Raw genomic sequence first — 72,089 nt, 5'->3', positions numbered from 1 at the left:
TTAAAAAATGGGCAAGAGATTTGAATAGACACTTCTCCAAAGAAGAAATACAAATGGCTAGAAAGAACATGAAAAAATGCTCAACATCACTAGGTATCAGGAAAATGCAAATCAAAACTACTCTGAGATATCATCTTACACCCATTAGACCGGTGGCTAAAAAAAAAACAGAGGACTACAAGTGTTGGAGAGAATGTGGAGGAAAGGGAAAACTTATCCACTGCTGGTGGGAATGTATTAATAGAATGGTGCAGCCATTGTGGAGAACAGTTGTAGGGTTCCTTATGAAGCTAACTATAGAACTGCCATATGTTCCAGCAATCCCACTGAGTACACCCAGAAGAATTGAAAGCAGGGATACAAACAGACATATGCACACCAAAGTTCACCGTGGCATTATTCACTATTGCCAAAAGTTGGAAGCAACCCAAATATCCATCAACAGATGAATGGATAGGCAAACTGTGGTATCTACATACAATGGAATATTACTTGGCTGTAAGACGAAATGCAGTATTAACAACAGGATGACACAGATGAATCTTGAAGACCTTATGTTGAATGAAGTAAGCCAGGCACTGAAGGACAAATAATACACGACCACACTGATATGAATTAAGCAAATTGAGAAGACTCACAGAGCAAGAGTCTAGAAGACAGGTTTACAGGAGACAGAAAGGGAGTACAGGGTGGTGAGCCAATGGCCATAAGGGCAAATCTATGATAAGGTAGAAGGATGTGGTTGGCTGTGGATATGCATTACTGGTGCAGTGATATGATTGGATTTGGTGGTGCAGGTCTGTAAGGGGGAGTAAAGTGGGGGGCATTGGGTGGGACTATCCTTGGGACTGTGGGGAGGGTCGGAGAAGGCACAGATGAACTCTGGGGATTTTCAGTCCTATGGTTAAACCTATAATGTTGGAAATGTTCTGTTGGCAAATATGGCAGGGGAATATTACTGGTGTAGGGTGTTAGGTGTGTGTGTGTGTGTGGGGTATACAGGATAAGTTACACACAGGCTTCTATGGGATATCTAAGTGTTCATCTTGTCATAGTGCGTTATATCAGTGTGGGGAAACCCACACAATTAACCTGAAAATATTAAACTCCCATCCTGGGAAGTCCTGTTATGTTCTCAATTAGAAGGACAAGAATCTCTCAAGAACACAGGTAGTGTTTAATAAAAGAAAACAGACCAATATGTCAAGCCCTCAATATTATTGGAAGCAACTATGAATCTTATTCTTCAAAAATTGAAACTTAGTAATTACCATACAGATGGAATGTAAGGCATTTTTAGAGCAGTAGAACTGTTCAGCATGATCTTACAATAACGGATACAGGCCACTTCAAATTTTGTCAAAACCTATAAAAGTACATGATCCAAAATATAAACCATAATGTAAACCATTGACAATGATTAGTAGTAACACTTCAGTATTTGTTCATCAGTTGTAACAAACATACCATCCGCATGTAAAATGATTAATAAGGGAGAGGGAAAAAGGGGGAGGAGCTGAGTATAGGGGATCACCTGTATTCTCTATGTGACTTTTCTGTATTCTAAAGCTTCTCTGAAAATAAGCTGAAAAAAAATAAGGCATTGAAGGAATATATGGAAGAAAATGTCACTGTACATACAAGACAAAAGATCTTACAGTGATGAAAGAAAAAATGTCTAATTTTTTTTACTTTTATTTTTTATTATTTCAAATTTTTAAAATTTTTTATTTCATTGATCATTTTTAAAATTATTATTTCTTTTTCTTATTAATTGTATTCAGTTATTTTATTGGCTTCACTTTTGGAGATATTTTGGATCACAGAAGGGTCACAGCAGTAGTGGGGGAAGATCACTGGTGGGGGGAGTCAATGATGTGGTAATGAATGAGGCATGCCTCTAAGACATATGAATATGTTCAAGAGTTCATGGGACATTGGCTCATGGGTGGAGATCCACATAATAACTTAAATAATACTGAATTCTCATCCTGGGGAGTTCTGCTACATTCTCTAATAGGACAGCCAGACTCTCCTGAGTGCAAGGGTAATGTCTAGTAAAGGAAGACAAATTATTACACCAGGTTCTTGAAGTTGATGATTGTACTTACAAACCTTTTCTTGTGAAATTGAAACTTAGTCTAATATTATATACTGCCTAAGAGTTACCTCCTGAAAGCCTACTTATTGCTTAAATGTGGCCTTTCTCTAAGCAAAACTCAGCATATGAATGTACTACCTTCTCCCTCAGCATGGGACATTATTCCTGGGAATGAGCCTCCCTGGCACCAAGGAATTATTACCAAGCACCAACTAGCAATGCATTTGGAAAAAAGACTCTGACCAAATGAGGGAAATGATAAATACAAATGAGCCAAAAAAATCCCTTTTTATGGCTAAGAGATTGCAGAGTTGGGAGGTCATTCCAAAGGTTATGCTTATGCAAATCTCAGCAGGATCTCATTAAGTCACAGTAAAAGTTCTTTAAAGAGTGGGGCTCCTGAGGGCTCTAGAGATATCCAGAAACTATAAGCAGGGCAGACAGCATAGGAATTTGGCAACTTGTCAGTAGGCCTTACTTTGGAATTCATACTTCCTAGTGTAAAAGTTAGACTCATTTATAGATTCTCTACACATGGCTCTTCTGTCCCTTTTATTTGAACCTATAATCAGCACTATGCTTGATAAGTTTATGTCCTAGAGACTTAAATCTTTGGTCTGTTCAGTGCCAGTTAAGTCCTGAATTTCAGCAGAGTTGCAACACCTACTCCAGTTCATTGGACTCACCAGGACAACTAACCAGATGATGGACAATGCCCATCCCAAGGAGCATGGAATGTCTGCAGCTATGAGCAAGATAGTGCCATCCATCTGCCTCATGGGATCCAAGCCCCCTTTCAATTATAAGTAGAATGGACATCACCATCCCCAAATTCTCAATATTGGGGAATGAACAATGAACTAAAGTAGACTTATTATTATTCTACTATAAACTTATTATTATTTTAGCAATGGAAGGACTCTTATCATTGATGTAAAGGCAGTGGCCACTGGAGGTTCTGAGAGATGGGAGAGGGAATAATAGGTGTAATATGGGGGCATTTTTGATATATTGGAATTGTTCTGCATGACATTGAAGTGACAGATACATGCCATTGTATAATTTGTCATAACTTACAAAACTGTGTGGAACAAAGTATAAATTATAATGTAAACTGTAGTCCATGGTTAGTAGCAATGCTTCAATATGGATTCATCAATTGTAACAAATTTACCAAACTAATGAAGGATATTGTTAATATGGCAAAGTGTGGGAGGGGGAGGGAGTGGACTCAGGAATCCTTTATGTATTTTATGTAACATGTATGCAATCTAAAGCTTCTTTGAAAAGAAATTAATTATTAGAAAATTATAATTTAAAGGAAAATTTGATTACAATTATAAAATATAACCAAATACAATTTCTAGAGCTGACCAATATAAAATCTACAATAAAAATTCCTTTTTATGGCATTAAGAACAGATTAGCAAACATAGAAGAAAATAAACAAAAAAGCTGCAAATTTGAAGACTTAATAGAAATATCAAACCCAAATCATAGAAAAATGTCTTTAAAAATAAAGATTCAATGACTGTGAGACAATATAAAGCTGTTCTACATATGTATAATTGGAGTCCCAAAGGGGATGGAAAATTTTCAAATAATTAATGACTGATATTATTTCAAATTTTGTTAAAAAATATAAACCAATCCAGGAAGGTCAACAAATCTTAAAGAGCAAAAATACAAAGAAAATGACACCAAACTCTAAAGCACATCATAATCAAATTGTTGAAAGCTATCATCGATAAAGAAAAATTCTTAAAAGCACTTAGAAAACAAAGACTCATTAAGTAAAAAGAGAAATGATGAGTCTGTTGACATTCCATTAAAAACAATAGATGCTAGATAGTAATGGAATGACCTCTTCAAAGTGCCCCCTTCCAAGGGCAACGTACACACTGTCAGGTCAATGGTGAGGTACAGAAACATGGTGACCTTGCCAAATTCTAGTGAATTTTAAAATTCTCCCAGCTCTAGAATTTCCCATGGAGTCAGCTGAAGCTTCTGTTCCAACTGTGTCTCAGTTCAATTTCTTTCTCTCACTAATTCTACTTCCCTCTCTTACAAGTATTACTTTTGAGAGCATTCATCATTCAACCTCCTGCAAGAAATCTGTCTCAGGGTCTGCTTTCTGGGGAACTCAAACTAAGACACACACACATATTCAAGTATATATATACACTATATATATATATAAATATATATCTTAATATATATTAAGATATATATACACTTATATATATTAATATATATCTTAATATTATATTATATATATTATAATATATCTTTATATATTATATTATATATATTATAATATATATCTTTATATATTATATAAATAAATATATAAAATATATATAATATATATTATATATTATAATATATATCGTAATATTATTAATATATATTAAGATATATATACACTTATTATACACACATACATATATATGTATATACATATATACATATATATACATATAAGTGTATATATAAACTAAGACAGCTCTGAATATATATATATACACATATATATGTATATATACACACAGATATAAGTGTCCAAAGAGTCAAGAAAAATATGGGGGTGCAGTCTGGAAATGAGATTAAGGACTGAATAAGGAAATCTATTAGGTCCATGAGACATGGTCTGGCATTGTTGCTCCAGGCAACTTCATAGTAAGAGAATGGTGAGTAATCAGCCTGGGATCCATGTCATAAGATTAAAGTAGCTTTTATGTTGCTGTTCTTGGGAATGCTCTGTGACAAGAGGGACAGAGGCTTAGATGACCTCACAAGATTGAAGAACTCAATATATGTTTCTGATCTGACTCCAGCAAACTAAAGGGGACTTTAGATGGGACCCTTCAGATATCGATATACCTGGCAGCATGCATTATGGGTTAATCATTACCAGAAGGAACTTAAATATAAAGCCTCAGAGTTTGGATTTAAGAACATTGGACTAGGGATTATTAAAGTATTTTCCCCAAAGTAGAACTGATATTAGTTTATGTAATTTTACTTGTTACATGAATATTTTATTATAGTAATTGTGTTGTTATTTTAACATAAAACAAAAAATATAACTAGAATACAAACTCATGATTTTGCAACTTTATTTTTATGTAGAACAAAAATAATTAGGTAAATACTAGCAAAAGTGGTAAAATGTTACAAAGTTGTTCATCAATTCTTGGATTTTGAGGATTGTTGAGTTATATGGGAAAGGATGGTATTTATGGAAAAGAAGCAGTTTGAGGAAGCCTTGGGATATGGAGATGACAGTGGAGGTGCATTAAAGAAATAGAGACTCAAAGACTTTTGCAGATTCAGTGAGTTAGTGTCTAGGGATCACTTGAAGGGTTTTGAGGAGAGCAGATTGGGATGGTAAGTCTGTACTCTGGAGAATGGACAGGAAATCTGCAAGGACTGAGTTCCCCAAATTTATCTTTGGAATGAATATTTAGCTCAGATGGAATTTAGATTTGACCCTATACCAATTAACAAGTCTTTGCCAATGAAGACAAGTTCTTCTGGGTGTTTAAATTGACAGAATATGGAAGAATTGAACATGTGTGTGCCTTGGAATTATGAAACTGTAGGTCCTAAAGGACGAATATTCAACAAATATTTATAGAGCCCCACCAAGACCATGTCTGTTTTAGGTATAAGAGATACAAGAGTGAACAAAAAGGACAAACAATCCTGCCTTTACGGAGCATGCATTCTAGCAGCCACATCTAGGACATCTTAGTATGAACTAGGGAGAGTTGGGGTGAACTGAGTTAGGATTTTAAATTATGAATGAAAATAACCTTGTTCCTTCCAAGACAGCTTTTGTTTGGTACTGAATTAAAGAGCGTTAGGTGTCCTAATTAAACCTTTCACATAATAATAGCAAACTCCAAACCTAACAATCAAGATTTATTTACTGAGGCAAGGCCTTTAGACCTGGAAGAAGCTTCTCCCTTGAAGTAACATACTGCTGGCTTCCCCATTGCCTTTTGGATTTCTTCCCTCTCCAGTCTCCTCTCATTTAAAGTCTAAAAAAATCTAGCTCATAAAAAGCTTCTGAAACTTGGATTTGCAATGGCATCATTAAATAATCATTAATATAATGTTGATGCCATCACGTTTTAATTGCCAGCTGGCAACAAAGTTTGCAATTACATGAAATTAAAACAACAACAAAAAACGTTCACAGTATTTCCTGCAATATCTCCCAGCTTTCACTACGTGGTTTCACTTGCCTCAGACAAGAACATAATGTTCTTATCATTCAGAAAGTGAACAAATCACCTATTTAGAGAGTTGTTTTTTGCATAAAATGGTTCTTGGCCTATGGCAAGAATTAAATATTCTGTTTCTTGTTGGATTTTGTATTGTCTCAGACCATGAGTAATGCTAGTGAAGTTATTGAAACTGTCCTCCAGGAATGAAGTTGTTTCATGAGAAGCCAACCTTTTGATGAAAAAAGTACCGAAGAGATTTAAACCTGAAACAGCAAATATGATCATGCTTCAATTTTCATTTGTTATCCCCATAGGCTCATAATTACAAAGTAAGCATGTATCTTGGTGATTTAATGCTTTCATAAATGATATCCTCAGACATTCTATAAAGAACAGGCACATAAATTGTTTCTTAATGGTAATATTTGCTCAGGTATTTGAGGTGGGGCTATTCAAGATACAAAATTGTTTCAAAAAATAAAAATGCTCATATGCTTCAAACAGAAAGGCATGTTCCATTTTGTCATGTTAATACATATCTTCATCAAAAATTCATCTCATAAATCATTAGCTAAATAACTCATTAAAGAATAGTAAGGCAAACTACAAGGGACAAATTGTTGCCATTAGAGGGGCAATGCAACTGAAATCAAATCTTTCCCAGGAAGCTGCAACTATCTCAGAACATATCTTCAAATATATATAGTTCGGTTTTAAAGACATTAGAATAAAACTTTTCATTTATTTGCCTAATTAAATTCTGGAGGGCTGTATTCCACGGTGGAGCATTTGCTTTTCCTAGGATACAGGGTATATTGAAAGGAGAATATTTACAGACCAAATAGGTGCCATGCAATACACACTGCACAGACATGCCCTGCATTTGAATTCTAACTAAACAGAACATAGCTTTCAGGATAGAGTATGAAGAAAGCAGAAGAAGAAGAAAAAACATCCTTTAAAATCCTCAATCCATTTTGAAATTTTCGTTGCTTGACATAAACTAATATGTCTTATAGGACAAGTTCTGTTTCAGACATTTTACAAATATTGACACTTTTATCATCACATGAAGTAGATACTAACATTAATAGACAAACTGCCTAAGATCACACAGTGAGTGGCAGAACCAAGAATCAAAGGTGGACAATCTGGACCCAGAGCAATCTGTGTGCTCAAAGAAGTTACAAATCCAGGATGTCTTCCCATCTGTCTTACAATTCAGGCATTGCATATTATTCTATTTTATCTCATCTTGTGTTTGGCCTCAACTTTTGTCTTCACACAGAATGCTTTTCTTTGTTTGTAAAGAAAAATTAGCATTGCTAAAGCGGTCTGCTTTGGAGAGTTTATGGTAACAGGACTTATTTCCAGCAGGAATAGTCAACTAAAATGCAAACTGCCAGGAGTGCTGGCCAGGGACTGGTCTTGCAGGTGGTGTCTGGCTTTTATTCTTCAATTTTGTAGTTTCTATTCCGTTCCAATACAAACAGCTCCAAAGCTGGTTTCATATGTAAAATACCAACATTTCTTCTGTAACTAGTATGGGAAACCTTCATTCAACCCAAGGTCCTTTCCCATGTGAGAATTCAGCTAAATGAAAACTCTTCCTTTCCTTAATTCAGATGGTATCTTCTTAATTCCTCACACTAGAGTCACTATCAAGGCTACAAATTATTTTAGTACCATAAATTCTAGTTTTAACACTTGACATATATTTGTACGATTTGATTTACCAAAATAAAAATTTTTTCATGTTATCTAATCAAAATCTTCAATAACATCTAACATCTAACACAGCAATTGGCACATATTAAGGACTAAAAAAATATTTGTTAAAACAAATGATTAGATAATTCAATAAGTGTTTTCAAGCTCTTCCACAGCCAGACTATACCTTAATTTCTCTCCTTATCTTTCTTTGGCTATTTCTATAAAGATGGAATATAGACTGGGTGACTATGACATGTCAGACACCATGGCAGCTGTTGAAGATACAATGATGATAAAGGCACAGCCTTATCCCAAGGAACTCAGGGCTTCTTTGAAGCCAAGCATCCATTTAAGCCAAAATGATTTATTTACTGCTTCCTGCTTTCTAACTGCTCAGGTTTTGGTAGTGCCATTCCTCCTACCTAGAAAGTTTTCCCATTTACCGCATTGAGCTGATACATATTCTTGCATCCCTCAAGATTCAGCTCAAATTGTACCCTTGTTCTCCATTTACACTTACCTAACCACTCACGTGTAAAGTGATCTTTCCCCATCCCTTCTCTAAACCGATAAGACCATTAATTTTCTCTACATTGTATTTTCCCTTGACCAGGAATTAAATAATGTGTGTATATTTTATGATATTCTAATCCTAAAATATATTCTTTGTTTATGTCCCATCTACTTATTACAATGTAAGTGCTTAGAGATCATGCCCTTTACTTTGTTTTTTTTAATAAATTTTTTTTTCATGTCCTTTACTTTGTACTTTATATTTATTGATATCTTCCACAGAACCTAGCATTAATGTTTTCTCTCATATTTCTTCAGTCAATATTTGCTGATTGGCTGATTGATTACTGGCATTTTCCTTATATTTATCAGAGAGGCATACACTCCTAGCTATTCAATAAATGTTGGCTTTTATCAAAAACTGATGGATTAATCAAATTGACTGATTAATACATTGGAGAGATCAATAAATCATCTGACCACTACTCACAAAAAAGAGGTTCCTGAGAACCTAAGAAAAAAGTCAGGGAATTAAAATTTGAAAATGTGCGTGCAGTAAAAGGGAGGTATATCTCTCCATATCTTTCCTTTCTCTCAGTCCATTACTTATACCATGCCTGCCTTTATTCTCATTTCTGCTTCAGAGCAGAGATTTTTAACCTAAAGTGTCTGGATTCCAGAAATCTCCTGAATAGATTTCAGCAGGACTTGGAACACAGCAAAACGTTATGCAAAAACAAAAACAAAACAAAACAAAACCAAAACAAAACAAAAACCACAAAAGCCAGGTAATTATTTAATAAGAACAAAGTGGCGGTTTAAACCCAAATTTATTTAACTGCAAAGTCTTTGTTCTTCCAAATACATTGAGGTTTAGGTGATTTGAGGGGTTAATAGGCAGAAAATTCCTTGGGCTAGAAAAAGGATGTAGTCTGGTAAATGGATTACAATATCCAAGGAAAGTTTTGTAAAAACCACCACACAAAGTCAGCAAAAACAAAAAACAAAAAACCACTTCTATATTGTTTAAGATGTATTGTTTAAGTTCAAATGCCTTATTGAACCTCGCCACAAAACTGTGAAGGAAGTAGCACAAGAGTTATCCAGGTTGTAGATATGAAAAAACTGAAGGACAGAGAAGTTAAGTTACTTGTGCAAGGTCACAAAGCTCCTAACGTGGCAAGTCAGGATTTGAAACCAGACAGTCTGTCTACAGTCTGTATAAATTTTTTTCACTGAATTTTCCTACTTTCTTAGAGTAGGTTCCAAGAGAGATCCTCATACTGATGTCAAATAGTTTATCTTATTCCAAGGACAATACTGGGTTTCCCTCACTGCGCTGCTGCTCAATGGATATTAGAAAGAAGATGGAAGGGAAAGGTTATAATTCTAAGGTTACATATGCCAAAAGAGAACATTTTTAGTTTTTGTGTGACAATAGGAATGACAGAGATTAATTGACTCTGACATTTTGCCACAGCTCTGCTTTGCTCAAAATATTTCAATTCATCAATATTGCCTTGAATTTCTGAGCTGGAAAAAAACTTGTGAGAACACTAGTAATTCAGCCTTTATGTGACCCTACTTCTGTCCCTTCTAAATATCCCTAGGATGAGATTTCCATTGGATGACTGATGGCTTAGGATGCTTTTAAGTGCCAGTGACAAAAAGCCTAGCACAAATGGGCTTAAACTAGAAGTCAGAAAACTACCTCTTGATCAAATTCAGCCTGTTTTTGCTTTTTATGTAAAAGAATATTTTAATTCTTATCCATAGAAATTATAAAAACTATATATGATTTGGAAATGGGACTGGACCAATCAACAGTCAAATAAGAATCATCTATTCTATGCCTACTCTTTTATCTGGTCACTCAGAACATAATGCTATCATCTATGTTTGTTGCTGCCTGCTATCTCACATTATAGTCTACTTTTCCTTCCACATAAATTTAAGACCCCTTTTTCACATACTGATATGCTACCTCTCTGAGGCCTGACTGGAATACTGATATTCTGTGCCATGTTGTCTTTTAACTGACATAAACCATTTGGTAATCTTCACTTTCCCTTGCTTGCCACATCTCATTTGTTGCTAGAGAAAATATTGTGACTGGATTTTTTCCTCCCACCTGTCTCATGACAGAGTCCTGACCCCACTCATCCAAGTGATGGCATACAACTTAGAGATCTTTCCACAACCAAACTACTAGCCATTTTAGACTCTTGTCTTTCAAACTGATGAAGTACCTGTAATGCAGGTCTTTGAAACATGGCTTCTATTTTTGTTTCTTCCAACCTAATAGCTTCTACACAGATTTGAGCCCTTCCATACTTCTTCACCTCAGGCTCAGGCCTGAATAGCCTTCAGGAAACAACAACAGGTGCCTTTGTAAGGCAAGATTTTCGTGAGGGAGAAGAGTCCAGCTGGTTTTTATAAATAAATTTTTACTGAAATACCACTATGTTCCTGTATGTACATATTCTCTGTGACTCCTTCCATGTATAATGGCAGAGTTGGGCAGTTGCTATAGAGACCCTATGGCCCACAGAGCCTGAAATATTTAAGATTCAACCCTTAACAGAAAAAATTCGTTGAATCCTAAACTATTGGGAAATATCTCATCTTGTGTAACATGAGGCCCAGACGGCATAACTCAACAACTCAAAAATTCTAACTCACCTCTCCTCTGTTCTTGGTGGATCAACTTTGCCCTCAAGTCTGGGCTCCTCATTAGAACAATGTAGTTGCAGAAGTGCCAGATATCAAGTCAAAATATAAAGCTATCTAGGGAAGAAAAAGGACCACGTATTCATAAATTTCAACTTAATGAAGTTCCATCCATTGGCTGGATCATGACATCAATGGCCAGGATTGATGGACTTTTCTAAACTTATCAGTGGCCTTTTCCTAAACTAACTGGCAAAAAGGAATGGAGTAATGATATTTGACTCTGCTATTTATTTGAAGTGGAATGTAAGTTGGGGAGTCAGTCACACTGACAAATACAGCTATTCATATTCTTCTCTCCATTCAGTTCATTGAAGTACAACATTTCATCATATTAACCAAGGTCTCCAGGGCTAAAATTCAAAATAAGGTATTTTTATTTGAAATTTGCAATTACCAAAAATTGGACCACACCCTCCGAGGAGTGGTTAGATAACAAGAGCAGCAGCAGCAGCAATAGAAAAATGCATGGACTGCACTATGCCCTGCATGGTTTTTGAGGTAAACACGTAAGGCCTGGCTGTGGAACAGGGAGCAACAGAAGGATGCTGAAAACAAATTTCACGGCTGCATTCACGACTGCCCGGAATTCCACTCTACCCTTCTTTTGTGGCAAAGGGAGAAATCTGTCCACGTTGGCAAAGTATAGAGCAAAACAACCCATTCCAGCCTCTGACCTGACTTTGAAGAATCGGTCTAAGAATAAACCAGTCACATCAGGTTAGTTGAGATAATCACTTGCTTCCAGACCTCGTAGAAAATAAAAGGGTGTCAGTAGGAGACCTTTCTAAGCTCTGGCATTCTTTACATCCTTAACACGCAGGCATAATTTAAATCACTTTTATTTGTGTGATGATGAGAAAATATGACTAGTCCTGAAATGAATTTTGACAAGAGGCAGAGTACAGTTACCCTGTCAGCTAGTGGATTGTCAGTAGAAATCACCGATTAAGTGGTTTTAACAGCAGATGTGGTATGTGCTCTGAATTTGAGTGTTTCAAATATCTATGCAGCAGCCAAGGTTTCAGTGAACCCTACCCAAACATTCCAAGCCTGGAGGAGTGTAAGCAATCTCTACACAAGCGCTCACTCTATCCTCAAATTTTTCCCATTTTTTTCATGTTAGATTGCAAAAGACCTGGATTGTGGTGATAGTGCTATGATCTCTTTGTAGCTTATCTGCATATGTCTTTTTTGTGACTCAGTTTCTTCAGTCTAAAGATGGGTATGACGATATCTGTAATTATATTCTGATTAAAGACAAAGATTTTACATAGGATGAAGCATGTGAAAATGCTTGGGACTTTGAAAATGAGATGGTTATTAATATATATTTTTTAATAGAAGTCTTTACATTTCTATTTCTGGAAAATATAAATAAATTCTATAAAGTATATGACTTTGTCACTGTTTTTAAAATAGCCTGCAGAGACACGTTACGCAAGAACTTCGATAATTAATTTCTGCTTTGCTTCTTACTAGCTCTGTGAGTTTGGAAAGGACATCGGGCTTTAATTTTCTTATCTTAAAATGGAAATAATAAATAATGTTTCCCTTGCCCAATTCAAAAGATTGCTGTGAAAAATATCAGAATATAATAATAGCCTAAGATTGAAAAAGAGCTTACAAATAAGAACATGTTCTGCTTTAAGTGCTTTATATATATTTTCTCATTTGAAAGTCATACCAATGCTATGAAGTAGGTACTGCTTTTCCCCCATTTTCCAGATATGGAAACTGAGACCCAGAGAAGTTAAGTTGCCACTACTATGGGGAAAGAACCAGGATGTGAACCTTAATCAAAACAGTTCTTATTTGTAAATGTAAAATAATCTGTATATCAAAGGTAATATCTTCCCTCCTCCTTGTTTCTACCCTACTTCTCCTCCTTCTTCTCTTCTGTAATCCCTCTCTACCTCCCATCTTTTCCAGGTAAAACTTGTTGCCATTATTTGTCATATACACTTTAGTAGAGTTGAGTTATAAGGAGCTAACCCAGGGCTGGGCAAAACAATAACCAAGGTAAAATCCACAGCCAGTGTTTTGGCTGTTTTCATCTAATAATCCATCAGATGTGTCTTGAGCATTTATTATCTACCATGAACTTCGCTGGGCACAGATTCTACAACTATGAACGCAATGGGTTATCTCCCTTGGAGTAAGACACGTACATGAATTATTATAATAGGAGGTGGAAGGGATTGTGTCATAAAAAAGCGGTAAAAGTCACGCACTAAGTGTTCAGAGAAGGAAATTAACTTTGCACCGTTGTCCAGGCAAAATAATGTTTCCCCTTTTCTAAACCATTAGAGTAACTGTATATATAGTTATTAAATGTCAAGAAGAGGGGGAGTGGGTTTAGGTGTTAAAATTAGGGCGGCTGGGTTGGGAAAGAAGTCACCATATAATGTAGTAACCCACCCCCCTGTTAAATACCCACTCAAGAATTTAATCTTTTCAAGTTTTATCAAAACAATAGAATATTTACTGTAGATGTATATACTTAGAGGGTGAGAGGAGGGGAAGAAGGGAGGGTGGCGTTTATGAAGGGGAGTTATCCTCTCATGTTTCACAGATGTTGCTTTCAAGTTTCCACCTGGGAACAGCCTAGAGGCTAGAGCATAAAGATACAAGTCAAAACATAGGGACTTCCACAGAGAGAACAAACCTCTAGCAGGGGAATTACAAAAACTCAGAAACGCTTTCCAGTGGCTAAATAAATATCTTTCCTTGTATTTGCACTTTTTTTCCCGTTTACTGAAACTTGAAAAGAGCCATAGAATCCACTGCCTTTTCAAAACTGCAGTTTAAATAAAAGTCTATGAAAAAAAACAATTCAAATAAGGACTAAGTTTAATTGTGACCAACTTCTAGCATTTGCATGTTTTATTAAAAACAAAAACAAAAGTTGGCAGGCAACAAGCTTTCTTGTTTTAAACTATGGGTAATGAAAGTAGTTAGTAACATACTTTTCGTATAAAACCGTGGCTTTCTTCCAGAAAGCTTTAGGTATACATTCAAAATATACAGGAAAAGTCCATAGCATAGTGCTTGATTTGCATAAAAATTCCAAGGCAAGTAAGAACCTGAATGAGTATTTTCACATAAGGCTACTCATTTATTTTTACAGACCCCATTTAAAATAACTACGAGGATAATTTCATTCCAATTGCTGAATCCTGAAAGCACGAAAAAATGTCATTTGGGGAGTGTGATAAATGTTACTTATAAACAAGGCAAGTAAGGGTGGATGGTGGAGTAGGGGTGGGGGTGGGGAAACAAACCCTTTCGTTAAAATATTTTTAAGGAAAGGAATCGACAAAAAACAAATTCCAAATCAAGTTGCTGGGTTATATTATATAAGCAGTTTAGAATTTTAAACAGATGCAAAAGGAATAAAGCAAATGGGGAGAAAAAAGACCGATAAAGTTTCTGGCTACAACACAAGAGACATATCATTACCATATGATCTAATGTGGGTGTCAGCCGGATTGTGTTCATTGAGGGAAACCTTTATTTTTTAACCGTGCTATGGAGTAGAAGCAGGAGGTTTTCAACCTAGGGACAGTCACAGAGCAGCACCTACCCCCCTCCTCCTGTCCACACCTGCAAACTCTTTTGCTTGGGATGAATATTTAGTGTAATTACATCTCAGCTTTGAGGGCTCCTGTGGCAGATTCCCGGATTAAAAGGTATGGTTTTCAATAATTGTCCTGAACTCTGCTACAAACTAATAAAACTTCGGTCAATTTAAGAGGAAAAGGAACCATTTGGAGAGAACAAGAAAAGATATAATCATGCTAAACTTTTAACCATCTCTATATAGCATTTTTTCAAAAAGGTATTGCTTGAAAACAGAAGTTAAAATATTTAGCAAAATGGTTGAATGCATTGCTTTAGTTCTTTTATGTTCTTGCAAAATATGTATTAAAAACGTTTAACCGACACGACTATTTATGCAGACCTACTTTATATTTGTACTAATTAAATGTTTAGCTCTTAAAGAAATGTTAGCAGAAAAGTATTCTAGACCAACATACTACTCATATTTGGATTGTATATTTAATGATTTCTTCTCTCCTGAACTTTTGTATACTTTGAGAACTTTCCACACCTCAGAGAAGTGAACTCTGGTGATTGCTGTAGAGGTCTAATGTATATTTCTGCCACCCTAGGGGGAAAAAAAAGAAATTATCACCAGAGAGTGAAAATAAACATTGAAAATATTTATGTTGACTATTAGAGACTATTAGAGAGCTGAGATCTCAAAGTTAGCAGCATGAATTCTTAAATATAAAGAGAAGTGTCCCTGTCAGTTATTTCAGTTATTTCTATTTTATTAAAAATGCATTCAGTATGAAATGAGGATGTGGGTTATTCTCTTTCTAATTACAAGATAGGGTGAGAGGATGACCACCAGTTAGGAGGGTCCCCAGTGATGAAATACCTGTGGCTTTTTCTTTCCCTTGCTGTTTTGACCAGAATTGCCTCCTGTAGCAGCCCCTATTTATGGATAAATGGTGCTTTTCTTGCTTATATTTTAATTATTTTTATTGTTACTGAGATTTTCATTTCACTGTGTGCTGTTGGATTTAACTTTTGCTCTGCTTTTATAGCTTTATTTATCTCCTGAGGGTTGAATTTTGAATAATGACATGAGCAATAGTGTTAACTTAATGGGCTGAAGGAGCTTTTGGAGCCAGAAATTATTGTTTTTTATAAACATTGGTATAAACATCAAGGCAAGTAGCTTTAGTGGAGTAGCAGAATTTTGCCAGCAATTAGAATTTAGGAGTCAGTATTTTGAGACTATTTAAAACAGTTCAATAACATTTAAAAAGTGTATCATCTCAAGAACAGACATCTTGCTTTCTACATGAACAACTGCTGTTTGTGATTGATTTTTCCTATTTATTAAGGAAAGAAGGAAAAGACTAAGTCAAGGTATCAATAGTCTATTAATTGTTTTAAGATGTTGATCTTCAGGTATCGTGTCACTAATTTCAAAGAAGCTATTTGATGGAGTAATTTGTATGAAGTTTCTGCACATGCTATTATCTGTCCCCAGGACAGTCAGGATTAAAATATACACACACACACTTCCACAAAGTAGCAAATGAAAGTGATACTATAAGTAATTGAAGCTATAAAATGCCTTTTGCAATCAACTTTATCAAAAAACATTATCTAGAGAATTTGCACCATTTAAACAAAAGTAAATAAATATAAATGACAGCATTTCTCTGAATTAATGTTCAACATTTCCTTTTATGAGTTGTTAGTATAACAACCAGGCATTTTCTGCTCTGGAGAAAAGCTCAAAAAATTACATCTGCATTAACTCTCATTGCTATTTATTAAATCTGCAATTACTTTGCTTCAGTTTTCTTCTAAAATTGTAAGATATTAAATATGCAAGCCTAGCAAACTTGTGGTAAACCATAAACATTGCATTTTAATGTGAAACAGACAGAAAAACCACTCCCTTAGATCCAATCCAAACACATGCTACCAAAACAATAGGGTCTCCTTTAAAAGGGCAATGAAGTACCTGCGTGGGAATAGGCTTCTAGAGAAAACCTGAGGTTGAATTTAAAGTGGCAGAGTGAATAAGAAACTTTATGGTATTTTATAAATGAAAAGATGTAAGTCTGTATTTTGTATAAACATATATAAACTAAGAACATATATAAACTAAGAACAAAAATGCAAGAAATTGGAAATCACTTGTTCCGTCTCAACTGGAACTAAGCAAAGATTTCTAGAAGATGCATTAAGGTTAGGGCATTCAAATATTTATTTATTTTTTGCATATGTTACAACTAGGTAATGTCTCAAAACAGTTATTTGATTCTAATTATTCATGTGCAGCTTTAACATGAATTCTTTTGCGTGTACAATCCAACACAGAGATGATGAACCTACACGCAAGTCAGGTCTGCAGTACATTTTGGGAATGCTTAGAACAGTTTCAATGGGATTTAAAACTATGGTGGCTCAAAAAACAGATTATATGCTTGCTCTTTACATGAGTAACTGTTTTTCTGTGTGTGTGGTTCTTATTTGGATTTATTAAAATGTTAACTGTTCATTTTAGCCAACTGAACAGCCAACTCAGATATATATATAAATATATATATATTTATATATATAATAAACGAATCAATATTATATGGATTTTTCAAAACTGTACTTTGACTGTTTTTTCCTTTTTTTTTTTTAATAGGGTTATTGGTAAAACCAGATAACATATAAACCCTATAAAAATCAGTTTTGGTTTCCCTATATGGGTTTATTGGTTTATTAAAAATGATCTTTTCAGGAAAACAGCGAATAGATTCCATTTAAAAAATGAATATTGCTTATGCCAAGTTGAGGTTTTCAGTTTGATAACTTTATTGTACGAGAAGTTAGTGACAGCAAGATAATTTTGTGTTTAAAAAAACAAATTAATTGGTGGCTTAGAACAAATTGAATAAATGGTATTTGTTAATAAATTGATGGCCAGCTGAGTCATTTGTGTATAAAATATTTTGCAAGGCCTGGGTACAGAGCAAAGCATAATAAGACACGCCCTGAGGGAGTACTTCATCTTGTTGGGGGGATAGACCAAGCATGTAAAATAAATTACAATATAATGTGATAAGTTTTTTAAAAGTGGTAAGAGCAACGTGATTGTGATTGGGGAGCACAGAAGAGGGAGTAAGCAGCATTCCTGCCTGGATGAGCCGGGGAATACAGAAGGGAAGTCCATTATCACACTTACTCTTTACAGCACTCTTACAAGGTAGGTATTTTAAATGGCCTTTTGAGTGTCAAGGTTGAGGTAGGAATTGGAAGTGGAGGAAAAATGGAGAGAAAAGTGGCTAGAAATTAAAATTGGCATCAATGTATAAATGGACTTACAGGTAGTACAAGGACATGCGGACCTTACTGAGAAGCCATGGGAAGTCAAAAAATGGTTTTCAGCTGAAAGTTAGCAAAATGAATTTAATTTTTAGAAGATAATTTATACAACAGAGTGCAAGATCCAATTGGAACTTTTTTTGATGTTTCAGGGAAGGGTGAGAATGGCCTAAAACAAAATAATTACAGTGGGATGGAGAAATGAGATTGACTTCCAAAGATATTCCTAAAGCACGAATTGGAGACCATTCAAATATATAAACAAAACTTTACTTGGCTATGGTGTGGTTTATGTTGAGAGAGCATTGAAAAGTCCATCATGGTTTACTATCATGGCAATTTTGCCAATGGTGTAAAAAGTTTATCATTTTAGTTCAGAGCCAGTGTGCAAACAAGAAAATTTAAGTAGTATTCAATTTTCTCATTAGAAGAAAAACAATCTCTGAAAGTAAGTTTATAATGTACATATCCTTTCAAATGCATCCTCATGCTCTGCTTCCTAATAATAAATGGAAACATTGTTTTTTACACTTTCCTCTATTCCTCAATGCTCACTCTACTATACAAGATTATACAAGAAATAGCATGGGAGGGAGGCAGCAATACTCTTAAAACTTTCATTTGTCTTCTCGCCCTAGGTTCTCTGGTTGTGAAGAGAGATAAAACAAATCATGAAGGCAACTATCATCTTTCTCCTGCTTGCACAAGTTTCCTGGGCCGGACCATTTCAGCAGAGAGGCTTATTTGACTTTATGCTAGAAGATGAAGCTTCTGGGTTAGGACCAGATGTGGGTCGAACTCCTGAGGTTCATGAAATGGAACCTCTGGGACCAGTGTGCCCCTTCCGCTGTCAGTGCCATATTCGAGTTGTCCAGTGCTCTGACTTGGGTGAGTAGGTTGTAGGTTCTCTTTACCTTCCTTACTATATTCATTAGAATGGATTCTCTGAGAGGTTAGCATTTTCTCTTCTAATATCTGCAATTCCAAATGAAAGAGACAGTGCCACCTAATGAGGAGTAAAGGAAGCAGAGTAGGATAGAAAAAGGAGCTTTCAGATTAGGCAAATTTTTTTCTTCTTTTTTAAGTCAGAGCACCATCACTTTGCAATCTTGGACAAATCACTTATCTTTCTGGGCTTTATGGCCCTCCATATTAAAAATAGACTTTTGAACAAAACCGTATCTTATGTTCTATGATTCTAGAGTGGTGGTTTATTTTAATTCTATGATTTGCTTTGCTTTCATGGTGGATGATTTATTCAGAAAACCTGGATAGTTTCTCTCTTCTTGACTTAGCCCAGATAACGAGTTTGAACATGACTAAATTGTAAAGTATGCTATCATCAGAAGCAAAGCAAGTACCATTTTACAACAAGACTATATCTCTCAAATACAAAAATACTCCCTAATCCCTGGCTCTTAGTTTTGTCTTTACCTTTGGAACTATGTAATTCAGCTGTTTATATATTTTAGAAAGTTTCCAAGGAACTAAGTTATGATCTAAATATTCAATAGAATCATAGAGCATATATATCTTTTGCCTTACACTCCAGAGGCAGTTTGATTTACCATCTTTTAGGAAAAATTTTGACCTGGGAAATCCAAGAGCAATACACTCAAAAGATAAATCTGAGAAAGCTTGATGCTCCAGTGGATGGGCCAAAGTGGAATGAATTTAGTTTACATGACAGCTAAAGCCACATTCTTTCTTCTTCTTTGATACATTTTTAAAATTGGAAATAATAAAAAACAAAACAAAAACACCTCAGGAGATAATTCTGCCATCACATATTTCCTTGCAGAAGCAATCCCTTAACATAGTAGAGCAATCGTTCCAGAAGCCCCATGTTTACATAAAGCATACTTTCTAGCAATACTTTGCAGAGAAAATTGTAAAAAGTTCCATTAACTTCTACAGTTGGAATAAACTACAGACATGAACCCAGGGCAACATAAATCATGTTCTGTAGTAACAACTCAAAAACAAATACTTGAGATAATTTGTTCAATGCTGACATATATTATGTATACATTTAAAACCCTAATAAAAAGTATATATAAAGGCTTTCAAAAGGTGACAGGATTATTCCAATGGATGTATTCATTCATTCTGCAAATATATTGAGAGCCCATAATGCATCAGGCTCTTTTTGAGGTCCTGGGGGTTGAGGAAGACAAATGTGGTCCCTGTTCTCTTATATACTAATAGTAATGATTATTAACTTTTGAATTGTATAGTCTCAATGAAGAAGATTAGATATTATCAAATTCTCCACAAACTTTTGCAAGCATTGGAGGGAAAACTAATGGGGTCAAAAAAAAAAAAAATCTGAACCACTTGATGGGTATATTAATCATAAACTTTCTCTGAAGTTTCTAAAATGGCCAAGTCCTGAAGAAATATGATGCACAGTTAAATCACACTTCCCCTGAGGACAAGATTTAAAGGGTTCATCATTAATATCATGACATAGAATTAATAGTCAAGTGTTGATAGTTTTCAGGAGGGACGAGTTGGTCAGTCATTCAGTGAAGTTTAATTTTTTTATAAATACAGTTTGACTTTGTTTTTATGATAAATAGTTCATAAAGTTTGATTGTGATGAAAACATTATGGGACACATTTTACAAATCCTTATCACGAAAAGGCATAAGCCTATTGCTCAAAACAGAAAATATCACTGTGAAAACATCAAGTTCATTGACTTTGGAGTCTCATGGTACAGTTTTGTTGTTTTTGTTTTGTTTTTGGATGAGAAAGCTTTTCTATAGCTTTTTTTTTTAAGAGATCAAAATGTTTATCATTCCTTTATTACACATAGGTTCACTGAATTTTATATAGTAAGTAACTAAGTTTGTAATAATGAGTTGTTTTTATGAACCATACTTAACTACTAGAACTGAGTTCCAATGAGCAATGGACTCATCCAATATACTTTAGTTTTTATTAACTCTCAGATATATATCTAAATGTCAACAATTTTAATTATATAATTTCTAAAACAGAAAATACATTTCTTAGAGGATAAGCAATCCACTTGTCTTTAAAAAAATTTTTTTCCTTACATTTTCCACTCATTATCTAACTCTTGCTCACTTTACCATCTTGGCAAGCTCTTCAGAGCCTTGTAATCTTCATCTGTAGAAGTCATAGTCAGTCTTTGAGATCACATTAAATATATGACATACTTAGCTCATAATACAGGCTCAATATATTTTTTTCTATACAGTGATTATGTGGAGTAAAGGATAAAGAAAGGTAGAAAAAAGGAGAAATGGACTGCCTCATTCAAAAAAAGGCAACAGTTTGTTTTATTCTTGCTTATATGTTCTTTAGCGATCTGAGCATGGTACTTGAATTGTTTCAATAAAGAAATATGCAGTGTACTTTGGGTAGGAAAATGCTTACCTGCATCAAAGGCTAATGTTTTCTTAAAGATTATCCTTGCAAAAGACTGTAATGAATGGAGAAGAGCTACAGTGGTGAAAGGGCAATAGTCCTTGGACATATTATCTAAATAGTGTTTAATATAATGAAAGTTTTAAAATGAAAATGTTTAAGTATTTTTTCCACTAAGAAGCATTTCTGACAAAGCTCAAAAACTGCAAATTTTAAGCAGTATTTTGAAATTCAAGACGTAAAACCTGTGAAGTTAAAACTGCATAATTATTTCATGAGAAAATTTGAGGACTTGGAAAGACACACTGTTCTAGAGCTCGGTTCTAATTAATCAGTGTGGTATTGTACTGAATTTTTCTGGTGTATGAGGGATTGAGAAAATAAATATATAGCTCAGTCTGTTCAAGGAAATACTGAACTCTCCAGAGAGAGTAACCACATTATTTTGCTGAACTTATTACAGTTTAGGCTGTAATTTAATAAGTTGAAGAATTATTCTCATTTGAACCAGAATTTTGTGTGACTAATATCTTCTCTTCTTTCTTTATCCTCTTAAATAAAAAAAATTATTCACTTTTAATCAGAACATTTATAAAATAACAATATTAAAATAAACGTGAATTAGCAGATTCAGAAATCTATGCATTATCTTAAAATAAATTCAGAGTGTAGTGTATTGTCAAATCTTTTAAAAACATCTTAATATTGATCCTGTGATTGGATGTTCTCTTGTAAATGCTTGGTATTCAAAGAAAGACAGTTTCCCCTCCTTGTGTATTCTTTGGTTATGCCATTCATCATTGGATCAAATGCAGATTTCAGCTGCTTATGGTACCCACATGGTTTTGCACTGGTAGGTAAATGAGCCTAAACATCATGGATGCATTTCTTATAAGCAAATTTCAAAAGAATTAAAGTATCTTTCAAAATTATTTAATAGTGAATGAACTTGTATGAACACCTTTGAAATCAAATTCTACTTTACCATTGACTAGTTGTAACTTTGAAATTCCCATTTGATAAGTGAGAATATATCTTATTTCATTGGGGTAGAAATAGAATATATATGTTAAAGTCCTTATTACAGTAACTATTATATTTATCTTACTATTTCAGATAAAGTCAGCTAACAAAGGAGGCTATTTCAGATGTATTCTTTCATTTTTCTTTCAAAATTGAGACTCTCTAATTAATATGTGGGCTATCAAGCAGGACATAAAATAGCATCTCTCCCACCCCACCCCACCCAACCAAGAAAAAGGGCCATATCATTTCCAAATGTAAAAACAGACATAAGTAAAAAAATCAAAGCAATTTAGTGTTCTCCACGGCGATACTCCTTTGAACAAAATTGGTTTGGTTGAGTAGAGAGCAGTAAAACATTAGGCTATTTTATAATGATAGAATATGTTGATTGGCAAGAGCATCCTTGGACCTCTAGAAAAGGCTACAGAAGATGAACTCTTTTATTTTGCCATGTATAAGCATTACAAATAACTACTGGCTCTTAAAACTTACCTCATATTACAAAAGCTATCTTAATTTTAAAATTTCAGGAAATAAAGTACAGTCCCTTAACTGCAATAGCTTTCTTCCTTTTTTCTACGAGAGCAGTTATAGGAATACAGAAAAATCTTGCAGAAAGTACGGAGCTCTCACATGTCTACACTATATTAACACCTTGCATTATTAGTGAAATACTTTGTCACAACTGATGAAACAGTATTATTATAATTATACTATTAACTATAGTCCAAAGTTTACACAAGAGTTCATTCTTTGTGCAGTTCTATGGGATTTTTTAAATGTTAAAAACATATTTAAAAAACCCTAAAATTTCCCATTTTATCCACTCTGATATATGCAATTCAGTGGTATTAATTACATTCACGATGTTGTACCACATTACTACCATCCATTACCAAAACTTTTCCATCACCCTGATCAGGAACTCTATACCAACAAAGCATTAATCCTCCATTCCCCACCCCATCCCCATCCTTGGCCCTAGTAAACTGTATTCTAGTTTCTGACTCTATAAATTTGAATATTCTACTTATTTCATATAAGTGAGATCATACAATACCTATCCCTTTGTGTCTGGCTTATTTCATTCAACATGATATCTTCAGAATTCATCCATGTAGTAGCCTGTATCAGAAGATCATTCCTTTTTAAGACTGAATAATATTGCATTGTATGTATAAACCATATTTTATTTCATCATTCATCTGCTGATGGGCTCGAGTTACTTCCTTTGTTTCTCTTTAGTCATTTTACTTGAACTGGTGAAAATTTTATTGGAGTCACCACTTGGGACATATGCTATAGCTTGTTGTTTGTCACGGGAAACTGAATTTCCAGAAGCAAACCTGAAACATTAGATTTCTTCCATGAAATTGGCCCTGGAGAATTAATTAGGGCTAGTTTGTAGAGGGTCAGACAGAAGGCTAGAGGCTCAGTTTCCTTCATAGCTTTTGTCTGGCTCTCCAGCAGCAGGGGGATGGGGTGACCCTAATTCAGAGTTCAGATGCATCAAATGCCTGTCTCTCAAACTTGGTAAAGGAAGGAAGTCGGAAGACAGAGGAAAAGTTTGCTATCTTTTCTTATGTGCACAATGTGCCTAAATTAGCTGGATAGAAGTGGAAAAGGCAGATCCACAGATGATGCAAGAAAGGCCCATGTGTGATCCAAGAAGCCAAGGCTCCTGACTCAAGAGGTAAAGATGGAAGAAAGAGTCAGAGAAGGCCAAGGGAAGTGTCGGCCTCCTTGACCTGACTGAGAACTGACGTACCCCCAGTTTCCTTCTCAGTCCCAGGAGGGAGAGAGAGGCAGCTGCTTGAGATCTAGGCATTTTGCCATGCTAGGCTACAGCTGTGATGCATTCTCCTTTGGCGCTCATTCCTGGCTCAGGGGACAGGAATAAAATAGGTTTAGCTGGAATATTAATTCTCTGAGTAAAAGAGGAAAATCAGGAGATCTTCTAATCTTAAATTTTCTCCTTAAAAAGAGTATCAAAATCATACATTTCCTTGAAAATAAACATAATGAAGAATTACACCATCTTTCTAGACCCTCTGTCCAACAGTGTCTTATACTTGGTAGGCTCTCAAACATCAATAAATGCTTGATAAATGAACGAGTACAAATATGCATGGCTTGTTGATTAAATTAGGTCATAATTCTACAATATTCTCGAATCTACCAAGCTAGAAACTGGGAACAAGCATGGCTGACTGGGAATTAAAAGTCAATGAGTTGTTATAAGCCCTTTCTTCTTCTCTTTGAGGCTAACTATAGAACTAAGAAGCTTAAACCTTCCTTGAGCTTATTTGAAAAGATAATGGAATTAAAGGCAGAATCATCCAATTTGGAGCTCAGTTTAACTTCCATCACAGTCCAAAATTGCCTCTTTTAATTTTGCTTGCCTTGAGCAGAATGTTTCTTTGGTAGACCTGAGGATCCTAAACATTATTTTAGTTAGATTCCAAAAACTGAAGTAGATCACCATTCTCTTAATTTTGTTGAAGACAGAATTATATAAAATATTGTTGGAAATCACAAATAACAGATCTTGGAGTTTGGACACCTGCCACAGGGTGAAAAATAAAGCATGATGTTTTAGGATGACCTGGCCTTTTCCCAACATGATGTTTACCAGAAAGCTGACATTTGCTAGCAGAACAATGTTTTTCATCACTAGGGCAACCAGGAGAAAAATACGTTTCTTATTAGTCTTTGTTTCAGAAATGATTTTTGATAATACTTTTAAAAGAGTTTTATTTCCCTTTATAAATAACCCTATTTTAAAGAAAATAAAGCTCCTTTTACAGAATTTGTGAAAGCAAAGAAATAATTCATGTCAGCTTGTAAATGTTGCATGTTAATGAAAAATTTAGAATTATATTAAGGTTGCATATTGAAGAATAAGTCAATGTAGTACCTCACTTTTCTCCTGTTACCCCAAGACTTGGTAGTTTAAAAAATAGTTTTGTTTTGCTCATGATTTGAGGGTCAGAAAATTTGGAAATGGCTCAGAAGGATGGTTTTCACCTGGAATTTCTGGTGTGTTTGTGGTCAGATGTCACTTGGGGTGTAGTCATGGGGAGACTAGCCTGCGCTAGACACCCATGGGAGTTCTTGCACTGCTCTCGCCTGCGAGCTCAGCGATATGGCCATTTGGAATGCCTCAAATGGCCTCTCCAGTATGGTGGTCTCAGGATAGACAAACTAACATGGCATCCGTAAAAAATCAGGTGCAGTTTGTATAACCTTTGCTGACCTAGCCTCAAAAGTCATGGCTGTATCATTTCCTCAATGTCTATTAGTTCACAGAGGCATCATAAGGCCAGTGCAGATTAGAGAGGAGAGGAGGGACATTCAACTCTACCTCTTTATGTAGGTGGGACAAGGTTGTACCATCCAGCATATGGGATGGAGAATTCAATTAACACCCTCTTTGGCAAATTCCATTATCTACAAACTTATTTGGATTTATATGCCTTTCTAATGAAAAGTTTAAGAAGAAATGATATATATATACCGAAGCTCCACAGATATCACATGATGACCTAGAAGGTCATTATTTAACAAACTATTTACAGTTAAAATCAATTATATTCACATTAACTTAGAAGTTAAGTTCATAGTTACTCAAAACTTCTACTTAAGATGATAAGTAATGCATGGAATCACATTTCTTTGACTATTTCCACCACAGAACATCTTTGAAGCAAATTTTATATGGTTGATATTTCATTTTAAAAGGTTAATATCTTATTCCCTATGATTTGCTGTCATTTTTATGAATAGCCATATAATTAATCAGTAAGAATAATTCAGTTGAAATTATTAGTTGAAATTAGTTAATAAAATACAGTGAATACAGTTAATAAAATGCTACACCATTAAAATTGGAATGTGCTTTATCAAAAAGCTTAATAATAACTGTTACCATCAAACACCGCCTGCTTTTACACTTCTTAAAAATTAATTTTAGTCCAAATAAACAATGTTTAATGGAAACAAAGATTTTAATCACCAACAAATAATAATTAGATTTAATATATTTCTACCTCAGTTTATAACATGCTTAGCATTTCCAGATAAGGAAATAAAAGCAGAGGGAAACTAAGTTATGTTGAACCATTTCTACTTAGTGGCCAAATTGGTTTTAACTCAGGACTTTCTGACTGTAAAGATAATAACGTTGACCCAAAACAAAAATAAAATAGCATAATGCATAATGTAAAGAAAGACTGCTATTTTACAGATGAACAAGTTAGTATAGCATTTGCCACCATTAAAATAGTGTTAAATTGACCAGGAGCAGATTTTTTTTTTGGGGGGGGAGGGGAGAGATCTAATTATTTGTCAACATATGCTCATCAGAGTGGTTCCCATCCAATAGTGGAGCTTAGTAGGCAGCTCTTCAAAGGCTTAGACCTCATGGGAAGAATGATGGTTATAGTAAGACCAGAAGGTGACTGAGAAGAAAAACTAATCCAGGACTAAGGGTTTTAAACGACAAATCAGTGTATGACATGCTGCAAACCAAATTTCACTATGCAGGATAATATATATTATATTAACATATATTATAATGAGCAGAAAAAATACAACCACTCATCACAGTTGTATAGACTAATAACCAGCAAGAAAATTACAGCTGCACTGTTTCTTTTCCTTAGTTCTAGTAATTAAGGCCTTGCTGTGCACTGTGTTAGAGTCTTGCTAAATTTAGAGTTTTATTGAATTCCCACACAATTCCAAAAGATGGAAGGAAACTCAGGTGCAAAAAGTGTATGCAATTTGCTCATTGATTTTAAGGATCAAGTAGAAGAATTTCAAATGACAGTCATATAAAAAGAAGTTATTATAAAAAAATGTAAAAGTACAAAATTACAGGATATGTTAAGGGAATTTTGTGCACCCACCACTGAACTTCAACAATTATCAAACAATGTCAATGTTTACCTATAAACACCTACTCCCCTCCCCTTTACCGTATTATTTGGAAGTAAATTCTCTGAAAGATAAAAACTCTTAAAAAACATAATCATACTAACCATTGCCATACCTGAAAATAACAATAATTTATTAATACCATCAAATACTCACACAATGCATACATTTCTAACCATCTCATAAATGTTTTATTTTACAGTTTGTGTGAATCATACAAATCAAGGATACATATTGCAATGGGTTAAAATAGCTCCTAAGTCTCTCTTAAAATGTAGTTTCACCTACATTTTTTCATTTTCCTTTGGAATTTCTTTGTTACAGGAATTGGAATTTTGTTGATTTCCTCTTTTTAATGAACTTTTAGCATGTGCTTTTGGTCTCTGTTTCTTGTAAATTCTTATAAGTACAGGCTTAATCAGATCCAAGATCACTTGTTTGTTTGCTTTTTTCCCCTCCCCCTGAGATGTCTCCCTTATCTGTCTGTTTGCTCATTGTTTTTGCTCATTGTTTGTGCTCCTTGTCTGCTCCTTATTTTAGCTCATTGTCTGCTTGCTGTTTTTTGCTCATTGCCTGTTGGTTGTCTGTGTGTTTTTTCTTTAGGAGTCATCAGGAACTGAACCCAGTCCCTCCCATGTGAGAGCAGGCATTCAACTGCTTGAGACAAATCCACTCCCTGCTTGTTGGTGATTGTTGTCTGCTCATTGTTTTTGCTCATGGTCTGCTCATTTTCTGTTCATTGTTTGTTTGTCTTCTTTAGGAGGCACTGGGAACCAAACCCGGGACCTCCCATGTAGAAGGCAGGCACTCAACTCCTTGAGCCACTCTGCTCCCTGTTTGTTTAGTCCTTTTTTTCTTTTTAATTTTAAATTTTTCATTTATTTCTCTCCCCTTCATCCCCCCATTGTCTGCTCTCTGTGTCCATTCGCTGTGTGTTCTTTTTTGTCCACTTTCATTCTTGTCAGTGGCACCAAGAATCTGTCTCTTTTTGTTGTTTGTCATCTTGCTGCATCAGCTCTCTGTGTGTGTGGCGCCACTCCTGGGTGGGTTGTGCTTTTTTGTGTGTGTAGGGCGGCTCTCCTTGAGGGGCATACTCCTTGTGCATAGGGCTCCCCTACACGGGTCAAGAAGCCCTGGGTTTGAACCCTGGACCTCTTATGTGGTAGATGGATACTCTGTCAGTTGAACCAAATCTGCTTCCCTGTTTAGTCTTTACAATATTAATACATGAGTGAGGATTTGTTTTTTCCATCTAGAAGAATATAATTGATCCTTTCCAAGAGAACTATGTCCCATGAAAAGAAACTTTTACCATGTGGGACAGAAAGGTAAACTTCCTCAGACACATGTCAGACAAAAGGTGCCTCACAAATGTATCAGTTTTCAGGTACATAAAATGGGGTTGACTAAAATAATAAACAATACATCATAAACTTATAAGTATGTAGCACATAAGGAGTTTGAAGAAGGGAAATCACTTTTACTGGAGTCGTCAGGACTAACCTAAAGGAGGTGAAAATTGTGGATTTACTTTAAAGTATGGTTAAATGAAAGTAGAGGGAATGAGCAGATGGAACATTCCATAGCACATGAATTGTATGAACAAAAACATTTAGCTGGGAAAGGGCACGGTGTGTTCAAGAGAAAGTGTAGACCAGTATCTTTTAAAAGTACACATGATGTGCATAAATGGCACATCAGATAGTTCTGAAATGATGTTTCAAACCATCTTGGTCCTTGGTTCAATTTAACCATGAGGTGTACCTTGGGTAAGCCATTTATCTTCTTTGGGTTTCAATTACTTTACCTATTAAAAAAGAGAGGTTGACTAGCTTAGGCTCTGTGATTCCTGGTAAAGTAAAATTTTTTAAATGTTGAATGAGGTAGTTTCTTATAAAGTTCAAAACCAAACTAACCAAACAATAACCTGACAACTACTATCATAATCATTTTTTAAAGTAAGTATATTTAAAAGTAGAAGAAGAAATGGAAGCAGTTCAAGTGAAAACAAATATGTCTTTTCTTGCTTGGAAAACATTAATTATCAAAGATTTGGCAGAAGCCCACAACTTCTAATTGCATGCAATTAGTAAATTGACATTTCAGAAAATGGCAGTGATGACAACCATATACTATAGTTAAATATCCTCCTACAAAGTAGTTGTTATGATGGATTGCTCTTCATCACTGGAAACACATCATCTTGTTTCTCTGTGAATTGTTTCTGCAGTGAGTCCTTAGAATTTATTTATGTGTGGTCAGAATCACCTACATTTTGATGTACAAATTTATTAAGATAGCTGGTCACTGAATGGAGAACAGATTTTTTTTTCATTATTAACAGAGCAACGGAATTGGGAACAAAACACAGTTCTTTGGAAATAGCTCAGAAATAAGTGGTTCCAAATATAATATTTATGGAAGAAATTAAGATAGGAAATATGGGTACAGAGATAGTTTACCAGTATATGGTTACATATGACTCACAATCAGAAAGGTATCGTCCCCAAATTACAATTACATGTTGATTTAGTTTCTTTTTAATTGAAAACTATAGATAGATTATCTTTTCATAAGGGTGTGGGCAATTTATGTTTTATTCCAGGCTGTATCCTCAGGATATAATAATTTGGTGGTGCCTAGGAGGTATTCAAAAAGCATTGTTGAGTAAATGAAAGATCTTCAGTATTTCAGTTATAATGGAGAGATTGCTTCTACCAAAGATTGGAAAACATTTCAGAGTTATGTTGTTCAATTGTCAGTACCTCCTAAAAAAAATACAAAAAAAAAACTAAAATTGAAATTATTTTTTCATTCTGATTAAAACTGAAAGGATTGTTCTGCAAAAAGATTGAATAAATTTCCAAGTTTTTGACACAATAAATTGGTTACATGTTCATTTAAATTTAGCTGCAAGTGTAAATTTGTCACTGCATCAGGTTTAACAAAAAGCTTTTTGAAGATTTGGTTAAAGATCTCTCCACTGGCAAAATATTTAGGAGAGAATTTTATCAATTTACAAATCACTCATTTATGAATAATAAAAGGAATTACTCTTTTAAAGAAAAAACTTTCTTTCAAGTTTATACATAAAGCAGAAAATCATTTGATCTCTTTGGAAAAGATAAAGCAAATATTTTAAACTACAATTGAGATAATTCTTAGAAGGAAAAAAATTAAGTTACTGGTAAAACTATTTGCAACGTTGATTTCTTTGTAAACATATCTTTTGTGATTCTGTACCCTTGTGTCCATTTTCAACTGTCTTTGCATTCCTTTTACTTCCTGCTAGGTCTAGACAAAGTGCCAAAGGAACTTCCCTCTGACACAACACTGCTGGACCTGCAAAACAACAAAATAACTGAAATCAAAGATGGAGACTTTAAGAACCTGAAGAACCTTCATGTAAGGACCTTATTTATTATTTACGTGCTTGTTTCTTTTGAGCTGTAACAAGGTATGGCTCAAAGTATTTTCAAAACAAAGCCTAGGTGAGGTCAAGCATATTTTATGGCAATAAAAAGGCACAGAGATGCATATTCATTAAATTCTCTTTTTTGTGGATAGTGAGGAGCAAAGCACCGTATTCATTAACCCCTAAAAAGTCACCTGATTTTCTTAAATCCAGTCCATATATCTTGAGTGTTTACTTTGTAAATATAATATTTATCTTCCTAACTAGATTGCACTTCAAGAGTGGAACAAAAAGCAGAATGGACTGATCTTAGTGTTATCTCATTTGTTTCATTTTTATCATTCATTTTCTGAGAGGTAAAAATTATCTCTGAAAGGCTCAAAGATTTGCACCAAGACGAAATGGAAAATTATCTGTATTTTATTCAGTGACCATAATTCCATCTTCAATAAAATATATATGTGTACCTTGGTTTAAATTTAAGAGTATGCATGCTGCTTCTATACATGTTTTAATGGTGATTTCCCTTACCTCTACTGTATTATATGAAACACTCACAGTCTACTAGTTAGGATTCCAGTAAGAAGCAGATGGCTCTCTCAGTAGGGGTTCATGGGATAGAATTTGCTGAAGGGACTGTTTACAAAAGGGAACAGGAACCAACAAGGCATTGTGAAGCACCAAAGCTGTTATTACCCCTAGTCTAAAGGAACAAGGGAGTCTCAGAGCCAGCTGAGGGGCTATTTTCCCACCTCTTGATTTCCTGTCAGTCTTTCCTATGACTGAATCTAGCTGGAAGCCAGCAGACAACAGCATCTGGGTGGTGCCATCGGCCGAAAGGACACTGTGAAGGGCAAAGAATAAAAATGACTGTAGTTTGAGGGAGAGCTTGCTGTAAATGGACAATGATCAACCCAATTGTTGGGGGTAAGCCCTGTTAAGGAAGCTTTCTGTTAGAGCAAATGAATTGTCTCTTCATGTAGGGCACTAGAATCCTTATGTGTTTTTTTTTTTCACCCTGTCCACATAGTCCCCTATATGTGGGATGAGTGTCATGTAGTTTTTTCCCCCAGAATATAAGAGCACATTTAGCATAAGTAAGTTAGACTTCACTGCCAAAAGGAAAGAATATAAACATCTCCCTCTGTCTGTCTTCTATTCTGGCCAAGCAACCCTTGAAGTATTCAGTCTGGTCCTGGGCAATGCATTTTTGAACATCCTGATAAGGGTGATTATGGGAATAAAGGATATGGAAATCCTATCCTACAGGCACAATTGAAGGAGAATCTGGATGTCTAAACTGAACAGAAAAAGGCACTAGAAGAATTATATTTATTTGCTTCAATATCAAGATGTTGGAATTATTTGAGCAAGTGGAAATTTTCAGGAAAAATATTTGTGTTCAACATTAAAAAATAATAACTTTTGAAGAATTAGAATTTCCAGAAAATGGAGAGACTGTTCTAGTGATGAGTAACCTATCTGTGAAAATTAGTTCACAGCTCTTTTAATAAATGTCATAAAAATATATGCTTAAAGTTGGGATCATGAGCACAATAAACTCTAAATTTATGCCTCTGTGTCTCTTCTAGTCATTGTAGAAAATAATTGAGGGGTATATTGTATAAGAACTGCCAATAAAATAGTAAAATGTAAATATACAAATAAATCATTTGACTACTATATATATTAGAATAAGAAATATAAATAGAAGGGGAAAATAATATAAAATAAACTGGTTGCAATATACTACACAGTTAATATGACCAAGACAAGACTCAGTTATTAACTTTCTGACAGCCAAGGTGAGAAAAGGAATAAACATTTATACTTCATAAGAAAATATACCAGATTTTGTAAGGAAACAGAGATTTTTCTGTATTACTTTAAGATTGGAACATTTAATAAAAATGATAGCATTTAATAAAATGCCATAGCTAATTTATTGAGGTGCCACACAGCATAAGAAAAATATGATGTAAGTAGAAAGTGTTAAGGACATGAAATAAGAAAAATCAGACATTGTCATACTTCAAGTTATATGTTAGTGTTTTGAGAGACCATGAGACAAAAGCATCTTATAGAATTAGCAGAATTTTGAAAGGCAAGAGGAAAGCAAAGAAATAAAAAAGTAAGTAACAGACAAATAAGGATACAGTCTTGCTAGACTGAAAGAAACAGACTGGAAAACAATGGAAGACAAGGCTTGAGCTAAAGGTCTCAGTTCTTGGGCAATGGGATCCATCTCCACTGATGAACACACTGATAACACATACTGGGCCCCAGCCTCTAGTCTACTGATGCCCACACTGATAACACATGCTGGGCCCCAGCCTCTACTCACCTCCTCTCCTTCATGTTAACTTTCACATTAATATTTCACTGGAAGAGAGCTGATAGTGATACCAACAAGGTTTTTCAGTGACCATTTAAATTATCATTGGACTAAGATTAAAGAAATGATTTTAAGAAGTGAATAACATTACTTTTGATAAATAACATATTTTTAAAACTTCCTTTTATGTTCATAAGTTACTTTTTTAAGGAAGGAAAACTTTCTTACTTTAATGCCAAGATCCGCATAATCTGAATAATTTGTTTAAAACTTTCTATTTCCTTAAATAAGAAATATCTAGGTCTGGGATGTTCTTATTGAATCTGGCATTTGTAACAATGTATTCTTTTTTCTATACAAGTCTCTTTCTAAGAACCGTTTTTAGGCAACCATTGTCTTGGTGCTCTCTTTATTTCTCTACTTCAAAGAATACACCAGAATAGAGTTTCTTAGAGCTTCCTACTGTAAAGAGGATGATAAACAGCTATTTTCTCTTACTCTTTCATTCATGGGTTATCATGCAAATCAACATTATAATTTAAGCTAGGAAAAGCACAAATGAAAGAGAAGGAAGGGGAGAAATGAAATTTAATGAGGATTAAAATAGAAAGGATTTAAAGAAAAGAAAAAAAAGAGTTATTTTCCCCCCCTCCAATAATTTTATCAGTTTACCACTGTGTGGTTCATTGTGCATGGTACATGTGGAAAAAGAGTAGTTGTTTTATTCTTACATATGGTAGGAAAACTACGTAATAATTTCATAAAATAATGGAAAAAATGAAGTATGGTATTGCCAACCTTCAATATGTTTCCTTTGAACATAGCTTCATAAATCTAAGAAGTTCTTTTAAAATTAAAAAGCAACAAAATTTGTCTAAAGCAAGCATTTGTTTAGTAACTATTATATGTTATGCACTGTTCTTAGTACTTTATCTACATTAGCCTAGTTAATCCTTATAACCACCCTTATGGGGCAGATGCTCCTAGTATCCCCTCTACACAGATAAGGAAAAACAGGCACAGAGAGGTTGTTATTGTTCATAGTAACACAAAAAATAGAGCTCAGGTTGAGATCTAAACTCAGGAGCAGTCTTGCTCGAATCTGTATACTAACAATTGCCTATAAATATGATAGTAACATAAAAGTCCTTAGAACAATACCTGGCCCAGTGTAAGCCCTACATAAGTGACTTGGGGGAAAAGTGTACATATTATTAAAACAGTCTGGTTCAACTTTTTTTTTCCTTAACAACTTTATTTCAAATTCACACACACACAAAAAGAACAGAAAAAGCAGATGAACATGTTATGGAAACATTCCTAATAAGTTCTTTTTTAGGCACATTTATCTCATCTAATTCCAATCTGTATAAATACGATTAAGCATTTTTTTCCTCTTCTTCATTTTTTTTCATTAATAAGACCTTGATTATGTCATTTATCTAATCTGTGTTCATCTGTATATCTTTCTGAATACTAGAGGAACAACTGAGTTAGCAGTTGGAATTACATGAGATAAAAGTGGTTCCAGCTTTCAATATAGATAAAGCAGATGTCCACATCATGTTTAATATATTTAATTATTTATTGATTTGATTTCAGAATTTTCCTTCATGGATGGAATTGAGGACCTGCTTTTTGTCTGTCATTAAGTATCCACCGTTTGTATGTGTGTACATATGTATATATAAATAAGGAGACCGTGTATCACAACACATTTTTCTCCAACTTTGTTCCTGACATTTAGATCCTCTTACGTAAAGGAACCACATCTATTTTTTTTTTCAGATTTCTTGCAATTCTCCAGACTTATTTTCTAGTCTCATGAATGGACTGCACATAGTAGGCACTTGTTCTATGTACATGGAAGGTTTTTGATTTAAATGTTGCTGTTTTTGTTTGCTATCTTCAGACATTGATCCTTGTCAACAACAAAATTAACAAAATCAGTCCTGGAGCATTTGCACCTTTGGTGAAACTGGAACGACTTTATTTGTCAAAGAATCAGCTGAAGGAATTGCCAGAAAAAATGCCCAAAACTCTTCAGGAGCTGCGTGTCCACGAGAATGAGATCACCAAAATACGAAAAGCTGTTTTCAATGGACTGAACCAGATGATCGTCATAGGTACCCGTATTCTTATAACTCTAAGACCAGGATTCAAGTTTCACCTTAAGGAATTTTAAGTAAGCTTTAGCTTCAGAAAGGTAAATTAGTTATAGCCTACATGCATTAAGCCTATCTGAATTACAGCAGCAAGTCCAAGAGAAGTAGGGTTTTGATTCTGTAAAAATGCCTTACAATATTTTTGTTCCCTCTCCTTGAGCATCTGAGAAAGTGGAGAAAGCTCTAGGGCTGAGTTATCCACCATAAGCCAATGATTCAGGATGAAATCAAGCAACACTTACAGATATTGGGGATACCTTTCCGTTGTGAGGATGTGTTGTGTTCTAAAATGTTAAGTCTTTGGCTTTAAAATTATGTTATGTCTTTCTATATTTGCAGTAAACAATTGTAATTTTATAATAGGTTTGCAAAAATACTAGATGTAAATTCTTTAACATCATTTTATAGCACCTTAGGAAAATTATAGCTTAAGCATAAGGTATGCTGTGGGACCACTTACATTTGTTGATTTCAGGGCATACCTGTGCATGCACCTGAGATAATTTTGCTGTTATTGTTTTTGCTACTGCTGTTTCTTTGTTTTGATGTTTGTTGTTGACTTTATCAAGAAGGTTTTTACCCCACTTTGCCACGCTATGAGGAACATACCCCTTATTATCTCTTGTGCTTTTCATTCATGTTGTTAATAACCCAGCTTTCTGGTAGATTCCTTGTGGAGACAGACATTATTTTGATTCGTAATATCCTAAAATTGTTCTTTAAAAGAATTGCACTTATTTCATTCACAGAACTGGGAACCAACCCACTGAAGAGCTCAGGAATTGAAAACGGAGCCTTTCAAGGAATGAAGAAGCTCTCCTATATCCGCATCGCTGACACCAACATAACTTCCATTCCTCAAGGTGATAGAAAAATTTCCAAAGCACTTTGAAAATCTAAATCCAAAGGCTTTGACATTTCAAAAAATTGTTTGGGAAATTTGAATTGTGGCTCGAGTGGCCAACTTTATTTCCAGTAAATTCTCTAACCTGGGAAGTGTTTCTGCCAAGCCTGAGTGACCACCAGCTGATGGAGGCTCCTGGAGAGTGGCTGGACTCCTTTGCTTACACAGTCACTTCTAAGATGTAATGGAATGTGAAGCAATGTTTACATTATGGAATTGTGATATTACAGAGAAAAAAAGCACAGTTTTAAAAAGTAGAGTGCTTTAGTTCTACTTTGCAAAAAGAAAAAAAAGATACATGAAAGTACCTCTGAAATCATGCCAATTTTTACTTTGGGTCCCCAATCCCTTACTGAATTCCTTTTCATCTTTGGGCATTCCAGTCATTCCTAACTGAGGAAGGGGAGCCACAGTGGCCACCGCTCTTTTTTAATGGTGGTGCTGGTGTGTTTGCAGTCAGGAGTGTGGATTTGGGAGTCATTTTACTTGCACTCATTGGCTCAAGGAATTGGGCAAGTAATTCAATTTTTTTGCCTCACTTTTTTTTTTAAAGAATTATTTAGAGAATTGCCTGGCATGCAGATAAGTAATGAATTAACATTACCTCCTAATATTCATTTGAAATGTTTTGAACACTCACTTAGGTAATGAGCCACTAAAGATAGGCCAGTGAATAAGACATAAGCCTGCCTTCAAGGAGTTTACAATCCATAGCAAAGCTGACAGGTAAAGGCAATCACCACACTGTGTAAGTGTGGTCTTGGGGGTAGGTTCACAGTGCGAGAAGATACCCAGAAAAATACCTTTGAGAAGCATGAAATACTTCAAACCATCAATAAGAAATTCCTCTAATTTGCACATTTTCCCTGCCCCAGATTTTTCAGTCTCAAAAAAGCCTCTCTACATTTTCTAGTTCTCCTTAATCTGTCATTTTCTCAACTTAATACCTTTTTCTTAGACTGAATACAAAATGTAGGCAACTGGTACCTGCCCACAGAAAACAATAATTATCCTTCATTGTATTTCCACAAACCTTCAACTCCTGAGAGTACATCTTTTGGAGAATGCTTTCTTACAATCCCTTGTCCCCTACATGATCTTTTGACTGCAGAGGGACTTTTGATGTCTGAATTCATAATAGCAATGACTGGTAGTGACAGATAGTAGGTAGATAGATAGATAGATAGATAGATAGATAGATAGATAGAAAGATAGATAGATAGATAGATAGACAGGTGATAGATAGATGGACAGAAAAGTGATTTCTAGTTTACAAAGTACTTTCATGTTGGGTCTCCAATTTTCTGCATGTTCTAGTAAGTGATCTTTTTTATTCCCAATGCAGCAATTTTGTATACATAGACATATACGATATATAAAAATATGTACATATATATACAAAAGGATAAGGGGTAGGTAGTGTTACTTTCTGTATTTCACAGATGATGATACATGACCACTTATGAAATCTCTTCCCTAAATTCATCTAGCTGTAAGAGGTGAAGGAGCTGGAGTTTAAAGCCAATGTCTCTATTTCACCCTGCCATGTCACTTATGCTGAGTATGGTGTTTGATTTTGCTGTCTCCTTTAATACATCTGCCAATTTATCCATCAGTAACACACTTCATCATTTAGTGATCTGTTTTCCAGTATTTCCTTTTCTCTCCCCTGAGTTCTCCTTGTCATCATCTCTAACTTGCTTTTATTAACTACCAGTTAATAATATAAAATTATAACACAGTACATTGAGCCTTATTGAGTGCTTAGTATTGTGTTAAATATTTTTCATAGATTCTTTTATCTGATTGCCAAAACATTTGTATACAGTAGGTTTTATCATTCCCTATTGCATGAGTGAGCAAAATGAGGTTTAAGGAGGTGAAGTAAATTGTGTTAAAGGTCTCAGAGCTAGGAAACGGTAGAACTGGCATCGCGCCGGGCTGATAACATAGCTCATGTCTTTAACCATTTCATTCTACTGCCTTCTTAAGTCCACCCTCCTCTGTATATTTATGCCTATCTAATATATGAGACCATCTTTTTTGGGCTGGGACCCATATACCTGAATATCTACCAACCTCCCAGCAAGTATTAATTTCCACATGCTCTCTGCCATCCCTCATGAAAACGGAAAGGCAATAGAGGATAATATAGAGCTTTGAATTAGTGTGGGTTTTCTCAGAAAAACAGAACCAACAGGATTTATATGTATATGTATATACATATATATATATATATGTATATACACACACACATATATACCTCATTGAAGGAGCTGGTAAGTCCGAAATCTGTATGGGAGTCTGATGGGCTAGAAATTTGGAGAGGTGTGAATGTTGCAGTCTTGAGATAGAATTTCTTCCCCTCAGGGAAGCCTCAATGTTTTACTCTTAAGAACTTCATCTGATTGGAATAGGCCTACCCACATTATCCAGGGTAATCAATCACCTTTACTTAAAGTCACCTGGATGTAGATGTTAATCACTTCTACAAAACACCTTCATAGGGACTTCCAGGCCAGTGTTTGACCACCCAACTGGACACCATACGCTAGCTGGGTGTCACACAAAATTAACAATCAAAGGTTATAGCATCATTCCCTAGTGTTACAATCTAGGGGAGAGCCTGAGTCAGCCAATTAGATATTGTGCAACTTTAGGCTAATTATTCAGTATCTCTAAAACCTCAGGGTTTTTGTTTTTGTTTTTGTTTTCGTTCTAATCTGCAAAATGGAGGTATTATGGGTAGCTATCTTCTAGAATTTTTGTGAGGATTTATAAATATAAGGCTTATAATGTAGAAACACAATACTCAGCCCAAGATAAGCTCTCAATATATTTAGCTTAAAAGAGAAAATGAAAAAAAAAACACACTAGAATACAGATTCTTTGGCTAAATGCCACTGTGGCAAAGGCTTTTTATCATTTGCCTGCCTCTTTCTGTCATATGGCAAATATTTTATTCATAGTATTCACAGGCACACTTCCACCTAGCTATGTCTTTCCTGTTGGGAAAGTGACACTTCATAAGGGGAGATATTTGGAAGCCTTATATAAAACTGATAGATGTGATGATAATCAGTGAAGCAGAGGCACTGTTTAATGTTTATTTATTTTTTAATCTTTTTGGGGTCATAGGGAAGAAAGGATTCATATTCAATTTACTTTATCAAATACTCAATTACTCTATTTATGGAAGTATTAGAAGAATTTACATCCATTTATTCTCAGAAGAATCAAGTGGTTGAAATTCCTAATTTTCAGAGTGACTATTCCCCAGATTTATTCATAAGAATAATGCAAGTGTTTTTTTTTTATTTTCTCATTTCCTCTAGTTAGGAACTATTTTAATTTCCCTTGGCCATCTGAATATAATCCCTGCTCAGTAACCAGATAACCTACCAAATTTGTAACTGCTTTGAATCACTCTTTCCTCATCCATGAAGGGGGTTAATAACCAATAATTTATACATTGAGAAAATTAAATGAGCTAAGTTATGAAACATGCCAAGCTAAATACCTAGCCAACAAATCCTATTACCATAGAGAAACTAATAACCATTTCAATTAACAATGTACTAAACTTTTACATTAGATACTATCAGCAGAATTTGGTGAGATATAATGAAAGTTTCAGACCAAAAATAACCTGTGATTTTCTTATTTTGTATCCTTATGGACAATAACCAAGATTTTGAGCCAATCAGATGTTAGTTATACACGTAACCAATTTATTATTTTCTTTGTAGCTTTTGCACTCCTTGTAAGTGGAACAATATGCTGCTTAAGAAGCTATATGAAAACATGATATATCCTCAGATAGCAAAAGCAAATGAAAATAAAATATTTAAACTTTTATATTTACGTTACTAAATCTTTGGAAATTATAGCCACTCAAGAAGTACTGCCCTGAGATTTAGAGGACACTTTGGTTTTAAAATTATCTCTCCAGGTGTCTACATATGGCAGATCACTTGAGCATAGGCCTCTGCACTCCTTTTTTAAAAAGAAGTCCTGATTTAAAAGTTCTAAGAAAGCTTAGCTATTTCTTCATTATCTGTGTGGCAGAAACACTTGATGTGTTCATGGAAAACTCAATTAGGGGCTACAACCTGAGCAGTACATCAGTGTAAATTACTGATGATGCTTATTAATGAATACTCTGGTTATGTACATCGTAGGCTTAACTTATAAAAAGCCTCTTTATTATAGTTCAAGTGCTCATCTCCCCATTTCATTATCTTCGATCAAAGGCAGTATTAGCTCATTAACACCGGTGGAAGAGTATAATGAGACTCAGAGTTTGAGTGTGAATGCTACCGTTTTATGCTGGTAACTGCTAGGACAAAAATTTACTACATAATAAACATGGGTTCATGTTATTGTTGAAGTCATGTGGCAGAAAAGTTTCGATAGCTCACACTACTTCAAAAAGCATGAATTATGAAGGGATTGAAGAAAAATATAGAAGTCCATATTAGATTCTTTACAACAATGTCTTTTAAAAAATTAATGGTGTTTGTCCTCATTAGGACATTCTGCATTCTATACTTAAAGCATTTATTAGCATCTTGTATTTCCACATTCCAGGTCTTCCTGCTTCCCTTACTGAATTACATCTTGATGGCAACAAAATCACCAAAGTTGATGCAGCTAGCCTGAAAGGACTGAATAATTTGGCTAAGTAATAATATTTTATGACATTCTATCAGTACAATGGTTAGATATATTAGTCTTTACATGCTCAATATTTGAAACCTGATGACAGGTTTTTAATTGTGACACATTTACCTTGTTGTAGTTTTTTCTAACCATCTCAAACATCAAAATTGTCCAAGATGTCTTGAAAATCAATTCAATGAAATAGCATACCAACTCACAACCTACAAGATGAACCTCACATTTTATGACTACTATATTGTTTTTAGATTAATTAGGATATATCTGATGTACAAGGTGCTTGATTAAATCATCATGCTCATTCAATGTATTCTAACAATCAAACAGAAAATTAAGTAAGTTATAACAGAGTATCCAAAACTTGAAAATATGTTAAAGTTAAAGCTAAATTAGAGACATGGAAATAATGGCAATCCCACCGGATAGTATCAGAATAGTTAGGATGAGATTCTCTAACCCCCTAATTCTCTGCAGAATTTAAAATAAAAAGTCTCTGAACATTTATTGTGAGCCAAAAAATATACTCTTTTCTTCTGGCTCTTCTTAACTTTTTTCCCCCTTTTATAAATAATCACTAATGCCTATCCTAGTTTCTAGCATAACATCAATCTTTCTGAAGTTATAATCTGATTAAGTAATAAGAGGAGAATGCTGGCAAAACTCTTTCCAATTGTCTTCAAAGAACACCCAATTCTTGACCCACACATGTTGCTGAATGTTCCTACAGAGAATCACAGTATTGTGCCAAACTGGTTCATTTTCTTTTCATGTATAATTACATGGTATATAAATAAAAGTATATCCTTGTATCTTTGAGAAACACTTAAGACCAGATAGGAGAATAATGCAGCTTTTTCCACTTGTGTTATTTTCCAAGATCCAGTGGATGGTGAGGCCTGATGGTGAGAGTAAGCTTGCCATTTAGCTATAACAAATTCCTCTGGTGTCTTAAATAATAAGAAACCCTTCATCTAGAGTTACTTAAATTATAGTCTCTATTGTAGAAAACATTTTTCATAACAGTGGTATTATATATTATATAACTCTTTATTAGGTCCCTCTAGTTGTAGAAAAATGTAGATAGATAAGTCACATTGTTTATTCTGTAGAACTGGTTTTATAATATAAATGATGATGGTGGTGATGATGATGAAAGGATAAACAATATTCTAAAGTTCTAAAATATATTAAATTATTCAAAGTATTTGTGCTTTTTTAGTTAAAAAAGTTCATTTTACCCAGAAAGTGGTAAGAATGTTTTGACATTCTGCAATGTATTATTGATGTTACATGCTTTGTGTCAAAAAGAAGCATAAAGAGCGAATAGACTTCTAAAAAGCCAATAGAAATTCAGATTTCTCTCCAAGTGGATTTCTGAATTCCACTCAGTAAATTAGAGCAGATTGCCTCATTGGCTAGGCAAACTTTTCCAACTCCTGAATTTATCTAACACGTTTCTTTTAAGAGTCAAATCTAAAGAAATATGTCTATTAAACCATCAAATCCTTATGTTGTTTGCTCCTCACTGATTTTGGAACATGAGAAGTATTTTGGTGCCAAAACTCAAAACTGTGAAAAGAAGAAAGCAGCAGTCACTGATGCCATAACCTTGTTGCAGGACAATTGTTCCAGTTGATGATTAGCAACAAGTAGAGAGAAAAATAATATCTGTCCTCTTCCAAATGAAAAATAGACAATTGCTTGACTTTCAAAGTGAGCCAAAGTAACAATACTATTCCTTTTAATTCTCTCTCAAATGAATTTACTGTATTCATTACACATGAGAGCAAGTTCAACAGCTCTTTACTGAGCATGTCAAACATCATGTTAGTTCTGTACATACAAGAGTCATTATTCTCAAGAAACTTACGTTCATTATGGAGAGGTTCTCAAATACCCAGCCCTTTAAGACACAGCCCCTTAAGTTTTACAAGAGAGATGACAGCAGGATGGTTTCTGAGCATTTAGGAGGGCCCCCTTTCTAGTCTGTTAGTGTCTGAGGAGTCTCAAAGAAAGCAACTGAGTTGAGACCTTAAGAATAAAAGGGCTCTATCTGGACTCAGAGAGTTGGAAAAAGCACTCCAGCAGGCAGAACAGAATGTGCAAATTCACAAAGGTACTTTGTATATTGGCTTGATGATTCACACACTTGTAATAAGGGCATCCATGGACAGCGTATGGATTAATGTCTTCTTCTGTTGCAGATTGGGACTGAGTTTCAACAGCATCTCTGCCGTCGACAACGGCTCTCTGTCCAACGCACCTCATTTGAGGGAACTGCACTTAGATAACAACAAGCTTGTAAGAGTGCCTGCTGGTTTGGCAGAGCATAAGTATATCCAGGTAATAAGGTGTCCCTAAATATGGTGAAGAATATCCAGAGAGCAAACCTTCCCTGCCGGGACACTAGGAGGCAGGAAACTGCTTAGATTTCTTTATGCAGAGAGCTATTTCGATCTTTTGACATAAATATTAATTCTGATTTTGTGGAAAACATGTTTAAAATATTAATCTTTCTCTCAGTAAGGATTATTAGCTTAAACTTAATATAATGCTTGCTGCCAAAATGTAGTATCTTTTATGAAGCTTCAAGTCATGGATCAACATTACTAGTCAGGAGTGGTTGGACAAAATGATCTCAATAACTCATGATACATAGATATGGGATAAAATAGTTTAAACTTTTAGCCTCAGCAGATGTCATATAGCTCAAAAGGGAATGGTTAGTTAATAGTGTGGCTGAATTTACAGAAATTATCAAGATATAATACATTAATACATATAAGTTATGATTCAGTGGTCTATTGTGGTAATAAGCTTTGAAGTCTGTCAATATAAAAATGTAAGGTATGTTTTTGAGTTTAAATAGGGACAATTTCATTAATAACAAGAATCCAATTATTACTTTGAGGAACTAGAAAGTTATTCAATTTTTAAATAATATGCTTATCAATAAGCTTTTTGTTTCTTAATTCTTAATTAAGTTTTCAGGTTAATTTTAAAGACCATATTTAGATTTTATTTATTGGGAAATGTATATAATTCTATCATTGTAATTCAATTCAGAAACTATTTTTTAACACTGTCATATAGGTAAAATCATTTTATTAAGTTACCCTTTTGGTAATTTAGTATCTAAGCTGCTTTGTATGGGTTCAAGCTAGAACCATCTTTTTTTTTTTTTTAGATTTATTTATCTCCCCTCCCCTGCCCCAGTTGTCTGTTCTCTGTGTCTATTTGCTGCGTGTTCTTCTTTGTCTGCTCCTGTTGTTGTCAGAGGCACAGGAATCTGTATTTCTTTTTGTTGCATCATCTTGTTGTGTCAGCTCTGTGTGTGTGTGGCGCCATTCTTGGGCAGGCTACATTTTCTTTAGCTGGGAGGCTCTCCTTATGGAGTGCACTCCTTTTGCGTGGGGCTCGTGGGGCTCCTCTATGTGGGGACACCCCTGCATGGCATGGCACTCTTTGCATGCATCAGCACTGCACATGCGCCTGCTCCACATGGGTCAAGGAGGCCTGGGGTTTGAACCGTGGACCTCCCATGTGGTAGACGGAAGCCGTAACCACTGGGCCAAGTCTGCTAGCCAGAACCATCTTTATTTCTGCTGTCAACAATGTCAATACATTCCTGATCTCTTTTCTGTCAAGTTGTGACTAATGCTCCAAATTGAATTCACATTACAAAATTTACATTAGCTAGATTCCATTAGTTTCTAAAGTATATGACAGAAGATGAAATTTAAAGACATTTTATTTCATGCTGTTTTCTTCCCAGTGGGTGTGTTGGTGAGTAGGTAGGGTTCGAAGACACAAGTGAAATCAGCATGCTTTAAAGACCTCATAAGAGTAGCTATCATGGTCATAATTTTTGTTGTTTTTCTCAGCCCAATCATTTTCAGCCTCTTGAACAATATTTTTCAAATTTCAGGACACATAAGTAGGTTCATGAAATTAGTTTAATGGGTTCATTAGCCATATTGAAAGAGTGGAATGGAGGGGGTTAGATTAAGATAGCATAACACAAGGAAGGAGGAAGAAGCGGGGGAAGGAGAGGGAGGGAAAAAGAAGGTGAGGAGAGGAAAGGAAAGGAAGATCAGAGTCAGAGTAACTATTTCATAAAAGTTTAGTTTCATATGCATAAGCACATATATGCTGAGCTTCAATATATAATGTATTTCCTATGGGTCACAGAGAATAAAAGTACAAAACCTGCTATTCTGGAGTGTATGCTGAAGCTCAGCAAATCTCATGGGCATTTGCACAAGTTCTCATGTTCAGAATTATTTTGGGCTTGGTTTAAAGCTCTGCTGTCATTACCTTTAAATACTGAATAATTTTTAAACAAGAGGCCACACATTTTCTTTTGCCCCTAATTTGGCTCTAATTGACCCCACAAATTTGGTCATTTTTCCATCTCAATTGATTACCCAGGTATCCATTGTACCTTCTTTCCCAGAGGGTCCAAGACATTTCACCTACTCTATTTTCCTTTATTTTTTAAAATGTCTTTTTAATTTTAGGCATACCATTGAATGAATTTTAATAAAATTATGTAGCTGTAAAACCTCACCTTAACCTAATTTTAAGTGTTTAAGAGGGATATTCCAAAAATATCCCTCCTGCCTGTTTGTGGTCAGTTCTTACTCTCATCCCCACAACAGGGCATCATTAATCTGCTCTCTGTCTCTCTATATTTGCCTTTTCTAGAATTTATCTTTAAATAGAATGGCATACCATTTACCAATAAAAATGGCATGCTACAGTATGTATCTTTCATGTTTTTAGCCTAATGATTTTGAGGTTCACCCATATTTTAGTGTACCATTATTATTCGTAAATAGTATGCCATTGTGTGGATATAGATATTTGTTCAGCAGTTGATGGATATTCGGATAGTTCCAGTTTTTGTCTGTTATGAATAATGCTTTTATGAATATTTACCTGAGTCTGTGTGATTATGCATTTCATTTTTCTTTAACTGATAATCAGGATGGAATTGCAGAGTCATAGAGCAAATTTATGTTTAATTTTTAAGAAACTGCCAAATGGAATATACCATTTGACATTCCTACCAGCACAGCATGATGTTTCTAGTTTTTCTACATCCTCACCAGCACTTACTGTCTGTCTCTTTTATTAAAGCCACTCTTATCTGTGCGTAGTTGTTACTCATGCTTTTCATTTGCATTTGCCTAATGACTAATGATATTGACTATTTGTTCACATGCTTGTTAATCATTTTGCACATCTTCTTCTGTGAAATGTCTTTTCAAGTCTTTGGTTCATTTTAAATTGAGTTATTAATCTTCTCTTTTTTGAGTTGTAAGAGTTCTCTCTATATGCTGGATACAAATCCTTTATTAGATATATGAATTGTGAATATATTTCCCCAGGCAGTAGTTTATCCTTTTATTTTTTAATGATATCATTACAATTAAGAAATGTTAACCTTTATTAACTCCAATTTGCCATTTTTTAATGTATCATGCTTTTGTTGTTGTATCTAAGAACTCTTTGCCAAACTTCTAGAAATTTTATACTTTTAACTCTTACAATTAGGTCTATAACCCATGCTTGAGTTAATCTTAGTATTTAGTGTGATCTATTCACCTTTTTGCACTTGGATATCTGAATTGTCTGAGCACCAATTATTGCAAAGACAATCCTTTCTCCAAATGAATTGCCTTGCACCTTTGTTGACCATAAATGTCAGGATTTACTTCTGTACACTCAATTCAATTGCATTAATCTATATGTTTATCCTTATGCCAGTAACATACATTTTTATTATTGCAGCTTTTAATTTAGTTATGAAATTGGGAAATGTAGGTCCTCCAACTTTAAAAATGGCTATTCTGGGTCCTTTGTATATCCATATAAATTTCAGAATCAGCTTGGTCATTTCTGTAAAAAATATATTTATAGTCTGATAGGAATTTGATACTGATCGTATTAAATCTATAGATCAATTTGAGGAGAACTGCCATTTTAACAATATGAGTCTGTCAATTCACAATCATGGAATAATTGTCTATTTAGATTTCTTTAAATTCTCTAAGCAATGTTTTGTCACTCTCAGTGCACAAGACTTGAGATTCTTTAGTTAAATTTATTCCTAAGTATTTAATTCTTGTGAATGAATGGTTTTCTTTATTTCATTTTTGGATGGTTTATTGTTCTTATATAGAACTACAATTGTTATCTGTATATTGGTTGACTATCCTGCTACCTTAATGAACTTGATTTTAATTGTAGTAGTTTTTGTGGATTCCTTGTTATCTATATGCAAGATCATGTCATCTTCAAATACAGATAATTTTATTTCCTTTTTCCACATGGATCCCTTTAATTTCTTTTCCTTTTCTCATTGATCTGGCTGAAATCACCAGTAAAAGTCATTGGTGAGATTGGACATTTTGCCTGGTTCCCTATTTTGTGAGTGGGAGGGCAGACATCCAGTCTTATGTAATTAAATAGGATGTTAGTTGTAGGTTTTTGTAGTTGCCCTTTACCAAGTTGAGAAAGTTTCCTTCTATTCCTACTTTATTAAAAGCTTTTTATCAATATGTATTTGATTTTTTAAAAATGCTTTGTCTGCATCTATCAAAATGATCACATGGTTTTTGTTTTTTATTGTATTAATATGGCCTATTACACTGATTCATTTTCGGATGTTAAGCCAACCTTGCATCCCTGGAATAGATCCTGCTTGGCCATAGTGTGTAATCTTTTTGTATATTGTGGAATTCAGTTTGCTAATGTTTTTGTCTTTATTTATGAGAGATATTTATCTGTAGTTTTCTTATCAAGTTTTTGGCTGGCTTTTGTATTAGAGTAATACTGGCCTCGTAGAATGAGTTGTTAATTCACTTTCTTTTTTCATACCTACTAATGCTAGCTTTATGTCTTGACGTTTTTTCTCTCACCTTCAAAATTGGCCATAAACTCTCACCAAGCACCCTTTCTTGTTAAACACAGATAGGAAATAGAGGATGAGAAATTTCAGAAAATAAATTTTCAACATTTAAGGATAAAAAAATCCTCAGGTATTGCCTTGACTTTGTTGTTCCTCATTTCAGTTCTTATATGACATATTTTATTTGCCTTCTAAACACCCTTTTTTTTTTTGAGGTACTAGGGCTGGGGATTGAACCTGTGACCTCATATGTGGGAAGCCAGCACTCAACCTCTGAGCCACATCAGCTTCCTCTGAATTGTCTTTTTCATTTGTTTTGCTTGATGTCTGTCTGTGTTTTTTTCAGGAGACACTGGAAACCGAACCCAGGACCTCCCATGTAGGCTTGAGCCACATCTGTTCCCATGACCCCTTTTTTAATGAATGCACTCTTCACTATCATATAGGCAAGGATGGTCTATTAGATGGAGCAACATTTCAAGTCTTTTAAAGAAGGGCCCCATAGAGCTTTTACTAGCTCACTTAAGAAAATGTTGGTTCAGCATTATAATCTGGCCATGGCTATATGATCTTGAACAAGTTGCTTCTTGGTCTTCAAAATTCAAATGTGCTAAATGGGTGTAAAAAATGATTTCTAAGTTTCTTTTTTCAGTCTGAAATTTAGCGACTCTAAGAAAACCTATGTTCAAACTACTACAATCATAAATATAATTATAAACTACATTTCAGAAAAAAAAATCTAAAAAACTAGAGTGTTGTATTTGAAGGGTACAAATTTATCACATAGAGTAAATTTTTGTTAACTCTTCCTAAATCAATTTATTCCAAACTCCATAATACTCAAGTATTTCTTGGAGTTTGGGATTCTTTATTTTGTTTCCAACACTGTGTAATCTCTCCTATTTTTCACTAAACACATTACTTCTCCCATTCTATACAATTTCATTACAAGACCTAGTGTTTTAATTTTTCCCTGGGAACATAATATTCCATGTAGAACCAACATGTGAAGCAACCATGATTCATTCATTGATTCATTCAGTCAACACGTATTTATTGAGTACCTAGTCTTTTCCACCAGACATTGGAGAAACAGACATGAACAAAACAGAACAGGTTCCTGCCTTCATGGAGCTTTTATTCTGTGGAGGGAAAAAGGCAATAGGCAAATAACTAAATGAATACATAATATGTTAGGTAGTGATCCTTAGTTCAGTGAATGAAAGAATGAGGTAATCAGGGAAGGCTTCTCTTAAAGGGAAATGAATTACGTAAGGCAGGAATCTTGGGAGAAAATCATGTCAAGTTGAAGAAACTGTAATTGCCAACCTGAGGAGGGACCATGTTTTGTGTATTAGGGAAACAGTAAGTAGACCAGTGTGGTTAGATTGAACAGTGATGGGAGATGAGTTCAGAGCAAAATGATGTCAGCTCATGTAGGATTGCATCCCGCTAGATCTTGGACTTTTATTCTGAGTGGGGTGGGAAGCTACTGAAAGGTGAAGGCAAGGAAGCTACAAAAGTTACCTTATTTTTAAAAGAAATTGCTTTAGGGCAAAAAGAAAAAAAAAAGACTTTAGGAAGACAAATGTGGAAACAGAAAGAACAATTCTGCAACAATCCAAGCAAGAGATGATGGGGCTTGGATAAGGTTGTAGGAGTAGACATGGGGAGAAGAGACCAGACTCTGGGCACCTTCTGAAGTATGAGCCAGTAGGATTAGTTTCTGGTAGGTTATAGAATGTGAGAGAAAGGAGGGGCCAAGGATAAGGACAAGGTTTTATCTGAGCATCTGGAAAGATTGAGATGTCATTTACTGAGATGAGGTAGCATAAGAAAGGGAAACTTAAATTTGGAAAGGAAAGATAAAATCAAATATTTGGTTTGAGAGAGGTTAAGGTATTCAAACTGAAGGTAGGACTATTGTTAGAAAATTGAAGGATTTACATGAAGTATAATTAGAGAAAAATAATCACTTTCAATTATTCCGTGCTGCAGGTTGTCTACCTTCATAACAACCAAATCGCTGCAGTTGGATCTAATGACTTCTGCCCACCTGGATACAACACCAAAAAGGCTTCTTACTCAGGTGTGAGCCTTTTCAGCAACCCGGTTCCATATTGGGAGATCCAGCCAGCCACCTTCCGATGTGTCTATGTGCGCTCGGCCATACAGCTCGGAAACTACAAGTAACTCCCAAGAAAGCCCTCAATTTTATAACCTGGCAAAATCCCATTAATGTCATTGCTAAAGAAAAATGAAAGCTAGATACTGGAAACTAACTGCAATGTGGATGTTTTCCCCACATGACTTATTTTGCATCAAGCCAAATATGCAGTTTAAATAATTGCCTAATAAAAAAATTATTTTGCCTGCCATTTTCAGAATCCTTTTTTGGAGTTTTTGTTGATGTTAACTGAGCTACGACAGATATTCTTATATCACTAAATGTAAAATTTGGAGTGAATATGTATATGTCAACAATTTGTTAAAGCTGTTTTATTTTTAATTTCCAGAAGGAATCAAATAAAAGAATATCAATATTATGTAATTTTTAGGCCATTTAGCTCTTTTGACATAGAGTCAAACTTTAAACCCTCGCTCTGTATTAATCTCCATTATTATTGGAAAGCCTCATTTGAATGTGTGAATTCAATACACGCTATATTCATTTTTTACTAATGTCACTATTTTGGAAATAAATAAATTCAAAAGTACATTCAAAATTACTATTGCATAAAAGCTTGATTGTAAGTCTTCCCCAACTCAGTTTTCTGAAGAGAGTGGACATTACTTCATTGACAAAAACAACATCTTTTCAAGTCCTTGGCATTTCTTTTACCCCTGTCCTTTGACTTTTAAGTATGGTAACTTATATTCTCTATGTTCAATGTTAAGTGTGTAGAGAACCAATGCAGTCATTCTCTTTTTTTTTTATGGTTGGTCTAGAGTATTGATCTTTTCAATGACTAGATCGATTTTAAAACGATTAATGTGCATACTCAGGCTGCCTGTCTGAGCATTTGAACAGTTACTAGATGTATTGGAAGTAATTATTGTTTTTAATTAAACCACCAATTTTAGAATTTTTTGATGGGATTTAAAGAGAGCTGTGAAAACAGACCTTTTAAAAATCTTGGAAATGGGCCTATTTAGGGAGAGGAAATATTTATCAAAAAGCATATTTACTATTTACGCTATCAATATCTAATAAGAAAATATGCGAAGAGTTTGTTTCTCCTACAAATTCATGTTTTGTGGTTGCAAACACCAAAAAAAAAAGAAAAAAGGAAAAAATCAACCAGTTTAAACTAAAGAAGAATGCAAAATCGTCCTACTACTAGGTCAGCCTTTTATAGTTTGATCAGAGTTCTAGCTGAGTTTCTCTGCAGGTCTTCCAGCTATGTCTTTTTTTGTTTCCTTTTCAGACTGCCTTCTCTTATGGTTATGAAATATTAATCTCATCTGTTATTTACCCTACACAGAACACAAAAGCATATTATCTTAAAATTTCCAGGAAAAGTTGTGATATTCTCTCTATTCCAACTCCACAACTCTATAGCTTAAATACTATTACAATTCCTGTTTTGCAGGAAAGTAAAATGAGGCCAGGAAAAATTAACTAACTTCCCTATAATCAAATACATGATAATTATCCGGCACCAGAGCTTTCTCCCTCTTTATACAAGTCAGAGTCTAGCAGGAAAATAATTTACACTAAAAGGTTCAAATGAAGATAATTTAATGAAGGGAATATTTATAGAGTTTGGACACAGTTTATAGGATTAAACAGTGGATGGTGAGGGGTATAAAGGAAAGCCATTTCCACTTGTAGAACTAAATGGAGAGGGGAAGAAATGAGCTTCTGGAGCTTGAGCAGGGCAACTATGAAGGATGCCTGTCCCCAGGTTATCAGGCTCCTAGAAGGATACATCTTTTACCAGAGGTAAGGTAATGAAGCAGGATGTTAGTTTGCTAAAAGCTACCAATGCAAAAATGACCCAAAATGTGTTGGCTATTATTATAGTGATTTAACGATAAAAACTTATAGTTCCATGGCTGTGAAAATATCTAAATAAAGGCATCATCAGAGATGCTGTTTTACCAAAAGTTGGCTCCTGGCAGATACCTGAGTTCGACCACATGGCAAAGCCAGATGGCAGCCAATCTCTGGAGTCCTATCTCTCACATGGCAAGGTCAAAAGGGCAGTTCTCTTTTTCTGTGTGTGTGTTTTTTTGCAGTTCTGAGTTGATATAAGACCCAGCAAGAGGATGGAAACCCAACCTCAGTCATGCCTCACTGACATAGTACCATCAAAGGCCCTTAATTGATCTTATCAAGTGATCTAATCAAAAGTTCCCTTAATGCAACCAAGGGGTCCCATAGCCACAAAAATGAATTAGTCAAAGAATATGCCCTTTTCTGGGATTTACAAAGAAACTTTAAACTATCATAGAGGAAATACATTTTCTTTTCTTCTACTTCAGATCCCCTGCATATGCCTTTCACTGACCAAACCCAATTGGGAGGCAACCAGCAAGGATGCCAGGGAGATGAGGCTTTCTCCTGAAGAACAGAAAATGGATCTGGTCAGGATCTAGCACTGCCACATATATAACTGTAGGATAACTGAATAAAATCCACTAGCCAAAGACAAGTTTTATATCCACACCGTGTATCACCCTATATGCTCTTTGTCTGAACCAGAGTTAGAGGTTCTTTTTAGATTTTCTGCATTGATCAGAGTTACCAATACATAAAAAATCTGATAAAATTTTGTCAAATGTCTTGCTGAATCTAGTTTTTGTTTAGGAAATGCCAGGCTATTTTATAATTTCTATGACTAAAGCCCAGTTTAATGATTTTTTAAAAATATGGTTAGTATTAAAAAATCAAAGTGTAAGCAGAAAATTTATAGTGTGAATATTAATAGTCAATCAGTTATGTACTATACATAAACTTAGCAGAAAGTGAAAATATCTGGATAATATGATAATTGTGAGAATCAGAACACAAAAGCTCTAAGCTGTTACAGTTAGTCATATTCTCCCTTATACCAGTTTGTGGCGGTTTGAAATTATTTTATGAATGCCAAAAAAAGAAATATTATGTTTGTAAACTAATCTAATCCTCTGGGTACTCAACCCTTTGATTATATTACATTCAGTTAAAGGGATTTTGATTAGAGAGTACTTGATGAGATTGCTTTAGGGCATTTGATTGGACTACATCAATGAGGCATGACTCAGGTTTAGTCTCTGCCCTCTTGCTAGATCCAATAAAAAATGGAGATACATCAAAAAAGAGAGCTTTGCCATATTTGATGCTGCCACATGATGGAAATGAGAGGCTCAGGGAACTGGGGGCCCAGGGAGACATGAGCCGTTTGCCTGATAGCTTGCAGCTGAAATCGGAAAGAAAGTGGAGCAGCCAAGACTGAGAGCAGAGGCCCAATAAGAGACAAGCCCTATGCCTAGATTCCCTCAGCTGAGCTCTGGGAGACAGCACAGCCCAGAGGGAAAGGCAGAGACAAGGCTGAGATCACCCACCATCTTCAACATGTGGCAGCTGATGGGTGAGAAAGTACCACTTATGGTGCCTGGAATTGGACTTTTTATGGCCTTGGAACTGTAAGCTTTTGCCCCAAATAGATACTCTTTCTAAAAGCCAACATATTTCTGGTACTTTGCATCCTCAGCCCTTTGGCAAACTAAAACATAGTTAGTTCCTGAAATATGCAAAGCCTTTGAATGAGCCACTTACATGCTGCACTTTCAAGAAATGATTTACTTATTGACTCATGGTCTGCTATTGGGCAGTGTATTAGTCAGAAAAGGGGGTGCTGATGCAAAATATCAGAGATCTGTTGGTTTTTATAAAGAGTATTTATTTGAGGTAGAAGCCCACAGTTACCAGGCCAAATAAAGCATAAGTTATTCCCTCACCAAAGTTTGTTGCCATGTGTTGGAGCAAGATGACTGTCAATGTTCAGCCTTCCTCTTCCTCTTCCTTTGAAGCCTTCATGGTCCCAGCTTCTTCCAATATGAGCTGTAGGCTGGGATAAGGCTCATCTCTCTCCCAGGGGAACATTTCTCTCTGGGTTCAGCTGCTCTATTCTCTCCACAAGGTCAGCTATAGATTATCAGGCTCTCCATCAGGCTTTGTGTCTCACCCCAGGGCTCAATTCTCTCTGGACTCAGCTGCTCTGCTTGCGCCCATGTGTTTACTTCCTGGGCTCCAGCTCAAAACTCCTTGTGTCCTCCTTCTCCTTCTCTTTACATTCCTAGGCTCTGCATCAAAACTCCAACCAACTTCTCTGCCTTGTCATTTTCTCTGGGAGTCCCCAACTCCCTATTGATGCTTAATCAAAGCCTAAATCATTATTTAATCAAGTAAAAGTGAAACCTCTCAATCCAATCCAATTTAATACGTCCAGAGGGACAGACCAGTTCATAAACACAATCCAATATCTATTTTTGGAATTCGTAAACAATACCAAACTGCTACAGGCAGTAACTGGATGAAGATATTTATTGGTTTGGCACACTCCATTCACTCATGCATTCATTCATTCAATAAACTAGTGCTGAGTGTGTTGAAGACATGAAAGTTGGAAACAGCAGCAAAATAACTGAAATTTATTTTTAGACTTTATTTAGTGCATACAAATTGCCTATTCTGTGCTAGATCCTTTTTTGGATAATGCCTCTCATTTTCATAAGAATCCCATAGGAATGTATTACCATTCCCTTTTCACAGATGAGGAAATTAAGATATAAAAAATTCAGTCAGGGTTATAACCCTCACAGATGAGGAAATAGAAGTCCAATAAGGTTAAATAATTTTCCCGTGGTCACACTGAACATCCAAAACATCTTCCAGAAAGTTGAATCTTAAATACTCTATAGGGTTATAAAATAATGGGAATTCCCACAAGCCTGAATTCGTGTTGTTACATTTCAAAAAAGATGTATGTGTTCATAACAAATTAAACATTCTGCAGTAAAACTGTTCAATTATGAAAGGATTTTATGTCTGCGCCATCCAGTATGGTTTCTACTAGCTACATGTGAAATAGAGCACTAGAAATGTGTCAAATACAACTGAGGAAATACATTTATAATTTTATTTAATTTTAATTAATTCAAATTTTAAATAGTCACATGTAATTAAGTTGCAATTAAAGATGGGAGTAAGTTGATCCCTACTGGACAGATCAATTCTGTATAATCTCAATGAGTTTAAATGTGGTGTCATGATAGATTTTATTCAGGCAAAAATATTTACTAGGCCATGCTAGGCATTATGGCTAGAGGATGAATAAGGTATCATCCTTGCCTTTAAAGTGATCATATTTTAACAGAGGACACAGTCATGTAACCAAATAAATACAGTACAGTAAGACACAATTTATCATAGAAATTTATGCAAGTCACGGCAGTGTCTCAGAGAAGGGGTGATCAGTTCTGCCAAGTGTAGCAGTTGATAGCAGAGGAACATGAAAGACTTCTCTAAGGAGGTGATGGCTGACACACGTTTTGAAGGACACATAAGAGTTCAACAGGGAGCAAGGGACGAGGGGGTACTGTTGAAGGCAGAGAGTAAACTCAAAGCCCTAGAGCTGTGCCTGGGAATATCTCTTATAGGCCAGCATGAAGGAGGGTTTACTGAAGCAGTTTGCATCTGATACATGCAGGGCTAATGATAACATTAAAGGAGGCCACCTCTTTTTTCCCTTCTTTCCACAGACCTGCTGACCCATAAAATATGAAGTTTCCAGTATGCTCAATAGAAAAAAATCAAACCAATTTTTGCTCTTTCCCTCTCACACATTTCCCAACAGATTCTACTCTCATGACTATGGATAACCTCCATTGGAAAACATTCATGTGTTCAAGATTCATGTCCACAGGTGACAACTTATTTCAGAGCCAGATTGCAAATGATGTGCTTTCCTCCTCTCTGCTCCTAACTCCACCATGTTGTAACCTTCTTCTTTCGGGAGAAAGCTCGCAGTTCACTGCTGTGTAACCAACAACTTGGGTGGGGGAACATCATTTGACTTTTCATCCACATGACAGATACTCTAAAACTGCTTCTCCAGCAGTAAAACTATTTCCAATTATGTTAAGGATTGAGAGGGTCTTAATTCTTCAGTACCCCTCCTTTAAACACCAACATAACCTCCCTTTTCTTATATAGCTTTCCTTTGAAATAAAGATAAATGCAGCTCATTTCCTTGTCTCTAACACTTACTATTTGCATGACTCCTAGAATTCACTTAACCTTTCAAGTGCCACTTTTCCTCATATGTAAAATGGATATAATAATAATAATATATACTTTATGGGTTGATGTGTGAATTAAATGACCTAACATAGGGTATATTTCATAGACTGGAACCCAGCACATGGAAAGTGCTCAAACCTGTTGGCTGCTGTTTTGGTTATTCCCCAGGCCTCTCAGATTGGGCTGCAATCATCTCAAGGGGAATCCTCCTGTCCCAGGTCTGAGATTCTGCATTTCAAATGAGCTCCCAGGGAATGCTTATGGTCCTGGGCCTGGGCCACACTTTGACTAACAAGGCATCAGAGAATCCTCTTATTTCCCATTGAACCATGTCTGTCTCTTGTCTACCACTGGTTGATCCCTATGAAATAACCTCAATTTTAAAAAATAAAAATGTTAATTATTTATAATTGATAAAAATTTATAAGTATTAATTATTCTTAATTAACGCTTTACAAAACCATGCATGATTTACACAAACGTTGGAAGGGTTGAATTCTCCTCTGACTATGCTTAGGCAAATTCCCTTCACACATTTGTGCTAGCTTCAAACTATACCACTTTCTCTCTAAAGGCCAGTCATGCCACCATATTCAAGTGATCCAGATTTTCCAGAACACAGTTATTGTCTCTTAATGCATTCCTCTTCAATCACTTGATCTAGCAATTAATGTTGCTGTCATTCTCAGCACATAAATCAGGCATGCCTTGGGCTCTCCTTTCCTTCATTAAGTTTCACTCATTTTGCTGAGTCATCACCATTTTCTTATTCCTTTTCCTCCCCCATTGTCCATAATGTTATTCCTAGGAACTCCTACATCCCAAGGTTTTATTGCAGCTGCAGTTATCTTTGCCTTATCTTCCAAGCAAATGAGGAAATAGCTAATCCCTCACATAAACTGAAAACTTTATATCCAACTATTGCTCATTTACCCATAGTTCCAGCCAGACTTGGTCAAATTGTGCCTCTCAAGGTATGTAGAATCTTTAAAAGACAGCATCTCCTACAACACTGGTGTTACAGGGTGCTGAATCAATTCTACAGCCATTTCACTCTTTGTTGCTCATTTTTGAATTCCTATACTTATTACTAAGACATTTCTTCTAGTGGACCAGTTTCTGTGTACCAGCACACCATCCATCACAAATATATCAAGGCACAGTCCTTAGATAGACTATCAGTAGCACGCTGAAATGTATAATAGTGGAGAAATCAAGAAAGGGAAAACATGAAACTTATTTAAAGCAAATATAAGCAAAAACATCCAGTAAAGTAAAACAACTCTCAAATAGGGGTTAACTAACTGAAAAAAAGAGGAAGATCCATATGTACTCAATGTAAGATAACCAGAAAAGGACTGGCTGAGATGACCTTGGTGTATAAAATTTCCAACAACATGTTAGCATTGATGCCCAGGAGATTTTCTCCTCAGGCCACTTATTTCAAGGAAGGCTTCAAAGGTGCAGATAAAGCTTCCAGGCTATCAAGAGCAATCATAGACTCACAAGTAAATTTAAAAATATACTCATGATAGGCAGAATACTGTCTCCTCCCTCAAGACATCCATATTCTAATCCCCAGAACCTATGAATAGATTATCTTACATGGCAAAGGGACTTTGCAGATGTGGTTAAATTAAGGATTTTAGAGATAGGGAGTTTATTCCAGATTATCTTGGTGGGCTGAACGTGATGACATAGGCCCTTTTAAGTGAAAGAGGAAAATGGGAGAGTCAAATAAGGAGATGTAATGACAGAAGCAGAGATTGGAGTGATGCAACTGATGGCTGGGGGCCAAAGCCAAGGACTGCTGGCAGCCTCTAGTACATGGAAAAGGCAAGAAAACAAATTTTCCCTTAGAGATTCCAAAAGGAATGCAGCCCTGCTGGCACCTTGATTTTCAGCCCTATGAGAACCTTTTCAGAGATCTGATCTCCAGAACTGTAAGATAATAAGTTTGTGTTGTTTTAAGCCACTAAGTTTGTGGTAATTTGTTACAGCAGCTATAGGGAAATAATACTACTCAAAGGATCAACATAGTCCAACTTCCTGTCCTGGTCTAATATGTTTACAAGCATATAATTATTTCATTTACTTAACAAATATTTATTGAAAACACTCAGGCCTAGCACTTTTCTAATATCTGAAGTATAGCAGTGAATGATGTTCTACCCGCAGGCAGCAGGTCTTGCATTGGGAGGAGACACTCAAGGGGATGATAAATGAAATGGAGGAAAGTGAAGCAGGACTGAGAAATAGAGAATGGGACATACTCTTTTATATAGGATGATCACAGAAAGATCTTTTGATAAAATGATATTTGAACAGAGGTTTGAAAGAGGAGAAGCAGCAGGAAGAAAAGAAGCCCTAAATTGGGAAGATGTACGGCAGGTTCTAGTAACAGCAAACAGCAAATATAAACAGAGTGGAGTGAGCAAGGGGAGGTAGGGTAAGATATGAAGTCATAGTGGTTATGAGAGTCAAATTGTATAGTTTTGTTTTGTTTTCTATTTAATGGACTTTTTTTTGAGTAATTTTAGATTATGAAAAATGGTTCAGAAGTACAGAGAGTTATCATATACCCCCTCTACATTTGCCAGACCCAATTTCTCCTATTATTATTAACATCTTTAATCAGTGCAGTATATTTGTTACACTCGATGAACCAATTATGAAACATTACTGTTCACTAACATCCATGTTTACTTTAGGGTTCATCCTTTGTGTTGTACAGTCTTATTATTTTTGGTAAATGCATAATGTCATGTATCCATTATTATAGTACCATACAGAATAGTTTGTCCTAAAAATGCCCCATGCTCTACCTACTCATCTCTCTCCTTCCCCCCCTTTCCTTGACAACTGCTGATCTTTTTACTATCTCTGCAGTTTTGCCTTTTCCAGTATCAGATATTGGATTCATATAGTATGTAGCTTTTTCAGACTAGCTTCTGACACTTAAAAATGTGCATTTAAGACTTTTCCATGCCTTTTTGTAGCTTGATTGCTCAATTCTTTTTATCACTGAATAATACTCCGTTGTATGGGTATACCATGGTTTACTTAACCATTGACTTACTAAAGACATCTTGGTTGCATGCAAGTTAATAATTGTGAATAAAGTTGTTATAAACATTTATGTGGATATTTTTGTGTGGACATAAGTTTTCAATTCATGTGTATAAATATACAAAGGTATGCAATTGACAGATCATACAATAAGCCTGTTTAACTTTGTAAGAAACAGCACATGCTTTCTTTAATGAGGTGTCTGTTCAGATCTTTTGCCCATTTTCCATGTGGGTTGTTTATTTTCTTTTGTTGAGTTTTATGAGCTCTTTGTATTTTTAGATACATGCCCTTTATCAAATACGTGTTTTGCAGCTATTTTCTCCCAGTCTGTCGCTTGTCCTTTCATTCTTTTAAAAGGATCTTTTGCAGAGCGAAGTTCTTAATTTTAATGGAGTCTAACCTATCAATTTTTTATTCATGATTTTAGTGTTGTGTCTAAAAAGTCATTGCCAAACCCAAGGTAAACTAGATTTTCTCCTACTGTGGCAATTTTAAAGACTAGCTTTTACTCTGAGTCAGAAAGGAAGTGATTGAAAAGTTCTCAGCGGAGGAATGGCTCTATTAGACTTGCTCGGAAAGAATCCTTCTGACGGCACTGACTTTAGAGGGACATGGTGGGCCCACAAACGGTGTACAGAAAGCTACTGCAGGGAAACGGACTTTGGCCCAGTGGTTAGGGCGTCCGTCTACCACATGGGAGGTCCGCGGTTCAAGCCCCAAGCCTCCTTGACCCGTGTGGAGCTGGCCCATGCGCAGTGCTGATGCGCGCAAGGAGTGCTGTGCTACACAGGGGTGTCCCCCGCGTAGGGGATCCCATTACGCAAGGAGTGCACCCCGTAAGGAGAGCCGCCCAGCGCGAAGGAGGGAGCAGCCTGCCAAGGAATGGCACTGCCCACACTTCCCGTGCCGCTGACGACAACAGAAGCGGACAAAGAAACAAGACGCAGCGGACAAAGAAACAAGACGCAGCAAAAAGACACAGAAAACAGACAACCGGGGGGGAGGGGAAGGGAATTAAATAAATAAAAAATAAATCTTTAAAAAAAAAAAAAAAGAAAGCTACTGCAGTAACCAGGCAAGAGGTGATGGTGATTTTGACCAAGATAGCAGCAGAGAAGTTGGTGAAAAGGGGTGAGAATTTGGATGTGTTGTGAAGGTAAAGAGGACAGGGATGGCTGAGGAATGGGATTTGGCATGTGAGAGAGAGAACAGAGGCAGAGATAGCTCCAAAGAGTTGGGCCTGAGCCATGGTGAGGATAGAGCTGCCTTTTACTGCGATGGGAACAATGGTGATGGGAGTGAGGTGGAGGGGTTGGAAATGAAAAATGGTTTTGTTCATTTTATGTTGCCCATTTGACCTCCATCCATGTAGAGGAGTCAAGGAAGCTTTGGATTTGGGGGTCTGGAGTTCAGGGAAGAGGGTTGAGCTCTGACATAAATTTGGGACATGCCAGACTATAGATTGTAGTCCTTCTTTATCAGCAGAAAAATGACTTGACTTTATCCAAACTAAGCAATCGTACTGTCCATGTTAGCAACACATTTTATAGGGCCAATTCTGGCCTTTTGCAATGTTCTTGTGGTTTCTAAGATAAATAAACATATTATATGTTTCCCTCTGGATGCCTTTGCTAAGATCCTGTCAGCATTTCCAAAACAGTCCTTGCTTGAACAACACCAAGAAAGAAAAACCTCTTGAGAAAGGATTTTATTGTTTTTTAAAGCCCCTATGTTTTCTCTTACGAGTTTAAAATTGTATAAAAAAGCCTAGTTTCTATTTCCCTCAAGAGCTCCCATTAAAAAATGTATGGCTTGGTGCCTGCCTTGAATGTAGTTTGATAACTCACTGGTGGTTTGACAGTTATAAATAAACAGTGCTGTATCATAAAGAAAATGTATTCCTGAAATTGAAGGAGGTCTCAATGGACCTCTGGCACTTTACTAACATATTTAACTAGAAAACCATGGAAACACATATAAATTCCAAAGCCGAGGCCATTTTTTTTTTTCATGGATTCCTAGCATAGATGGCTCCAGACAATTCTGTAATAACTTATATTGAGCACTAGTTTGTAAAAAATACATATAGTCACTTGATCTGGCATTGATTGTATGGAGAAATACAAACATTTATCATAAAATAATTTTTTTTTCCTTTTTAATAACAAAACCATGTGTATGTGTGTTGGGGGAATAATCTTTGCAATCTTGGCATGCTCATATATAAAATATATGTATAAATAATTACTTTGACCATTCATTCATTTAAACCTTCAATTCACATATTTACTGAAGGCTTAAATATAACAGGAACTTTCTAGTTCTTGAGAAAATAAAACCAGAAAAGATATGTTTACTTCCCTCTGGTAGATAACTTGGGAAAGTGAGGAGGAGATTGTATATCAATAAGCTTTAGAAATGAATAGAAAGACAATACCTGAGAAGATTCTGAGAGGAAATGAAAGTCACAAGTATTATGTTCCAATTCATGATTAAAAATTATAATAGTTAAACAAATTTCCTGTGTCTATCCCTGACTGCAGGAAAAACATCTGGAACATTGTAAGAAATACTAGGCCACCTACAAATTACAAGACTACATTTCACTGAGGACTAGGAAATGATAAACAAAGTGTATGGGACCAGATGTTTCTCTATGCTGTTATTTTGAATCAGTTCTTTCTCACACCATCTGGACTGAGAAATGATTTTTTTTTTAGGGTACTTGTTCCTAACATCAGCAACAATCAATTGATAAATATATTAGAGATGCATTTGCTTAATATGAATGTAAATAGAGTTAAGAGATTTCCAAAAGGGAAAGTCAGTACAGAAAAATATATCTGTGAATGGGCTATATGATTTAACCCAGGTTTAAAAGTTGCTGTCACATTCATAATGCCAACATTTTCCCCAAATATCTAGTGTCCAATTTTAAATTCCCTTCTCAGAAAGGATGTCTTAGGACCTAGTCAATAAAAGGTAGAAATCTGGCAATAATCTAACAGCAACCTTTTAGTAGTCTAGAGATTCTTAGCCGTGGTCTTTTTAGACCCTTGAAAAGTGCAAACCACTTTGAGATTACATGCATTCTCTGGGTTTTCTTTCAGTAGCAATAAAAGCAATAACAATAGCAATGCCATGGTGCTTGTTTGTATTTGGGCTTACAATGTATTCACTGGTATAATCTCATTGCACTTTCCCAAACATTGGGGTTCTATTATGGTAGGAAGAAGAGGTAAGGAATAAAGTAATTTAAAAGGGTTTTGGTAGTGCGGGTGCTAGGATATTAGATATAGGCCTAATCTGGTTAACTAGAGGAAAAGGAGGCGAAATGCTCAGTTTGGAGGAAGAAGTTTTTTTTCTGGAACAGATTCTAAGTGCAGGCTCTCCTCTGCCCTCCTCTCCCCCACTCCCTCATTCTCACACATCCGCTTTCCATCCTGCATTGTGTGCAGAGGTCCCCATCCTTACTACAGGAGTGGGTCATAGCAGGGCATGTCTGGCCCAGGGCAGGAGTGTGGTTCCCACAAGTCCTTATGCAGCTAGAGAAGGCTCAGGTCTTGGAGCTGAGGGAGCACATGTACAAGTGCAAGCAGCTAGTGTCAATGCCTGAGATGTGGCCTCAAATCAGTTCACTACAAACCTCCTTTTCTTAAGCTGTACAATGGAGAATAATAATTATAAAGGCACTTTTCTCATAGTTTACCATATTAGCAGGGTTCTCCAGAGAAATGGAATTGATGGGATATACATATACACAAATATATATACACACACACACAGATTTATTATAAAGAATTGACCTGCACCATGGGGAGCAGCCCACAAGCTGGAAACTCTAAATAAGGTGATGCTGAAGTTGAGTTTGAATTCTCTAGGGGAAGCTAGCTGACTGAGGTTGAAGCACAAATCCTTCCTTCTGACCTTTGAAACCCTTAGATCCAGCTTTTAAGACCCCCAGCTGACTGGATGAGGAGACTCCCCACATTGCTGAGTGCGATCTCATTTGTTGACTGTAGATGCAATCAGCTATAGGTAGATGCAATCAACTGATTAGAGATGTAAACCCATCTGTGGCAGTTTGATATTATTTATGAATTCCAAAAAGAGAGATTATGTTTGTAAACTGGTCTATTCCTCTGGGTGTGATACCCTTTGATTGTATTAGATTCAGCCTAGATGCCTTTGATTAAATTGTGTTATGATTAGGGCTTTGATTCAACCAAATCATTAGAGTGACTCAGTTTAAGTCCCTGCCCCCTTTGTAGGCTATACAAATGGACAGACACTCAATCAAGGAAACAGACAGAAGTAGATACACAGAAGAAGAAAAAGAGCTCCGTAGACATGGAAGAGAAATGAACTTTGATCCTGCTGCCCCAGGAAGAGAGATGAGACATTCCCCTGATAGTCTACAGTTGGCCTTGTGAAGAGGACAGAGCAACTGAGTCCAGAAAGAAATGAGCCTTCCAGCCTACAGCTGAGATTAGGAGAAGCTGGGCACATAGAGCCTTAAGAGGAAGAGGAAGGCTGAACCTTCGCAGACATTACCTGCCATCTTGCTTCAACACGTGGCAACAGACGTTTGGTGAGGAAGTACCTCTTATGGTACCTTGAGATGGACACTTTAGGACTATAACTGTAAGTTTTTACCCCAAATAAATACCCTTTATAAAAATCAAGAGATTTCTGGTACTTGGCATTAGTCACCCTTTTGGCTGACTAATATACCATCTATGAAATACCCTCACAGTAACAATCAGGCCAGTGCTTGCTTGACCAACCAACTGGACATCACAACCTGGCCAAGTTCACACATGAAATTAACCATCACAGTTACTTAGGAAAATCTTAAGATAACAATAAAAATACTTACTAGAACTAATAAGTCAATTTAGTGTAAGTAACTCTATTTATATTTTTGGATTATAATTATAATGTAAATCTAAATCATAATATTTCTAACTGAAACACAGGAGAAAGAAAGTCTTTGTGAACTTGAGGTACACAATGATTTCTTAGAAAACTAGAAAAAGCATGAATCATAAAAGGAAAAGTTGATAAATTGGACTTTATCAAAATTAAAAACATTTGTTCTTCAAAGGACACTATTAAGGGAAGAAAAAGAAGAAGCTACAGATGGAAAGGAAGTTTTGCTATATATATATATATAAATATATATAAAACAAATTTTGCCTAATATATAAGCAATTCTTAAAAGTAATTAAGAAGCAAGCAGTCTTCAAGAAATAAGCAAAATTTCTGAACAAACACTTCATACACACACACAAATAGTAAGAAGCTCAACACCTGTCGTCATAAGTGAAATACTAATTAAAGTCATATTAAGATAGAAATTTATACCCACATAAATGGTTAAAATTAAGGAATCACAATATCAAACTTTAGTAATGATGTAGAACAACTGGAACCCTCAAATATTTCTGGTGACTGGGCAAACTATTACAGTCACTTTGGAAAAAATGTTGGCAATTCTCTTAAAGTTAAACATACACCTACCATATGACCTAGCTATTCCACTCCTAAGTAGTTATGCAAGAGAAAGGAAAACATATGCCCTCCCAAAAACTTGAAAATGAATCATAATAGTCCTTTTATTTGCAATAGCCCAAAACAAGAAATAACCCCAATGGCCATCAACAGATGGATGGATTCATTCTTCATGAAATGGAATATTACTCAGAAATAAAAAGGAACAAACTATTGATGCACACAACGTAGTTGAATCTCAATAATTATCTTAAGAAAAAGAAGCCACATAAAAATATATATAATATATATATAACTTCATTTTATAAAATTAATTGTAAACTAATCTAGAGTTATAACAAAGCAAATCAGTAGGAGTACAGATTGCAGTGGGCCCAGGTTAGGGAATGTTGAGTTAATGCTGTGTTGTACTGAGTTTCTAATTGGGCTGATGATCAAGTTTTAATAATGGATAGTTGTGATAGTAATGCAACATTGTGAATTTAATTCACAGCACAGAATTATATGTATGAATGTAGTTAAAAGGGGAAATTTTAGGTTTATATATGTTACTAGAATAGAAATTAAAAAAAAATACATAGGATTACATGCACAAACAGGAACCCTATTTTAAACATTGGACTATTGTCTTAGTTTGTCAAAGGACTGCCAATGCAAAGTATCAGAAATGGCGTGACTTTTATAATGGGAATTTTATTAGGGGAATATCTTACAGTTCTGAGACTGAAATGTCCAAATTTTTTTTTAATGTATTTTTTTTAAGATTTATTTATTTATTTCTCTCCCTTCCCCCCTGCCCCCTGTTGTCTGTTCTCTGTGTCTATTTGCTGTGTGTTCTTCTTTGTCCGCTTCTGTTGTTGTCAGAGGCATGGGAATCTGTGTTTCTTTTTGTTGCATCTTGTTATATCAGCTCTTCGTGTGTGTGGTGCCATTCCTGGGCAGGCTGCACTTTCTTTCACACTGGGTGGCTCTCCTTACGGGGCACACTCCTTGCGCATGGGGCTCCCCTACACGGGGGACACCCCTGCGTGGCAGGACACTCCTTGCGTGCATCAGCATTGCACATGGGGCCAGCTGCACACAGGTCAAGGAGGCCCAGGGTTTGAACCGTGGACCTCCCATGTGGTAGACGGATGCCCTAACCACTGGGCCAAGTCCGCCACCCCGAAATGTTCAATTAAGGCACCATCAGCAATGCTTTCTCACCAAGACCATCTGTTGGCAGGTCCCGTAGTCCTACCATGTGTCAAGGCAAGTGGCAGCTGATCTCCGCAGGGATACCTGACTTCCTTCAAAGCTCACTGCCTCTACGAGCTCAGCTGTGGGTGATCAGGCATATGGCTTGTCTCTTTCTTGGCCTTTTTTCTCAGCCTCAGATGCTCTGCTTTCTCCCCAAGTTCCTCTGTGGGCAATCAAGCATATGACAGGGCTTGTTTCCTCAGCTTTGAGTGTCTTCGTGGGCCCAGCCCCTTGGGGCCTCTTTCTTGCCTCTGTTTTCTGCTAATCCCAGACTCTGGGACCTCTCTAAACACCTTGGGGCTTCTCTGTCTTCCTGAAGTCCTCTCACATGGAACAATAAAAATGGCAGCTTCCTTTCTCTCTATCTCTGTGTTCTCAGTTCATAGAAGACTCCAGAAAGGCAGCGAGTGGAGACACAACCTGAGGCATGTCTCACTGATGTATTCCAATCAAAAGTGATCTAATTAACTGATCAAGGACCCTTAACTGAGTCTAATGCAATCAATGGGTCTCATATCTCTAGGAATAGATTAGTGCAAAAATAATCTTTCCTGGGATTTATGAAAGAACTTCCAAATGTCACATTTACAGATAACAATACCATTATAAAAATGTTCTTTCATGCATTGTAACAAATGCAAGGTGTGTTAGTCAGGGTTCTCTATGGAAACAGAACCGACAGGAGATATCTGTAAATAGTATGAGATTTTATAAAATTGTCTCACACCACCTTGGGAATGCACAAGTCCAAATTCCATAGGACAGGCTGCAAACCAGGATCTTGATGAAAGTCCTTGATGACTTTCCCTGGCAAAGTTGGCTACCTGAAGTAGAGATGGGAATTCTCTCCCTGAATGCTGAAATCATTTTAAGGCCTTCAACTGATTGGATGAGAAGGTATTCATTGCTCAAAGCAATCACCTTAATTGATTGTAGATGTAATCAGCCATAGATGCAATCAACTTACTGATGATTAAATACCACAAACTGTCCTTGCATTCCAATGAGCTCAGTGCTTGTTTGACCAAACAACTAGGCACCATTATTTGGGCAAGTTGCCATGTTAGCCTAACCATCACACAAGGTGTTAATAATAAGGTGATATATGAGAGCTCTGTATTTTATGTATTTTATTCATGACTTTTCTGTAAGCCTACAACTTCTCTAACAGAAATAATTTTAAAAAAGCAAATCAGTAGTTGCCCTGGGCCTGGGACAAAGGAAAAGATGGTATTCAAAGAGAAATAAAAACATATTTGCTGATAATGGAAATGTTCTATATGGTGATGAAGGTTGTGGCTTCATGAGTATATACATCAGTCAAAACTCATAGAATAGTATATCTTTTAGTTTCTCAACCTTTTAAAAAAATTACCATACTATCAGTTGGCTTAAACAATGGGAATTTATTGGCTCACAGTTTTGAGACTAGAAGAAGTACAGAATGAAGGCATCAGCAAAAACGTTCTTTCTTCCCAAAGACTGTCGTATTCTAGGGCTTTCTGCTGGCAATCCTTGGTCCATAGCTTTTCTGTCACACAGCAGTGCACAGGTCAGTATCTGCTCCTTTCTCTTCTGAGTTTTATTGGCTTCCAGCTAGTGGCTGCTCCCTCACCTTCTCTCTTCTCTGACTTTTACTCTGCCTATAAAGGATTCCAACACTCCATATTAAAGCCCAACCTGATTCAGTTGGGCCACACCTTAACTGAAGTAATACCTTGATGAGATCATATTTACAATGGGTCCATACCCACTAGAATGCAGACCAAGACCAAGAACATGTCCAAACTGGTATACATGATTCAACCCACCACAGTATAGTTTAAATGTATGCAGTTTATTATATGTTAGCTGAAAAAAAGGGAGGGAAGGAGGGAGGGAAGGAAGGAAGGAAGGAAGGAAGGAAGGAAGGAAGGAAGGAAGGAAGGAAGGAAGGAAGGAAGGAAGGAAGGAAGGAAGGAAGGAAGGAAGGAAGGAAGGAAGGAAGGTGGGAGGGAGGGAGGGAGGGAGGAAGGGAGAGACACTAATGTTGTATGCATGAGCTGTCCCAAAAACATGGCAAAATTCAATGGGTAAAGAGAGAGTCAGCTAGGAGGGATGGAAACTTTCTGAAGGAACATAGCTAGTGGGCTGTATATAGGAGTGATTAGTGACATTGCTTTAAAATTTTTCTTTTCTACGTTATGATTTCCTTTGCAACTTGAAGTCTAATATTATCTGTATTTCACAGACTTAAGGGAAGGTCTAAGTGTGGGGTGGACTTAAGGAAGTTTTTATATAGCATTGAATAATTATTTTAAAAATACCAAAAGAGCCTTGCAAAGAAGTTCAGGGTAGAGGGAGCAAACAACTATAAAGGAAGGAGTTAGAATTTCCATTCCTTGTGGATTCTTGGAAATACATGGGGAAGGAATTCAATAAAAGTCCAGCCATCATGCAGGATTAGATGTTCTATCTATATTTCTTGTGTATTAAAGGAAAAGGCAACTCAGAATTATGGGTGAAATTGAAGGCAGCTAGGTACATGGAGCACCCTGTTCAGAGATATTTTTTAAAAAAGACATTGGAAAGTTAGAAACACCTGGTTTTCTCTTCCCCACCTTCTTAAGGAGAAACTTTAATTAAGGTAACAAGAGTTGCTTTAGCCAAACAAAAATGTTTCCTTCAGTAATAATCCTGGTCAATAAACAACTTTACTTCCTGTGGTGATACAGACGGAGTGTATCTTTCCATGTTAGACTCCATGTTTCCTTATAGCCCTGGGTTCAGTGTATCTAGGTGGCAGGTACGATATGATAATGTAAAAAAAAGAAAAAAAAGGAAACCCTCCTTGTGTACATCTCAGCCTGAAGTGACCCATCACTTGTATTCACATTCTATTGGTGAACATTATTTGTGATACCTCCTTTTGCAAGGGATAGGGCTGGAAAATGAAATCCATGACATGGCAGCTGCTTCCTAAAGAAAGTTCCATACTATTGAAAGGTAGTATGAATTTTTGGTGGTGGTTTTGTTTTCTCCCACAGAGTTAAAGATTTTAAGCAGTACAATAAACTAGATTCTTGATTAGTGCTAGGTCAGATTCCAGGAGGAATTCACCCTAGTCAAAGCTGGACTATTGAAAGGAACCTGAAAAAGTCATGTGAAAGAATTTAAGAATCTTCCATCAGTACTTCTCACTGCATTATTCTATGTCTAAAATATTGGTTCTTTCTTGACCAGAGTAAGGAAACCAAGTTTGAAAGACGAAAGCTTTTTAAATTCCTATACTTGTGCCCTAATTAAGGATTAGAATTTCATGATGTTGCAGACAAACTTAGATAGAAAATATTTCATGTTTAGCATGGATAGTTGGAAATAGGGAATTTATTTTTATAACTTCTTATATAAGCCTTTTACCTTTATATTTCATGGAAGAGCCACAGGAATGATACATTTCTAAGTCTCTAAGTTCCATCGTTTTTTTTTTGTTTTTTTTTTTTTTAGTTTCTTCTTTTCACTATGTCTGTGAAAATAAAATGAATAGGTAATGGAACCAGAACTACCCTCCTTATGTTAGTAGATTCACATTCAAGAAAACACTGTAAAAGACCAGAATGCTGGTGCACTCTACTTAATATCTGAAAGGATTATTCTTTAAAAGCCGGAAGAAAGAAAGGTTACCATGTAGAGTCGGAAATTTTGTTTATGAGTGAAATACCAAGCTGAATAGAAATCATTCAAGGATGAGAAAAGAGTTTAAAAACAGCTAGAATTTTCTGAGAAGATTCTGTAACAAAAAGGAAAAGTCAAGTTGTAGAAAGAATGCAATGATTTGAAAATTATTTTACTAGAAAGTTGAACATTTGTAAAGTCTACCTTCTACTCTAAATAAGTGCTGAAAACAGTGTGTGTTTGAAACAAGATACTGAAATGGAGGAGAATAGATAAACAGATAATATGCAAAGAAATAAAAAACAATATGAGAAACAAGTTTTTGAACAGTAAAGAGATAAATCCATACCACAAAAAATTCAAATAAGTAATATTTCTGAGTTAAGTAGTCCACTAGCATACAAAATAAGAAGTCAAAGAAATGAATGATATGATATGATGACAAATTATATGTATAGCAAAAAGAGAAATCACCCTATGGGTCATTAGTGTTTTTTAAAGAAGAAACTAAACCACATAACATGGAAGCATTAATTAAAGATTGAATAGAAGAAACATCTTCTGGATTAAAGATTTGAATCTGCAGCCTTAAAGGGTGCCCATGAATTATCTAACAAAATTAATGAAAGAAAACCAATGCTAATAAAACTGGCAAATTTCGAGGGTGAACACCAATGAAACAAAAAATAGTGCAGGCATTATGTAGGACAAATAACAAATAAAAGACGCTACCTGCAGAAGAAAGACAATCATACCTACATCAGACTTCTCCTTCATAGTTTTGACTTCAGAATAATTGGAGAAAAATGGTCAGAATTTTGATAGAAAAATTTGTGACTATGCCCATCATCTCCTTTATGTTATTTCCCTAGGACTTGGTTAAGAATAAGCAGTCAGTAAATATTTGCTAATTGAATGAAGTAAGGATCTTGTTACTCCACACTTAAACCATTTAAGGACTTCCCAAAATGTTTAAAAAACAACCCAACCCATAGGCTGTGCATGATAATTTTTTGCCCAATTGTCTGCACTTAGCTCTATCAGTAATGTGCCACATTTGTCCCCTAAGGATATTATACTTGTTGTTCCATCTTCCTTGGACATGTTCATATCTATGATCAATGTCACTCAAATGACCACCATTTATAAAACAACATTTACTCCCATCATTTCCAGACCTTTGTCCTATTTTATTTTATATTTATTGTTTTCTGAAATGATCTTGTTTATTTTTTATTATCTTTTTTCCCAAAATAGGTAAATCCCTTGAGAATCTGGGAATTGTCTGTTTTGTTTATTGCTGTAAGCTCAGAACACAGGACAATTCTAGACACAGTGTTGAGCATTAAATATTTCTTGAATGAAGGAATTATTAAATAAATGAATGAATAACTTAAAAAAGAGACTAATTAGCTTCTGTTCTCATCCTCATAACTAACTCCTCAGAAGGTTTAGAATTATTGCTCAAAACTAAATTCTGCCTTACTATCTGTTTTTATTTACTCCTTTTCCTTAACTCAAAATGATAGGGGGAAAGGCCTTTTCACAGTGGTGTTTTGTTATTTGGGTTTTGTCAGAGGAATCAAAGGGAGTAACATAGACACTAAAGGGGGAAAACAAATTCAAGGAGTCATCATGCTTGCACATTTAATGTATTCATCCTTGTTACTTGTAAATATACATAGATATCTGCTTTATGAAATATGTGAGTGCTAGTAGTATTTTTTGATATTCAAAACTCATGTTTTTCAACAAGATCACTTCCTTTATACCATAAGTGAAGAAAGAATGGCCATTGTACTCATACAAAGAAAGTGAGAAAGAAAAAGGGAGAGAACAAGGAAGGGAGGGAAGAAAGTGGAAGGAAGGAAACAAAGAAGGGATGGAAAGGAAGGCGTGGGACAAGGAGAGGGAGGAAGGAAGGTGGGGGAGAGAGAGAGAGAGAGAGAGAGAGAGAGTTCATTTCAACAGCTGGAACTAATTAGAAAACTAAATTATCTTCTCTCTTCCCTGGTTTAGGTTCTGGGCCCAGAAAACTGCAGTTGTGGTAGGACACCACATTAAATTCTGCAAGCCAAATGAAGGAGAGTCACATCTGCAGTCACTGGGTTCTGTGAATTTTGATGAGTTGGGCAGATACTTTGGGAAAAGTCCTCAGAAACTGTGAAGTATTGTTACTGGTAAAATAGAAAAGTTAAATTAATGAAGTTTAAAAACAGTCACCTCAAAGATTCCTTTTTGCAAATTGAGCCAGAACTTGTTTTAAGGTTTGCTTATGTTTACACTAAGCATAATGTCTGAAAAGCTTTCTTTGGTCAACAGACTGCACATCTATTTAAAACAG

The 72,089-nt window shown here is 35.5% G+C and overlaps 1 protein-coding gene across 2 annotated transcripts; it reads left to right on the top strand.

The window, feature by feature from the left end:
• Positions 1-14,678: 14,678 nt before the first annotated feature.
• DCN (decorin) lies at positions 14,679-50,705 on the top strand. Of its 2 annotated transcripts, none has more exons than XM_004459822.5 (8): positions 14,679-14,984; positions 18,837-19,086; positions 30,854-30,966; positions 35,224-35,437; positions 36,226-36,339; positions 40,971-41,064; positions 43,265-43,403; positions 49,975-50,705. In XM_004459822.5, exons 2-8 carry the CDS (start codon positions 18,870-18,872, stop codon positions 50,167-50,169), a joined length of 1,086 nt encoding a protein of 361 aa, XP_004459879.1. In that variant the 5' UTR covers positions 14,679-14,984; positions 18,837-18,869; the 3' UTR covers positions 50,170-50,705. The 2 variants fall into 2 exon arrangements, with proteins under 2 accessions (XP_004459879.1, XP_004459880.1); XM_004459823.5 differs by lacking the exon at positions 14,679-14,984 and adding an exon at positions 17,937-18,079.
• Positions 50,706-72,089: the final 21,384 nt, after the last annotated feature.

The sequence above is a fragment of the Dasypus novemcinctus genome, chromosome 12, assembly GCF_030445035.2.
Source record: "Dasypus novemcinctus isolate mDasNov1 chromosome 12, mDasNov1.1.hap2, whole genome shotgun sequence".
In the NCBI taxonomy this organism is placed as follows: Eukaryota; Metazoa; Chordata; class Mammalia; order Cingulata; family Dasypodidae; genus Dasypus; species Dasypus novemcinctus.
The sequence above is the reverse complement of the archived record's forward strand: the minus strand, read 5'-3'. Positions and strand labels throughout refer to the sequence as shown.

Coding starts and splice junctions, on each gene's coding strand:
- DCN (XM_004459822.5), top strand. CDS start 18,870: ATGAAGGCAACTATCATCTTTCTCCTGCTTGCACAAGTTTCCTGGGCC. Junction 19,087..30,853: donor TGTCCAGTGCTCTGACTTGG/GTGAGTAGGTTG, acceptor ACTTCCTGCTAG/GTCTAGACAAAGTGCCAAAG. Junction 30,967..35,223: donor AGAACCTGAAGAACCTTCAT/GTAAGGACCTTA, acceptor TGCTATCTTCAG/ACATTGATCCTTGTCAACAA.